The sequence below is a fragment of the Patiria miniata genome, unplaced genomic scaffold, assembly GCF_015706575.1.
Source record: "Patiria miniata isolate m_02_andy unplaced genomic scaffold, ASM1570657v1 HiC_scaffold_1, whole genome shotgun sequence".
Lineage (NCBI taxonomy): Eukaryota > Metazoa > Echinodermata > Asteroidea > Valvatida > Asterinidae > Patiria > Patiria miniata.
The window spans coordinates 908,373-980,461 of NW_024037047.1; the positions used below are offsets into that span (position 1 = coordinate 908,373).

At 42.2% G+C, this 72,089-nt stretch overlaps 4 protein-coding genes across 6 annotated transcripts in view; all 4 read right to left on the minus strand.

The window, feature by feature from the left end:
* Positions 1-536: 536 nt before the first annotated feature.
* On the minus strand, positions 537-27,014 carry LOC119734746 (putative uncharacterized protein DDB_G0271606). 3 transcript variants are annotated; one of them, XM_038208325.1, is made up of 10 exons: positions 26,829-27,012; positions 23,433-23,598; positions 22,389-22,532; positions 19,812-19,937; positions 14,505-14,681; positions 7,634-8,737; positions 6,632-6,769; positions 3,998-4,111; positions 3,209-3,397; positions 537-2,286 (listed from the first exon to the last, which is right to left on the minus strand). In XM_038208325.1, exons 2-10 carry the CDS (start codon positions 23,583-23,585, stop codon positions 2,008-2,010), a joined length of 2,424 nt encoding a protein of 807 aa, XP_038064253.1. In that variant the 5' UTR covers positions 23,586-23,598; positions 26,829-27,012; the 3' UTR covers positions 537-2,007. The 3 variants fall into 3 exon arrangements, with proteins under 3 accessions (XP_038064253.1, XP_038064336.1, XP_038064420.1); XM_038208408.1 differs by lacking the exon at positions 26,829-27,012 and adding an exon at positions 25,427-26,100; XM_038208492.1 differs by lacking the exon at positions 14,505-14,681 and having other exon boundaries at positions 26,829-27,014.
* Positions 27,015-31,638: 4,624 nt separating this feature from the next.
* Positions 31,639-35,991, minus strand: LOC119734931 (uncharacterized protein DDB_G0283357-like). The gene is made up of 3 exons (XM_038208614.1): positions 35,957-35,991; positions 35,217-35,405; positions 31,639-32,264 (listed from the first exon to the last, which is right to left on the minus strand). Exons 1-3 carry the CDS (start codon positions 35,978-35,980, stop codon positions 32,058-32,060), a joined length of 420 nt encoding a protein of 139 aa, XP_038064542.1. The 5' UTR covers positions 35,981-35,991; the 3' UTR covers positions 31,639-32,057.
* On the minus strand, positions 35,985-51,193 carry LOC119723763 (mediator of RNA polymerase II transcription subunit 25-like; the record flags this gene model as incomplete). The annotated part of the gene is made up of 8 exons (XM_038194653.1): positions 51,077-51,193; positions 49,704-49,854; positions 48,957-49,097; positions 47,004-47,129; positions 44,562-44,738; positions 41,003-41,401; positions 39,614-39,751; positions 35,985-36,062 (listed from the first exon to the last, which is right to left on the minus strand). Coding segments are annotated over exons 2-8 (1,197 nt in total), but the record flags the coding sequence as incomplete, so codon positions are not given.
* Positions 51,194-66,182: 14,989 nt separating this feature from the next.
* Positions 66,183-72,089, minus strand: part of LOC119735015 (mediator of RNA polymerase II transcription subunit 25-like) — a 46,732-nt gene continuing 40,825 nt past the window's right edge. The window contains 4 exon segments of the mRNA XM_038208733.1: positions 66,183-66,920; positions 68,652-68,813; positions 70,687-70,866; positions 71,281-71,559. Of these exon segments, the coding sequence (XP_038064661.1) occupies positions 66,615-66,920; positions 68,652-68,813; positions 70,687-70,866; positions 71,281-71,559 (927 nt within the window). The 3' untranslated portion in view covers positions 66,183-66,614.

A 72,089-nucleotide genomic window follows, 5' to 3' on the forward strand; every position in this document is an offset into this window, starting at 1 on the left:
ATTTTATTTTATTTTATTTTATATAGTTGGGGTAGACGAGCGATACAGAACTCGGACCCGCCGCAGGTTTCCCTGCAGCCAGTCCGGGTTGCCGCGGCCAGGACTCGAACCAGGGTCGCCCGCTTACCGATTGGTAGTACCGGGTACACTTCCTATTTATAAAACCCTTAGAATCAATTCATTTGGAATGAAACTAAATACCGCCCCAGAGCTCTTGATTCAAGCGGAGGAAACAGCACTTCCCCGCCAAATTCCAGTTGGGCACCGTTTTGGACTTGGTTATAAATCTTTAATTGGAACTCAAGACTAGTCTATAGTCTTTAAGCTTAAGGCTAGGCAGATTTACCATGACGAAACTATGAATTGGATATTTAAATCGACTTAGTTAATTTCGTGGTATCGTTCTGTACAAGGGAAAATGAAACATGGGAAATAAGGGATAAGTTTAAATTCAAGCATCTTTTCGCTTCTTTGCGTGGTAATTGGAAGGCAGGGACATACACTTGAAAAATACAGAAATCAAAACGGTTTACGTATTCGTTTGCCTCAGTACTCTGGGTATTTATTCCAACTGATTTGTGTAGTGAAACGGTTTACACAATATATAGTAAAAATACACCGTATAAAGATGAAGAAAGACTATACTTTTCGTATTCAATTTAAGAACAAATAAAACTCTTTTTTTTCATTTGAAAATAAAAGGTAAATTTATATCAGCTGCTGTGTACGTATCCTGTTATACAGGGATTTAATCAATAATTTGTAGTTTACTCTGGGCAAAATAAACGAAACTATCTAACGATTTGGAACACTGAAATGATGCTTGAAAAACAGTAACTCTTCCAATTACAATTGGGAAATACACCTGATTGCCCCAATTTACAGTGAAATCTGACAGTCAATATACTTACTTTTTAGGTAGATTTTATTGTTTTCAAAACGCAGTGGATATTGGCCTACTGCTTCTGTCAGTAACCAACAAAAGAACGGATTTTCTATTCAAGTTTTTTGAAAATCTGTAAGTAAGAATGTTGAATAAACTTGAAAATGTTTGTGTACCTTTCCGGTTTTAGGAAAGAATGTACATTGTAGCATCCTGACGCCACTTCTGTGGTTGTGTATAAAGTTTGTGGGAAATTGAGTGCATTTTCAAAGTATTTTCTAACAAAATTGGAAATATATCTCGGTGCCAGATTCATGTCTTATCATCATTTTTGCAATAACTGACCTTCATAGAGATAATATATGACCAAAAAAGTGGCATCAGGATGCAACAATTTTCCCCAACTGTTTTCCTTATGGACTTTAGGAGAGCTTTTTTACTACTGTGATTGTTTTATGACCTCCCCATATTTAATTTTCGATGTTGAGATTATTTCAAATATGTAGAATCCTCAAGGGTGGTCATAGTCCGGCACATTGATGTGACTGATCTTTAAAGTACCCCCCCCCCCTCAAAAAAATCCTTTTTAAACATTATATGACTTGCCAAGCAAACATAACTTTATGACAAACGGGTGGTTTGCCATGACAACTGTTGCTGGGTAACCCGTGTCTGTGGTTGTATACGCCGTTGAAGTGTGACGTCACGCGGGTCGTCTCCACCACTCTACCTCAGCGGCGTATGACATAACCACAGCTACGGTGAATAGTAATGTCCATCACAAGTCCTTCCATCTCAAGCTTTTCAAATAGTCTGTGGCAACAGCATTCCTTTGTCATTACTTTATTCCTTTGTTATTAAGGGGGTTACATTTTTAATGCACATGTATGTATAAATATGTCTTTTTAGAATATTTCAGTGTTTGATATATGTATAAAAAGTCCTTTTAAAATGATTTCTGTCATATTGTAAATTGTAAGCCATCGCAATTCAGTCCTTGGACTGCCAGAATGGTATGAACAATAAAAACCTTCAATTATATTCAATTCAGTTACTGTTTATCCCGTTTACTTGTGAAATGACTTATGTACTCGATGATAAGACTGGCTGTTGATGTTGCTGCATCATGATTGGTTGCTGGGGTTGTTAGAGGTGGAGCTGTTGCCGTTGAATGACAGCTGGCTGCTGCTGTCACTGCTGCTATTGCTGCTGTCACTGTCGATGCTGCTGATGTCGCTGCTGTCATTGCTGCTGTTGATGCAGTCGTTGCTGATGCTGCTGATGTCGCTGCTGTCATTGCTGCTGTTCATGCAGTCATTGCTGTTGCTGCTGTCGTTGCTGCAGTCATTGCTGTAACTGCTGCTACTGTGTTTTACCCTGTTTGGAATGTCTGGCCAACTGCCCTGAACAAACAAAGAGTTACAAACTTTAATCGCAGCAACAGACTTCCAAATACGGCTTCCAACCACGTCATGTGACTAGCATTATTTTTCATGTCCCTGAGCATACACTTGACTGAAATCCTTTTCTCTATCCAAAAGAAGGATAACCTTTCGGCCAGTATTATAAGTTTTCAGTTACACGTTTTGAAGAACGATTTTAAGTCTTCCAGCAAAAAAATATGTTAAACAATTATATTGCACAATTGAACCTTTTATTAATGACATAGGAAGTGCACCATAATCAAAACTGTGCCAAAGAATTTAGCCTTTAAAGGGGCACTAGGTCCTGAAATCCCCCAAATGTGGTTGAAAGGAAACCAACCCTAATGTCTTACCGTTCCCGAGAAAAGACAAAAAAAAAACGCTTGTTTACACCGGACATGACGAAGTAGGAATATGTTTTTTGTGTCGTTCTTAGTGTACGATATACACGCTGTGTGTCTCGGGAACAGCGATGACCAATCACCAATGCAAAAAAAAAGGGTTTCTTCAAGTCCGCAAAAGGCGAACACTTTACGAATGAAATCACAACTAGCATCGAAACAGCTCAAATTTATGGGGTTGCAAAAGTGGACCCGGCACGCATAATACAGGAATAAGAAAAAAAATGCTCAATTTTGAAAGGATACTTGTGTGGATGTTCATATTCTACTTTTAAATGTTATTTCCGATTAACATCATCTCGTTCAAAGCGCGTTTTGTAGCCCAATGGGCTGTTCCAGGACCTAGAGTGTCCCTTTAATAATTTGCACATTTTGTGCCGAGATACCAAATTAATATCAATGCAAGGTATCCCCTAACAAAAAAATAAACCCAAACAAAAAAAAGGAATTCAAAAATCATGTCAGAAATAACCTTTAGAAGCCCACTTTTCCGTTCTTACCATGTGATGTCGCGCCCTGTACAACTGATTTATCTTTTTCTGTTTCTTCTTGAGCAGCTGGTACTTCATGATGAATCCAGCCTGGTCACTGGGGATAAAGCCGTTGAACACGGACTTGCATTGGGAGTACGTCAGTATCAAAATAGGAATGTTGCAGGCAGCATCGGTGGAGAAATGTACGAGACCAGTCTGTGGACAACAATTTGGATGCAATGAAGTTTCAGATAGTTGATTAATGTTAGCATCGATCCCCAGGAAATTTAGTGTTCATATTAGGGCTGTGCCAATAAACTGAACATTCAAAATTCGATCACCCACCAAAGATCTAAATAGTGTTTTTCCAATTAAAATACAGAAAAACTAAAGACGATACATCTGCGACATTAAAAAAAATCAAACAAGTGGTTCACCATGAAGTAGCACCTTCAATGACACCCCTATCGATCTATTTTGTGAAAACACTTTATTAACATTTTGTTTTTATTCCTTGAAAGGATCATCAAAGGGATTTTCACTCCGTAATCGTTTAAAGGAAATCCGTCAGTTCAACATGACCGATTTTTGGTCAAATTTTATGAACACGACAAAAGTCAAAATGGTTTATCTCAACGGTATTTTAGACTTTGTTTTCAATCAAAAGTGGCCCTCAGCAACAAATGTGTACAAAGTCTATGGGATTTGGGACAGAAGAAAAAAAGGAAGAAAAAAGAAAACAAAATCAAAAGAAAAACAAAGGCTTCTCTGGATGTTGTCCGGAAAAGCCAAATACATGTATAATTGAAAACTTACACAACCGCCTTGCATGACTTTCATCAGAGCTGTCATAGCATCGGAATCATTGCCTTGCTCAGGAAACTGGAAGCCAACTTGTTGAGAGCTACACAGTAACGTACTCAATCCTTGCTGCATTCAGAGAACAACAAATTAAAAAAATGCACTGGTTGAATAAAAAAAATTTAAAGTGGGATTTCAGCATAAGATATTTAATGCTCTACCAAGTGAGTTCTCAAGCCCTTGTGTACATGTAAGTCTTCTTACATTAAAGGTAGAGTAGACCTTTTGTACTTTGTAAGGATGTGATTTGTAAACATTTAGCAAATATTTTAAGAAACGTTTAAACATTTAGTCATTTCACAAAGGCTGAACCTTCCCACATATGTTTGTAGTCTAGCATGTTTGTGGGCCTATACACGTGTATACATACATGTACATGTACATGTATGTACGTGAACAATCAGCATCTGAAACTTTATCTACAAAAATGTAATAGATCATTCGAAATGGGCTAGCTGTCCTTTCGCATAACAAAATTCTAATCGCTTCAAAACAAGCGAAAAACATTCCATAAATCTCAAAGACTCAAAGCTGAACTGAAGAGATACTTGGTTATGATCAGGAGATAAGTTGTATCAATGTGGACAATGGGGCTGGCAATCACACTCACTGGAAGATTTTTATTTTCAGTACTAGGATAAATTTATTTTTCGTGGGCTTTTTGTTTCTAAGACTTTGGAATAGTAGTTTCTATGAAAAAAAGGGTGCACACAATGAAAATAGAATCCCATCAGCGTTTTCTTGTATGGAAAAGATCAAGACACTCAGATTTACAGTATTTTGGGGGGAACGCTAGGTCACTGAAAACGTCAAACACAGTATTTAACTGTTTACATTGTATATGATTGGCCTAATAGATAGTGGGCAGGGATTGATAAAGTATAAACTCAACTACCCGGAATGTAATCCAGTAGTGTGGCTCTTCCAATACTTTATAAAGTAAATGAGATTAAAAACAATTTGAAAAATAAATGTACATGTACAAAAAGTACAGGTCAATGGCAGATCGCGGAAACGAAGGTTTTGGAAAATATGTCAACGGATTTACAAGTTTTTCATTTAAACGTTTAAATGTGTAAACGTCACATCCTTATTATTTTTTTTAATTGAACCAACAAAGGTGCTCAAAATCTATAAAGACTGATGCTTAAAGGGAATGTACATCATTGGCTTTTGCTGTAATTTTCAGAAATGAACTATTTGAGGGGTTAGTTTAATAGATCAAATATTGTTCCACTGACATGTTTGAAGTTTTGTGATCGAAAATGCTGGAAAAACCAAGAAAAACAAAAATGTTCAAGAAGTCTGGTTCCCTGACTCCACTAAAGATAAAATGGATCAATTTATAGATGCTGGAAATTTGTAAGGTAATAGAACCAGTCTAGCTGGCCTGCACCCGTTCATGAACATGTAACCAATAGCAAACAAAATTTTGACTAAAAAAAATGGTAAATTTAGAGCAGTAGCTGAAAAATAGTTAGGTTTTTCCAATGGTGGTCAGCCGACCACCGTTGGAAATTTATACAAAATACCACTTTTCTTGAAAATGACTTCACACCTGGTGCCATAATTTTACAGGATGCTTTAGACTGGCATTTACCAACATCCTAGTTAGGCATTTTTTTTTTTTAAATGTAGTTTTGTTTTTCGATGTTTGCAAATGTTGTATATTCCCTTTAATAACTAACCTGATGAAGTTTTAGCTCTGTGAATGCCTGTATATATGAAATCTTGGCCACACCGCAGTTAAGGTTACAGTAACGGACTCGTTTTTGGAGAGTCAGGTTGGCATAGCGGTACTTGCCCCGCCTTCCACCGCTGTGACCCGGGTTCGAATCCCGTCTGGGCCAATATGTGGATTGGGTTTTCAGTCCCTACCTGATTCCGTGGGGTTTCCCCAGAATATTCTTCTGGGCTTTTCCTCCCACCTCTAAAACTGTAATTTCTTCTCATTGTCTTCTCTCTACAGGTTTCTTCAGGCTTGCGAGCTACAGTGCCTAGGGTGCTTTTGAGGAATCTTTGGTTTCATTACCAGAAATGATTAATAATAATAATAATAATAATAATAACAAAGACGTTCACTATTTACTTGAGAAAGTCAAGGAAAAAGTCCAAGACAAGTGCACTATTCAACCAAACAACTCCACAACCGGCACTGAAATTTGTCTCTTCACCATCCCCAAGATCATTATCGTGATTTTTAAAGCATTGCATTATCGTGATTTTTAAAGCGTTGCACTTTGTACAACTAAATCCGACACCTCCGAAAACAATACAACATGTGGATTTAAATTTTACTCCAGTCAAACTCCACGTGCAACAACACAGTAAAATCACTGCAATCAGGACTTACTTACGTGCGTCTACCATACAATCTGTGTACTGACGACTGGTAAAACAGACAAAATATGCATTCGCAATACAGATGTCGCGATGCAGTTTTCATCAAGTTTGGTGGAATTTCATTTAAAATTCAGACTTAGCGGTGAAAAGATCATTAGAAGAATGAGACTTTTGGAAATAAATTAGAAAAAGTCGGGAATTTCGATTAAAATCGTTGAAGTTTCATCTCTGCAGTATGTGTTTTACCAAAAGTTGCTGTGGTATAAATTCCATGATAAGTTTTGATGGCCATTGCTTCACTGTCATGGTGCTGTCTGGTCTGACAGTCACACGGCACCTGTGAGTACGTGTGATCTTTGCTTCAGGGGCATGCATCTTGGGACGCTGGAGAGAAACACAAACAGAACATGAGTAACAACATTAATCCTAACTCCCTGGGCAAATTTTTCTACAAAATCTACCACTGTATAGGAAAATATTCTTTGCACTTGAACATTGGTGGGCATCAAGCCCATGCAGACGGGCTCTTTCATTGCCAGAATGACCCAACCATGCCACACTGCCACTGATTTACAGTGCGAATTGAAAAAAAAATGGTATCTTTTAAGTGCTCAAAAGTGCAAAATTTGAACGAGAGTTGAGTTTCGTACGTGAACTACACGTCCATATATATTGCCCATTTGGTCTTACCAAAAACATATCTCAACAACATTTTCACGTAAGAAACCATGGTATATTATCCTTTTCATATACTTCTTTGACAAAAATGGTGCTTGAGAGCGCATGAAGCACATGTGAACAAATTTTCCCTGACGTGGACACTATGCTAACTGCTAGTGTTTGGCCGCCTTGCAAGATCTTGCATGCTTTGCAAATAGACTGGTTCCCGCTAAATAATGATAAACTGCAACGGTATAAGGACGGGAACTAGCTAACTCGGTAACAACATCGACACCGTGAAATATGTCAAGCAAATATTTTTGAAACAATATCACACTGAAGATTTTGGCTAGGAATTTCACAAAACTGGACAATATCTTTTCTGTGTACATATTTTTTTTCTGTTTCTATCATGTCTATGTATTTATTGCAAGCATTAAAACTCGGATTCGTAATGTTTGAGTATCACTGGTGGTGCGTGCATGTTGCAGTTCAGAAGTACTATGTCCGGCTAATTTTAGTTTGGGTTCGGCAGTTCTGCTGCAGAGCTAAAAATATTTGTATAGTTGAATCATTGAATGAACTAACCTCACCCCATTGTAGTTGCCCTTGCCACAACACCTTACTCATTTGTTCCTGCTGCCGCTGCTCTTGTTGCTGCAGTTGTTGCTGTTGTTGCACCTGCAGTAAGTGCTGTTGCTGCTGCAATGGCTGCTGCTGCAATGGCTGCTGCTGCAATGGCTGCTGCTGCAATGACTGCTGCTGCTGCAGCTGTTGTCGCTGCTGCTGTAGATGTGGCCGCTGCTGCTGCTGCAGCTGTGGCCGCTGCTGCTGCAGTGGTTGCAACTGCTGCTGTTGTCGCTGTTGCTGCAGTTGAAATTGTTGCTGCTGAAGCTGTTGCCGTCGCTGCAATTGCTCCTGTTGCTGTTGCCAATGCTGCTGTTGCTGCAGCTGCTGATATTGCTGCTGCTGCAGATGATCCCGTTGAAGCTGCTGTTGATGCTGCTGTAATTGCTGCTGCTGTAATTGCTGCTGCTGTAGCTGATCTTGCAGCTGCTGGATTTGCTGCTGCTGCAGCGGTTGCCGTTGCTGCCTTTGCTGTCGCTGTTGCTGCTGTAATTGCTGCTGCTGCAGCTGTTGCTGCTGCTGCAATTGTTGCTGCTGCATTTGTTGCAGTTGCTGCAACAGCTGCTGCTGTTGCTGCTGTTGCTGCTGCTGCTGCTGCAGCTGCTGCTGACGTTGTTGCGGCAGCAGATGTTGCTGATATGGCTGTTGCGGCAGCAGCAGATGTTGTTGATACTGCTGTTGTGGCAGCAGCTGTTGTGGCAGTAGCCATTCACGACGCTGCTGTTGCTGCTGCTGTGGTGGCAGCTGTTGCTGTTGCGGCGGCAGCTGTTGCTGCTGTTGTGGCAACACCTGCTGTTGCTGCTGTAGCTGCTGTTGCTGCTGCTGATGCCGAGGTTGTTGCTGTTGCCGCTGTTGTTGCTGTTGCGGCACCAGTTGTCGCTGGTGATGCTGCTCTTGTAGCGGCAGCGGCTGCTGCTGCTGCTGTTGTTGTAGCAGCACCAGCTGTTGCTGCTGCTGATGCTGTTGTTGTTGCTGTTGCGGCAGCAGATGTTGTGGCTGCTGTTGCTGCTGTTGCTGAAATTGCTGCTGCCGTAGCTGTTGCAACTGCTCACCCACCCCTTCGGGCTGTGAGATTAAACAACAAGAAAACAAAACAAAATTGTTAGTATTAATAATGGTCTGCAAGCAACTAAAGGAGAGCATGCAACAGTTTCGGGATAAAATCCACTTTGCTCAGAGGACTATTAAGTTCTCCGGGCACACCAAAAATATATCACCCAGGCCTTGGTAATTTTGAGGGCAAGGCTACTTTGGCCTTAAATGGAGCAAAATTATATAGGGCACCAAGGCCAGTAGGTAGGGCACCAAGGCCTATTAATATCTGCAGAAGGGGCACGGAAGCTTAATGAGATACTACTAATTATATCTTTTTTAAGTTATAAAATAATGACCATAGGTCTCCTTGCGGGTGGTAAACCCAATCAACAATTTGCAGGAATAAGGATACATGATTATAACATATTCATAAACAACTGGCCGTCGTGGTCGTTGTGAAATTCAACCCCTGATCACTTTCATTGTGAAATCGCTTGAAATGTAAAATGGAAAAAAAACGGTATGCTAAAACATGTAATGCACTGGTAAAAAAAAGTCAGTGATGAAGGACTCAAGTCCAGACTCAGACGAGCTCAGACTCAAGTCCATTTTTTGGACTCGTGACTCAACTCAGACCCATGGCCTTATAGACTCAGCTTGGATTTGACTCGGCTAGTGGCTGACTGGGACTACCAGTCGGACTCCAATCGAGTCAATTTAAAACATCTGTATTTAAGTATGAGAAAGAAACTTTCAGTTGCTTTTTAAATCAGTCCAGAATCTGTTTTCTTATCACGTTTTTACTCTTGCCTGATAAAATCATTATTAGATACCTTACTAGGGGATCAAGCTGGAAACCTCCTCGTGGTGATCCCTGGTAGCGATTCTTCACCTATATGACCTATGCTACATCTCCTATGAAGAACCACTTGATCTCTGGGATTATGTGTTTTATTTGAGAAGAGCCTAAAGCTAGTACCAAGATCATTCATCTGAACGTCCAAGGGCTCAGTAGAGCCAAGAGGGACATGATCAGATACATTGCTGATCTAGAGGAGGTGAATGTCATCACCCTCCAAGAAACCCATGTCAAAGATGAAACCAACTTACCCATCAACGGTTTTAATCTAGTCGACTTCCTTCCACACAAGCACCATGGGATATATGGAACATATATGCCCGCCATGGTATAGAAGCAAAAATCATCAACAAATCATCACTGAATAGTGAAATTCAATGGATAGTGACCCAAATACAAGGTACCCATATTGCTAACATCTACAAACCACCAAAGACAGTGGTAAGTCACCAGTCCCTTGCTTTGGTCATAGTTTCCTAGATCTTCTGTGGTGACTTTAATAGCCAACACACAATGTGGGGTTATATTACAACAAAACCGATGCAAATGAAATTATCATTGCCAGCCAGGCAGAGGTCCAAGCACTGTCTCTATATTATGATGCAAAATATCAAGCAACATTCTACTCAAGCACCATACCGGTATATGTTTAGATCTCAGTTTTATCTCATCTAGCATGACTCACAACCGGACGGTTCTCCAAAAATTCCCCAAATCTCGTCATTGCCCAATCATCATATGTACTGACACCGTTATTTACAGCTACCGTAAACAAGAAACGCTGGAATTTTCGGAAAGCGGATTGGGGAAAATTCTCAGAGATGACAAACACTCTCGCTAAAGATTTGCCTACTCCATCTGACATCTCAAAATCACATGTTGCCTTCGACTCCATGATCATCACATCTGCTAAATCATCTATAACTTGTGGTCACAGAAACTGATACGTACATATACCCTGCTGGGACGCTGAATGCAAGTCTGCATAAAACATATACCTAACGTCCAGTCAGGAAGAAAAGAAGATTGCTGAAAGCACTATGATGTCTCTGCTTAACCACAGACGCCATCAACATAGGGAAGAAGGAATCAGCACGATTAATTTCGTTTCGCAGAGCTTCGGCTACAATCAACAAGCTGTGTGGCAAAAGCTCAGCCCCAAAGCCATGTTCAGTCACAGCTAATGCGATAGCATCATGAGTCGCAAATGGAAAATGGAAAGATAACAGCCCAGAGGCAAAGGCTCATCCCTGCCAAGTCAATGACCAAATAAAACAGCTGAAGTCTGCCTAACTGCATCTAGCAACCTCCCATGAGCTACTACCCTCACTGAGCTTCCGCAGCCTATCAGTGGCTCAGACTCTTCCTCTCCAAGATGCCTTCATACCCTAACCATCACAAAGATACGGAGACAGGCAAAAGTCATTCCAATTCTCAAACCAAAGAAGAATTCAAACGATCCGAAGAGTTATTGACCCATCTCCATCTGTGCATGTCACACAAGCTAATGGAACAAGTCATTCTAACCAGCATCAATAAAGGCATCCTTTCAAAATTCTTGTCAGATGAGTGTTGGATGAGAACAACCAACACCTACTATACATGTACATTTCCGACCAATAATGACCTGGTTGCTTTTCACTATGGCTATTGGATAGCTTATCGTGTGAGATAAGGTGGCCAGTGTTTGTTGGTCAGGAGTAAATTGTTTATGCATGGGCATACAAAAATGTGTTGTTTTAATACACAACTTAAAGGTATAGTCCATCATTTGTAATTGGTGCATTTTGTTCGTTTGAAGCAACAAAAGTGCTCAAGATCTAAAGAAGGGTGCTGCTGAACAACTAACCTGATGAAGTTTCAGCTCAGCTTCAGCTGTATATTTCGAGAAAAACAACATTCTAGGATCTCAATTTCAAATCAAAAGTTGCTGAATCATGTTTTGAATTGGGCCTGAATTCAGCGTCCGAGACACGTTCTCACTGAGCCAACTGCAGCTACGTGATGTCTTGCCCCGATCCAAAGAATTATAGCAACCATGCGCGCGTGTGCATCGTGTCAACGCTTGTGCGCGCCTCATCACCGAATAAAAAAAACGAACTACCAGTGCTTCTTAAGACGCACCGTTGGAAAGGCCTTCTTTCGTTGAATTTTTCAAAATGACAGCTTGCCAGAAAGAATAATTTCACAGGGAGTTTAGTCCCCTTACTATTTTTCAACCAAGTACATGTATGTTTTTGAACAATAATTACGCCAGTTACTTTTTGGATAGCTGCAAATGATGGACTCTGGCTTTAATAGCATGTGGTAAAGATAAGTCTGGTTTGCGGGTTTTCTAGTAGCAAAAGGCGAAAGCATTTTGGGTTTCAACTTCATGAGGTTAAGACCTTTTTCTAAAACGCGACAGGCAACGAAGCCGCCTCCCCTGTGTAACGGGCGAGGCCAAACCTCGTTACAAAAAAATGATGTACAGTGTATACTGTGGTCATGCAGATACATTTCCCCGACCCATATCTGTCATGAATTTTCAAAGGATGCCTAACAATAGAGAACCAGCTATCTACCACAGAAACAGGCAGGGTTGCATAAACCAGATTGTGCACTAACAAGATCCTTTGACTCACCTACGCCATCAAATCTTCTTTCCAACACAAGGAGAAATATGGTCTACTACTCCTTGATCTGTATGGCACACAGGCCCATACTGTAAATTGCTCACCATCATACCAGACGTGAAGCTGGTCACCTTTATGATGCTCCTTGTCCAAGACAGATCATTTACACTCACAACATCTGACGGTAAATGCAGCAGAATACTTCAGGAACAGTCTACCATGAGACTCAGTTTTGGCGCCCATCGTTTTCAATGTGCTGTCTGCAGACAACCTAAGACAGCATCGGAGAAGTTTCTTAATATGCTGATGATCTAGAAGGCTCTAACACACAAAATAGCATCTGAAGCTGAGTCAAAAAGAGGGAGGTTTGATATCCATCTTAAAGTATGACACTATTTGCTTTTTGAGTTCAACGTTTGTTTATTCGCTCTCAAGCAATGACTACAGCGTCTGCAACAAAGAAATACAAAATAACACCAACAGGTTAACGTTAATACCATATGGTAAAGTCACAGTTCTCTACATCTCAATGGGAAGCAGCTAAAATTCAAGCCGGTGTCACATGAAAATCCGACTCCTATGAAAATCGGACCCCTATTTCTCTATTATTGGTTGATCCCTCGCACCTGACAGGTCACTCTCTCAAAACGATCCTAAAAATAGCATAGTATCGTACTCACGCGTGCGCAGTACTACCAATGAGTCCATATTTCATGGAGTCTGATATTCACGCTACACCAAAACCTGAATACCTTGGCATTATACCTGACCACAGTCTCACCTATGCGGCTCATGCTAAGAAGGCCTCAGCTAAAGCCCAAGCATGGGTAAACCTGCTGAAGAAGCTGGCTGGCACTGAATGGGGTGCTAATTTTAATACACTTCATACCTTAGCTTTGACCCTCGTATATTCAACTGCTGAGTATGCTGTTCAGACCTTGAGTCACAATCACCGCACAAGACATGTTGATGTCATATTGAACCAAGCACTATGCCTCATCAGTGGGGCACTCACTGATCCAACACCGACAGCAATGCTCCCTGTTCTGGCTGGAATCCATCCTGCAAATATCAGAAGAGACCACCTCGTCCTCCGTAGTGCAGAGAAATCTCAAGTGGAGGGTAGCCTTAATCCAAATCCATCCACGGAGAAGGCACAACAGAGAATCAGAAGAAATCATTCGGTCACCAGAGCTCAAGAAATCCACAATTTACATCCTCTCACGCCTAACTGTCCTGACGAACAGTGGATCCTGGAATGGAAGAAGAATAACTCCAATCTCCACTATTTCATACAGTCACCATCAAAGAAACCTCCGGACCATGAACTCAACCGACTTTGCACTGGCTGGTGTTGCACGAAGGACTTCGTGGGCAAAGATTGGAACAGAAGAGTCAGACCTCTGTGACCGCATTCAGACTGTAGAGCACCTGATCTTAAGATGTCGTCTCCACACAAGTTCTCACGGGAAGAATGGCTTGCGGCGGATGGATGAAAACACAATTTACTGGCTGAAGAATCTACAAGCGCACCTGTGATTTTCATTCAAACGAGGACAAGACTGTAGAATAATTGCAAGAGACTGATTCAACAGTCACTGTTTTCTCAGCGTACTTTTGTGTGCACGTGTGCTGCTATAAAACCCTCTTCGCGACTGGACTAGGACTTGGCTTGGACTTGACAATTTTTATTCTGACTTGAGCCGGACTCTGATAAAAATGGACTCAGACTTGGCTTGGACTCAAACCTTCATGGACTCTGCTTGGCCTCGTATGTGGACTCGACCACATCACTGAAAAAGACCTCTTGAGGACTTTGTCGGTCGAGCGTTGTAGTCGAGGTACTTGGGATGGATCATAGGCCATTACAAGTCAGTCACAAGTCATCCAGTCCCAAGTCAAGTGTGATTGTGATTGACTTGTGACTGGACTTGTCAGGGCATGTCTCAATTCATATCCGGAACAAGTTTCAGACAAGTTGCGAGTAGAATCAGTCGCATTGTCCGAAAGAAGCTCTGCACATGTCCCAGGGATGTTCCAGGAAAATTTAAAATGTTCATAAGCAACTGCTTGACTCACCAATACTGATAACTTCATTGGGGGAAGATTGCAGGGAAGTTGTTCAGAATCCGGCAACTTATATATCCGATCAATATCCACAACTTGTTCGGAACTCGTACCTGATATGAATTGAGACGGGCCCTAATGCACATGACTTGTGATGGACTAATGATCTGTCACAAGTACCTGGCATGCAATACTGGAATGTGGTCACAAATATGCCAACCCAACATTTGCTTGAAATATCCCAAAATGTCCTTACCGAATGTCCAAGTGTTCTGTCTGACTTCGCTCTGCTCATGATCCCTCGGAACTGGTCGATAAATCCTGTCTGGTCATTTGGTATGAATCCAACGAATGCCGACCGTTGTTGGGAATATGCCAGTATCAAGAGACGAGTGTTATACAAAACATTGGTTGGGAAATGAACAGTGAAGACCTAAAGGAAAAATCAGATTGGATGCTAGCGTCAAAGTTTTACGTAGTAAAAATCTAACTTTTTTATGGTATTTTTGAAAAAAGTTGAACAAAGAAAGTCAATGCACATGTGCAACCCAAGAACTATAATGTCCAACTCGTCACTAGACCAGGGTAGCAACCAAAGGATCCTCCTCTAGACTCCCGAGTATGTAACAAAGGCCAAGGCAAACTTTTGTATATATGGCTAGCGGCGGTACCATACTAACACCCATACAACTGACCATTTCATTAATTTCATATTACATATTTTTTTCTCTCCATTTTTAAGAATGAAACAAAGAAAAAAAGGGAAGGGTATAGTTGTTGGGTATGAAGGGTAGATCAATGCGATCAGTTGATCATGATGAATTGATGAGGTTCCAAAGGTTGTTAAGCCGGGGGTGGTAACTGGGGATAAGCGCCCCATACCCATAAAATGCTCCCAATGGCATGCGTACCAAAGAGCCTCTAACAACCAAAGTCCAACTCCTGGCCAGTTCGTGTGGCTTAGTCTCTAAGCCTGGCGGAACTGCTTTTACCGACAGGAGAAGGGGCGAAGGCGGGTATCTGGCGCCTCAAAACCAGACGCTTCGGGTAGGTGGGGCTTGACAGCCTGGGAAGGCAGCTCATCTAGGGGAAGAAAAACCCTGATCTCAAACCTCCGCTGCCTTGCAGCATACCCATCCACGGGAAAGGCTTCGGGAGTCAACCCTAAGGAAAAATTTGGAGCTGGAGTCCCTTAGGCGGTTTGCAGCTGTCTTCAGCTACACTCCGGCAACTCCTGCGATGACACTGGTGCCAAGTGTATCGGCGTCTGCCCTTCCCTTGGACTACATTGGTGGCATGGAGAGGGGTGATCAGCTGCATGGGCGACAGCCGATTCTCCAGTACTACTGCCCAGGCTTCTGCCCTGGAGAGGACACTCCAGCGTCACTTCATAGCGTCGACACAACACGGGGAGCAGCAGTTACCGGTGATAAGCCTGATACTCCTTTGGCGTAGAGTGAGGCGCCAGGGGCTGCTCCTGACGGTGGGAGAAATTCTAGGATTTCATCTGGATAGCTACCGCCCGCCTCAAGCTGGGCAGCCCCCAGCCAATAAGGTGCTGTCCCGCCACGGTCCGCCTGCTCCACTGGGTGCGTGGGGCTTAGGCTAAACTCCGACAAGTGGATCGACAACTGTGCACCAGGCAAAAGAAAGAAAAAACAAAACAGCCCAGCTCTCAGACTGGGTACATGGAACGTAAGGACCATGACACCGGGCCTCTCAGAAGACCTACAGCAAGTGACTTATGCTCGTAAGACCGCTGTTATCAACAACGAACTGAGCAGGCTCAAGATGGACATTGTCACCCTCCAAGAGACAAGATTGTCCTCGTCCAGCACCATCAGGGAGAAGGACTTTACTTTCTTTTGGCAGGGTAAACCCCCTGAAGAGACCGAGATACACGGTGTTGGCTTTGCCGTCAGGAACGGACTGCTGGGCTCCATTGTACCACCCACTGAGGGCTCCGAAAGGATCCTTAAGCTCCAGCTCCACACAGCAGCAGGAATGGTCAGCCTCATTAGTGCCTATGCACCAACACTGACATCCTCTGCGGAAACAAAGGACAACTTCTACGAAGACCTTAGCTCCGCTGTTAGAGAAGTACCTCAGCAAGAGCCAGTCTTCGTTCTTGGTGACTTCAACGCCAGAGTCGGTGCCGATCACAGCTCTTGGTCCTCCTGCTTGGGCCGATTTGGAGTTGGGAAGATGAATGAAAACAGGCAGCGCCTCCTAGAGCTCTGCTGTCACCACAATCTATGCATCACCAACACCTTCTTTGACACCAAGCCCCAGCACAAGGTCTCCTAGAGACACCCCAGGTCCAAACACTGGCACCAGCTCGACCTGGTGCTTACAAGACGCGGTGGTCTTGGAAGTGTCAAACTGACCCGCAGCTTCCAGAGCGCAGACTGCGACACCGACCATTCCCTCGTAGGCTGCAAAGTAAAGCTTCAACCCTGGAGATTCCACAGAGCAAAGAAAGAGGGCAGACCTCGCATCGACACCAGCAAGACTCGCAATCCCAACAAGGTGGAAGAGTTTGTTAAGGCGCTGGAAAATGTCCTACCTGGACCGCCCAGCAATAACACCAATGTGAGATGGTCACACCTTAGGGATACCATCTACAATGCTGCAATGTCCACCTTCGGCAAGAGGCAAAACAAGTCAGCTGACTAGTTTGAGGCCAATGCAGACGAAATGTTACCCCTCATCGAGGAAAAGAGACAAGCCCTCTCAGCCTACAAGAACCTGCCATCAGAGGGGAACCTGCAGGCACTCCGTACACCCCGAAGCAGAGTTCAACAGTCCGCACGGCACTGTGCCAATGATTACTGGCTTCAACTCTGCTCCAGCATACAGACTGCTGCCAACGTCGGCAACGTAAGGGGCATGTATGAAGGAATCAAGCAGGCAATTGGCCCCACACAAAACAAGTCAGCTCCCCTCAAGTCAGCCACCGGAGAGATCATCAAGGATCGGGACCAGCAGATGAATCGCTGGCTGGAGCATTACTCAGAACTCTACTCCAGAGAGAACCTGGTCAGCACAGAAGCCCTGGATGCAGTACAGCGCCTGCCCACTATGGACAACCTCGACCAAGAGCCGACAATGGAAGAAGTCGAGAAGGCGCTGGATGCACTTTCCTCCGGGAAGGCCCCCGGTGGCGACGACATTCCACCAGAAGTTCTTAAGTGCGGCAAGGGGACACTCATCAAGGAGCTTCACGAACTTCTGTGCCAGTGCTGGACAGAGGGTTCTGTGCCCCAAGACATGAGAGACGCAAACATCATCACTCTCTATAAAAATAAAGGAGATAGGAGCGATTGCAACAACTATCGCGGTATATCCCTCCTCAGCATTGTCGGTAAACTCTTCGCCAGAGTCATCTTGGTCAAACTCCAGATCCTTGCTGAAAGAGTGTACCCAGAGTCACAGTGCGGGTTCAGAGCCAGGTCGACCATCGACATGGTGTTCTCCCTCAGGCAGCTTCAGGAGAAGTGCATGGAGCAGAGAAAGGCCTTGTTCATCGCTTTTATTGACCTAAGGCTTTCGACCTTGTGAGTAGGGACGGACTCTTCAAGGTCCTGGCAAAGATTGGTTGCCCGCCAATTCTCCTCAGCCTAGTACGATCTTTTCATGAGGACATGAGGGGTACCATTGTGTACGACGGCACAACATCGAAGCCATTTAACATCCGTAGCGGAGTCAAGCAGGGCTGTGTCCTTGCTCCGACTCTGTTTGGCATTTTCTTCTCTGTCCTGCTTAAGCACGCCTTTGGAACAGCCACAGAGGGCATCTACCTTTGCACAAGGTCGACGGAAACCTATTCAATCTGTCTAGACTCCGTGCCAAGACGAAAGTGCAGATGAGACTCCTCAGGGATTTCCTATACGCTGACGACGCAGCAATTACCACCCACACAGCAGGAGACCTGCAGCAGCTACTGAATCGCTTCGCCGAAGCCTGCAATGCTTTCGGCCTCATGATCAGCCTGAAGAAAACCCAGGTGATGGGACAGGATGTCGATGAGCCGCCCTCCGTAACCATCACAGACTACAAGCTAGAGGCAGTCCACGATTTTGTGTACTTGGGCTCTACAATCTCTGACACTCTCTCCCTTGACACCAAGCTTAACAGGTGCATCGGAAAGGCTGCAACAACACTGGCCAGGCTTACAAAGCGTGCATGGACAAACAGCAAGCTGACAGAGCACACCAAGGCCCAGATCTACATGGCGTGCGTTGTGAGTACGCTCCTTTATGGATGCGAGTCATGGACCCTGCGCTCTCGTCAGGAAAGACGGCTCAGTGCCTTCCACATGCGCTGCCTGAGGCGCATCTTAGGCATCTCATGGAGAGACCATATCACCAACAGGGCGGTGCTTGAAAGAGCAGGGGTCTCCTTCATGCTCACTCTCCTGAAACAGAGACGCCTGCGCTGGCTGGGACACGTCGTACGAATGGAGGATGGCCGCATCCCAAAATACCTTCTCTACGGACAGCTGGCATCGGGCAAGAGGCATGCTGGGCGACCCCTGTTGCGCTTCAAGGACACCTGCAAACGTGACCTCAAGGCACTCGCCATCAATACCAACACCTGGGAGACAGTAGCTGCAGATAGATGCGCCTGGAGGCACAAAGTGAACAAGGGGATCCAGCAGCTCGAGAGTGAGTTGATGCGGCAGGCGGAGGAGAAAAGACAACATAGAAAGGCACAGCAACCAGCAGACAGACCCACCTCAGTGTTCCTCTGCGCTCACTGTGGCCGGGACTGTCATTCCCGCATTGGACTATACAGCCACAGCAGACGCTGTTCACCAACCAGACATTCAGGGTAGAACCCCATAATCCCCCGGGATTGACGGATGCCTACTAGATCTTTCTTATTAACGGCTCTGGAGGACTCTTTTGAAAAAGGGAGGTGGGGTGTAAAGTCTATGATTTCCTACAGGATCGACCGATCGTGCAACATTTTGAGTGACAGCGCAGATCCACTGATTGTGCCCTAGATACATGTTAGTCCGAAAATTTGGGACTCTCAATACTGTGTACGAGAGTCCCAAAACTTAAGGTATTGAAAACATGCAATACAAAAAAGTAGACTGGCAACTGAAAAAACCAGACCAACACCTCTTCAGTACTGCATCAATCAACTGTGCCAAAAGAAACATCCAGGATGCCAGGCATGCCAGGTACACATCTCTGTTTTTACACATTTCTACACAGTCTGCCACCAGACTAATGACAAAATGAAGAGGTCAATCTTTTCAAACAGTTGGACCATGGTTGGACATGTACCAGTCTAGTCTGTAGCCACATTTTGAAATCACCTGACTTGTGCAAAATATTGAAGAAAAGTCTACATAAAAAAATGGAATTGAGTCTTCAATCTTGGTTGGTGAAATACATACATGTACTTTCTTTGGCCAATCACGCCAATGACAATTTTGGAGAAAGTCGGCCTGATTTTGTTTTGCATGTTTTTCAGCACTCGAGGTTCAGTCTGGATGTACATGTATACATGAAATGAGTAAATCTGACCCTTCCCGAGGAAAAGCACTTACATATTCGCTTTGCAGAACTCTTCGAAGGGCTCTCATCTCATTTGGATCATTGCTCTGGTCTGGGAACTGGAAGCTCACTTGTTCAGATCTATTCTGTAATAACGACCTCAGTGCACTAAAAAGATTCTGCATTGAAAAAAAATCACAAATGTGATAATTAACAGATAAATACTGCATCAATAGAAAAATTGTCAAAGTCTTAACTCTAGGGGTGCTAGTCGAAAACTCTAAACCTGTACATATTGCATAGCCAGGGATCACGCAAAAGCAACGTGCAAAACTGGATTTTAAAACTGCAAGGATACAATTTAAAAAATATGATGATGAAGCGGATGATATATTTATAGATTTTAGGTTGAAGGAAGACAATTGAAATGTTGAACCACGAAATACGCACTTGTGTGTGTGTGTGTGTGTGTACAAACCAATGTCTCTGATACACTGTGCCCTCTGGCATGTCTGGAGACATGCACACAATAGGAAACAAAAGATTGTATACGTCTCCACAGGGCAATTTCTATAGATGAATACGTCTCCACAAGGTTTTTGTGAAATAGATACCAGTATGGATTTTACTCAAAAACTAGGAATTTCCAAGGTGGGTTGATCTGTCGCAAATGGAAGAGTTTTAGAAAAGGGATATTAAGTCCGAATTTCAGCCAAGGAAATCCATTCTATTTTGAAATAAGAGCATATTGAAACTTCGTTTTCAAACTCGAAAACTTTACTACACGAGAACATAGAAATGTCTCCACAAGGATACAAATGTAAACTAAAGAATCATGTGTACGCCTGGGTTTGACCTGAATGTTTTTTTTTCACTAGCCAGCTGGGCTACAAAACAGACTCTTAACTAGCCCGCTGGCATTTTCACTAGCCCGCATGTTTTTCTTTTATGCATGTAGAGTGTCTCGTAATGTGTATCCTGAGGTAATCTTGTTAGTGTTTTTGATAAACAGATAATAATAAATTAACCCTAAACAGTTAATAAAATGAGACACAGATTGATACAGGTTTGCTTTCTGAATTGAATGATTTATTTCTTCCTGTCCTTTCATCTTTGCTATTATACAAATAACGAATGCTTGTGAGTGCGATGGTAAGAATAATTTCATGAGGTGACAGATTGAATGTTCTATTCCACGAGGCGAAGCCGAGTGGAATAGAACATTCAATCTGTCACCGAATGAAATTATTCTTTCCATCGCACGAACGTAAAACATTCGTTATTTGTTTTATACAACACCTGAATAAATTCTCGTCATTTGATTGGTAAATTATAAACTACAATTTATTTCGATTTTAAAGATGTTGAACTACCCCTTCACGAAAATGTTTGAACCCAACGCTGTAGCGCTGGCTCTTTGGAACAATACGCGCTTCGCTGAACGCGCACACCATCATGCATTTTGCACGCAAATACCGCGTCATGGAACAAGCGCAAAGTGAAACGGTATAACGCATGGGTATAACGCATGGTCGCACCGTGCATTATACCGAATAATAATATGTCACGTGATCTACAATTCACCAATCAGATGACGGGGATTTATTCAGGTGTTGTATAAAGCCCAATAATTTTTGACTCGCCAGCCGGGCTACTTAGTGAAATGGTTCAATGGCTCACCCGATGGTTGTAAACATCATCGTTATGAAAAGCAGTGATACCCCCGGGCGAGGGCACGACTACTGCGGCAAATGGGAACTGCCGTTTAATGTTTGAATTTATACAAACGGTCCTATAAATTTACATAAAATGGCCACGCCCCCACTGTTACGAAATGACCATGACATTCATGACGTTAGTGAGAGAATGTAAAAAATCAATTATGCAAGGGCACTACTGAACATTGCGACTGTCTCTCTTGATCACTGATGTCTTGGGCCATGACTAAAGCATAACCAGCCCTTGTGCATATCCATGGCCAGATCATGTTCACATATCATCCAGTGTTACATGTAGGCCTACTTAGTTAAAATGATACACTTGATTTGATATTAATGGAAAACTTAAATCTCTCCCACTGATCTCTATATAAAGACTGGATAGCGGATAAAGAGCCGCACAATGAATGAATTGGACGCCATATTGGTGAGACCGGTGAGACCGGCTGGTGATCTACAAAGGACAAGTTGACGTCTTTATAGACAGCATGATTTCTTTTGTAACACCACGGTTCACTTAACTTATCTTTTTGACCACCACCACTGACCAAGGTTTGCAATTTTTCTAACGTCGTGGTTTGCATGTTCAATGCCGCAGTTCACTTTTTCGGGGTTTTGGAAATAATAACCACTACGGAAATGTGTCCTTTTTAGAACATCATAATTATGTGTACGTGATCAAAATGCGCGTCGGCTGTTGATACAACGCGCGCTGTAAATACGCGTAGAACGTTCATATTATACGCGGCCATCTTCGTGAGACCGGGGGCGAATTGGTCAATATGCAAAGCCTACTGTGTGAATGTTGTATGCATATCCGCTATCCAGTCTTTATAGATCAGTGATCTCTCCCCTCCCCCACCCACACAAAAACAGAATACATTATCAAAACCAATAAAATTACAAATTTACCAGAATCCGATATGGAACTAGCTGCATGGTAAGTCTGGATGGCCATCGTTTCGTATTCAGAGTGCTGTTAGGACCCACGCTCATGTGACAGGTGTGAGTACGAGTGATCTGATCATCAGTTTCTGATGCAAAAACCCTGGGACCCTGCCAGAGAATGGAACGTTCAAGATAATTGTAAGAAATGAAGACTTTATTTCCAGAATGCGACTTATCCATTTGATAAAAAGGGAAAACTAATGCACAAAGCACACTTTAACGGGAGGGGGGGGGGGACCTATATAACAGCTGTTTCTAAATTCAATTCTTAAAAGTATTAACAACATTTGTCAACGTTAAAAAAAAAAAATACCAAAGTATTATGAAATACCTTGACTGTCAGTAGATAATAATAGTCTCAAGCATCCTATGAAACATTGGCACTTGGTGTGATGTAATTTTCAGAAAAGTTTAATTTTCGTACCAATTCCAACAATTATCGGCTGACTAACATCCAAAAAAACTGACTTTTTTCCCAAATACTGCACCCAATCTACCAAATTACAATAGTAAGTCCACATTTTGTTTGCACATCAGTTTCACAACCCTGAATGGCATGAAAGGGTGCAAGCAACATAGTCTGTTCCCTGACCTGACAATTCCCCGACATTTATAAATCACTGTTTTGTCTGAAGTACATTTAGGGTCAGGGTAACATTCTACAAGAACAACACCTTTTTTCTTGTTTTTTGTCAAGCATCTATTAAAACAAAACTTTAAAAGGTCTGTGTAACAATACTTGCTATAAAATACTTACCCCCAAATCCACCAATTTTTGAAAATTACAGCATAAAACTGCAGTACAGTGGCAGTATATTTGCACACAAATCTCTGAGAAACGTCACACATACATTTTTTACAGTGTTCTATGAACAGCTCTTGTTACCTGAAAAAAAAATGGTGCGTTGACAATTTTGTGGAATCAACATCCTACATTCTTTTTCCAGTCGGAAACAGTTTTTACTTAAAAGTTGTTGAAAGAATGAATGGATGAATGAAAGAACTGACTTGAACAATATCACGCCATTCCAGTTGGCCATGCCACAGCACTGTGTTCATCTGTTCTTCCAGTCTAACACCAGCGATGATATTCTGCTGCTGCTGCTGCTGCTGTGGCTGTGGCTGCTGCTGCTGCGGCTGCGGTTGCTGCTGCAATGCCATGGAAATCTATAGGCTGAGAAAAAGAGTAACAGACAATAGCAATGCCTCCACTTCACATATTGTTCCCACAGCCCTAAAGAACAGTGACTATTGCGACAATCCCAAGAATACGTTTGATGTATAACAAATAAGTTGCAGTCTTTATAAAATGGACAGGAAATGTGACTGGGATAATTGCTACCAGCATGCTGTACACTGCAAAAACTGTAGTGTTAATTTAACACCATTCGGTATACTATATAGGACAACACCAGTAAAATTTAACACCAGATGGTCCTATACAGATACCAACAGTGTAAATTTAACACTGCAGTTTTTGCAGTGTATGGTTTGATACAGCTCGACTAGTTAACTACAAGTAGTCAAGTCGGAAATCTGGCCAAAATTCCTTTTCAAAATGCACTTCGTCTGAAAAAAAATAGTATTGGAGACCAATTGAAATGAGGTAGGGGAAAAAATGTTGCAACCTGATGACGCCATTTTTTTCTTCATATAATCGTCTCAATGAAGGTCATACATTGCAATTAATGATGATAAGATTGAGACATGAATCTGGGACTGAGAAACATTTCAAATTTTGTATAATTATAATACAGGACCAGGAAATACTTAAAAAAAATTCTTGACTCCATATATACAATGTAGTGGTGTTCCCTAACGTGGCGCATTACCACGTTTCCCCCGACTTTCCACATCAGTGTTGCCAAACTTCTTTGTTGACAAACTTCAAATTCATTCAGTGAAATACTGGCACTTTTACCCTATTAATGCTTGCTATTTAACCTCTGTGAATAATTTAGGTGTCATGAAATTTAATCCGAAATTCAAAAACGGTGGCGTCTGGAAATTGGGCACAAAATCGGCTGAGTGTTCCCCAACGTGGCGCACTTGAATAAATCTCGGATAATTCCAGATTAACATTTAAGAATTTCTGTAAATGTGATAAATCTGATAAACCATTATTAATATTATCAGATGTCTACTTTTATACACAACTAAAAGTTTGTCAGAAAATTATTTGCTAATTGGCACTGAAAAAAGAAAGGAAAAAGAAAGAAAATATGTTTGAAAAGCTCAGGAAATATATTTTCCTAAAGCAAACAAGTCTAAGTTATTAAAAAAAAAAGTTTTATTGAGTTACATGGCCGGGACAGCACATATTTTTCATGAAGCGTCCCCTGCGCAGAATTAGGCAGGATTCTTTTTAACAACGGCAAAACTGCACGCTTTGGAATTCCCCGCTTGCTGCCACAAATAAAGAGATTTCGCTTTGTTAATCGGTACGGTGGATGATCGTAAGCCAACAATATAAGTTTTGTTGAGGAAAAGAGTGGTTGCTTTGCTATTTTTAAGCTACTTGGTTGCAAAGCCTTATCTGCGCAGAAATAGGAGGATCGAGGATGCATTGCGCTGCCAACGGCAGTGAAAAACGTGCTCTTTTTCCACTTTTTAGTTTTGGGGGTATTTTTTTCCGCAACAAAAATGCACAGTGTGAATTACTTTACTTTTACTTTATTCCACCTCATGGTACAATGCAAAAATATAAATAGGATTCTTCAAAATAAATTAGGTATGCTAAAACAAATAAGATAAGAAATAATGTACAAGTATTAATACCAAGAGATGCAGGGGACCCACAAAAAGCAAGCTTAACAGGCATAACAAAGTAACAGCAAACAACTTCAAAAACAATAATAAACAAAACTTAACTGAAATAAATTAAAGTAATCTAAACACAACAACAAAGAAATAATGCAGAACAAGTATTACTAACAACTGATAAAAAAAGCAACGTAACAACTAATGGACAACAGCTACAACGTGTATACAATCAAACTTACGGTCCTCCCAGGAATCGAGATGTGGCGGATCTGCTGAGTCCAGAATGTCTATGGCGATTCAGGGACTGGGATGTGCTTCTTCCCGTTGATGTAGAGATCCCCGTTCCTGAAGACAGGATTCTTGCCGTCTCGGTATGCCTTCTGCATGATGTCACGCAGTGATCTTTTCTTGGCGACATCAGCAGCAGGCATGTCTCTCAGCACGAAGATACCAGACTTCGCCAAAGATACCTTCATGGATTTTGCACGATCTAGCACAGTTTGTCTTTCTGACCGATACAGGAACTTTGGATGGTTTGCCGGTTCTGTGGGCATTCTCTATCTCCACATCTGTCATGCCGAATCGCTCTGTTAGCAGTTCTTTTATCTGGTTGAATGGGATGACCGGATCATTTGATTGCGACTCTGGTATGCCACCGAAGCGTAGATTGAAGTTACGTGAATACCGTTCTTGTTAAAGAATGGCGTCCCCAAGGTCAGCTATTTTCTCCTGGGCCCCTACCATCTGGCTTGTCGTTCTCGACTCGCCATTCTTTCCAGTAACATCTTGGATTTGGACTCCAGATCGTCGATGGTGGATGCTGAGAAATTCAGTGATTCTTCCATGGCCTTCTGTTTGCTTTCAATCTCTGATACCGAGAAATCAACTCTCGTTATAACAAGGTCGATGGGACTAGCCAAATTACCTCTTTATAACAGAAATGTTGTTATAAAAGGACAGCGAAACAAAGAAACACAAAGAGAACCTGAGATTTGGGACCTCAGAATTTGCTCTTTATAAGCAAAATCTCTTTATAAAAGTGCTCTTTATAATGAGAGTCGACTGTAAAGACTCCTGGTTCAGGAGAGCTTTATCGAGCTTCGCATTGAGGTCGGTGGCCAGGTTTCGAATTTCGCGCCTTAGACCATCAATGGCGTCACCATCTTCGATGTTGGGCGATCTGGCTACTGGGACAACGGATGGCGGACTTACAGTGTATCAAACCGTCTGGACTGGTTGAAGCCAGTGAAGCCCCTTTGTCCCCTCGTCTCGGCATGATGAATTCTTGTTATCGTTCTGATCAAGACCTTGGCATCTATTGGTCACTCACATTTGAAGTGATTTTTGGGACGATCCCGGGAGCTCATTACACACACGTCCGTCTACATGGCTAACTATTTTATATCCAATCTTGGGTACCTTGACTACTCAAAAAAACAAAACAACCAATATCAATTTGGACATGATTTTTCTACTATCCAGCTTAGGCCCTGTAAGGCGTCGATTAGGCCTACTCAAAACAAAGTTTTGGGGGACATGCCTCATTTTGCCTCAGTAAATAGACTTTGTGCACAATCGCGGAAGGTCATCATGATCAGGTTGCAACATTTTTTCCCTAACTCCTGCACTAACGTTACTTACGTGGTCGTCTATAACACTACGCCGAGGGAAGATGAATAATGATTGATATTAATGTATTGCACGGGGTAAAATGTTTTTCACCGTGTACAGTATCGACCAAAGAACCTAGTTGATCCATGGAGGAATCGAAATCCATGACACATCACGTTCACATGACATGCATGACGTTGGTTTGTGATTGTTTTTGCGGAAGTGCATATAATGTGGTCGGGCGCCCTCCAGAGCTAGAGCTTGACACGTTATACCCCCCCCCCCCCCCCAAGGGCCATTTTTCCAAATCTCGGATTCGTATCAGGTTTGGCTATCAAAACATAGTGGGGGGCATTTGATCAATTCAAAGCTTTTTTAAATAATTAATGCACCGTTTTGATTTAAGGTAGGCAAGTAAGCCCTAGGTTTGAATTGCATGTAGATGCATGGAGCTATTATACAAATATTGAATGCTTCGAGTGGTGTAGTAAAACTAGCCTCCCGAGGTGATCCATGGACATTCTATTTTCCCGAGGCGAAGCCGAGGGAAAATAGAATGATCCATGGATCACCGGGAGGCTAGTTTTACTTCACCACGAGATAAAGCATTCAATATTTGTTTTATAACACTTCACCCACAGATTCTGCTTGATTTTAATATTTTAAATTATTTAAATCTGAACACAGCTGAAATAAACTTCAATTTCAATACAAAATTGGTGCAAAATGTATTTCTCTCTTAAAAACTACCCCTTCACGAAATGTTTGAACCCAAGTCTGCGGCGCGTACACCAGCATGCATTTGCACACAAATACCGCGCCGTGGAAATAGTACTTTGGTTGCTTATGTATACATGTAGTACTTTGGTTGCTATGCGCATAGTACTTTTGAAACTATGAATTGGATATTTAAATCGACTTAGTTAATTTCGTGGTATCGTTCTCTACAAGGGAAAATGAAACATGGGAAATAAGGGAACATATAAGTTTAAATTCAAGCATCTTTTCGCTTCTTTGCGTGGTAATTGGAAGGCAGGGACATACACTTGAAAAATACAGAAATCAAAACGGTTTACGAATTCGTTTGCCTCAGTACTCTGGGTATTTATTCCAACCGATGTGTGTAGTGAAACATTTTACAAAATATACAAAGAAGAAGACAAATTATTAGTTTTTGTACAAAGAATGGACTGGAAAACAGTATTAATCTAAGAACAACTAAAACTTAAGAAAGAGTGAATTTTGTTTTTGAAAATAAAAAAGTAAAACAATCACATCAATTCACATCAGCTGCTGTGTACATACATGATACATAACTATGTGCAGAGATTTAAGCAATAATTTGTTGTTTACCTTGGGCAAAATAAACGGAACTGGCATTTTGGAATATTGAAATCATGCTTACAAATGAAACCATTGCACTTGTTTTTATAACTACAGGTACTTGACAACTGCAGGTTAATTGGGTTGCAAGGTGAATATTATTATAACATAACTATATTCTGTTGATGAACAGTAGTTAAAGCTATAGTCCATCATTTGCAGCCATCCGAAAAGTAACTGGCGTAATTATTGTTGAAAAACAAACTTGGTTGAAAGATAGTAAGGGGACTAAACTCCCTGTGAAATTATTCTTTCTGGCAAGCTGTCATTTTGAAGTAATCAACGAAAGAAGGCATTTCCAACGGTGATTCTTAAGAAGCACCGTAGGAAAATTTAAATTAGTAGTTCGTTTTGTTATTCAGAGCAGCGCGTACAAGTATTGGAACGACGCACACGCGCGCGCGGTTGTTATAATTCGTCGGATCAGTGCGCGACGTCGCGTATAGCTGCAATTCAAAACAATTCAAAACAATTCAAAACATGATTTAGTAACTTTTGATTTGAAATTGAGATCTTAGAATGCTGTTTTTCTCGGAATATACAGCTGAAGCTGAGCTGAAACTTCATCAAGTAAGTTGTTCAGTATCCTTCATTAGATTTTGAACACGTTTGTTGCTTCAAACGAACAAAATGCACTAATTAAAAATGATGGACTATAGCTTTAATTCAGTCAACATTTTTTTGAAATTCTTTCATTTTGCAGCAATTACAATTGGGAAATACACCTGCTTGCCCCTAATTTAAAGTGAAAATCTGACATGAAATATAGTCAGATTTTGTTGTTTAAAATAGGCAGTGGATATTGGCCAACTGCTTCTACCAGAAAGCAACAAAAGAACGGATGTTCTATTCCAATATTTTTAAAATATGTAAGTAAGAATGTAGAATAAAACTTTAAAATGAATGAACTTTCAGCGCGACTTGAACGACAATACAACGTATTAGGAAAGAACGTATGATGTAGCAACCTAACACCAAATTTTGTGGTTGTGTAGAAAGTCTATAGAGAGTTGAGTGCATTTTCAAAAATTTACAAAATTGGAAATGTTTTTCAATCCCATATTCATGTCATTTTTGCAATGACTGACCTTCATTGAGATAATAAGTGATGAAAACTGTGGCGTCAGGATGCACCAATCGTTCCCAACAGTCTAATCTAGAATAGAAGTTAATGAAATTGACCGAGTAGATGCTTTTAATAACATGTACGTCTTATGAACACATCTATACCCTGTATGTGTGAACAAAAACTAGTGTCAATAAATGATAAAAACCTCCTTGACTGTAATCCGATCCAAACTGAAGAGGGGCCCATAGCTACACGATCGCCGCAATATCTTGATAATATTTGAAACAATGTACAACATTGAAAATTGAATAAGGGGAGTTTTAGCCGAAAAAGCTGCCATGCCCCCTATGGTAAATGCCAGAGAATAACATTGTGTCAATGAGGGCAGCAAACGTGGGGTGCTGTGGTCCAATGGTTGCAGTGTTCGACTCATGTGCCGTGGTACACAGGTTCGAATCCTGACCGTGGGAACATGGTGCTTGTGCTCTTGAGCAAGGCACTTTACCATTATTGCTTTGTCTTTCTGATGGGACGTAAATCCGTAGGTCCCGTGTGTTGTGTAATGCACGTTAACCCACTGCAACACTTATCGCTAAGAGAAGGGGTTCTCCCCAGTGTTTCTGGCAGTGGCTGCAATACGCGCGCGCCGCAGCACTTTGTAAACCCTAAGGTGCTACATATTGGGTCTCATATTTCTCATTCATTTACCTGTCTTTAAAGGGAATATACATCATTTGCTTTTGCTGTAGTTTTCAGAAATGGATGGAATTAGGGGGTTGGAAATATAGCAAATATAGTTACACTGACTTTTTTGAGGTTTTGGGTTCAAAAATGCTATAAAAACCAAGAAAAACAATACTTTTCCTGTAGTCTGGTTCCCTGACTCCATATAAGAAGAAACAGAGCAGTTTACATACATTGGGGAATTGTAAGGTCAGGGAACCAGTCTAGCTGGCTTGTACCCGCTCATAGGTGTGTAATCGATTGCAAACAAGTGCGATGGTCAATTGGGGCCAGTATTTGAAAAAAAGCCAGTTTTTTCCAACGCTGGTCGGCCGACCAGCGTTGGAAATTGATACAAAAATACCACTTTTCTTGAAAATGACAGTATACCAGGTGCCATGATTTTACAGGATGCTTTACACTGTCATTCACTAACAGTCCAGCAAGGTAGTTCAAAATGATTTGGTAGTTTTATTTTTTGATGTTTGCAAATGTTGTATTTTCCCTTTAACAATAGACATCATTTCCAGCGCCTTGAGTACCTAAATAGTAAAAGGCCAGTTAGTTTTATGATACGGCTCTAGCACTCCAACAAAAAAATTAAAGCTAATTACATGTAGCCTGTTTTAGTTTTCCAAATGATGCGTTGATGCATATTTTGTGGTTGAATTCGCAAGCTTCCCAATGTTTCATTAATTCTCCCAGGGAGATCTTGGTCAAAATTTTTCCCTCTCTCTCCTACTTTGTAAAACTGAAAATTTGAAAGTAAACGTGCTGTCAGAAAATAGGCCTAAATGTGTCAATTTATGAGCGAATTGTCAATTGAAATGTGTGAAATCCATTCACTATGCGCATGTACAAGTATGGCACAAAACAGTCGTTTGATTGCAGAGCCGTACCTTGACGTTATCAAAATGGGCTCGTAGCAGATTGCTCTCGACGGCGTTTGTTTTCCTTATGGATTTTTTGCAGAGCTGTTTTACTACTTTTTTTTAATGACCTCCCCTTATTTAATGTTCGATGTTGATATTGTTTCAAAAATGTACAATCTTCAAGGGTAGTCATTGTCTGACACATTAATGGAACTGTTCTTTAAAGTACCCCTCCCCCAAAGTTTCCTTTTTAAATATTTCATTACTTGCCAATCAAACATAATCTACAACTTTATGACAAACGGGTGGTTTGCCATGACAACTGTTGCTGAGTTACCCGTATCTGTGGTTGTATACGCTGTTGAAGTGTGACATCACGCGGGGTCGTTTCCAACAGTGATGTGTCTAAACAATGTCTCGCCCACCATTTTTACCATAGGATTTGGATGGGCGATTCAGTTGAACATTTTCTAGTTGAAATTTCTCAGACTATTATAAGATGGAATTTTTGCGCCGGGGTGATATAAATCAAATTAGGTTTTTGCCCTTCACCGACGTTTTTAAACACTGTATACTCAGTGTGTTACCTCCCGGATGAAAGTTGGAAAAAATCACTCGGGTGGGACTCGAACCCACGACCTCCTGCTTTCTAGTGCAGACGTCTTACCACTCGACCACCGAGCTAACGGGATCGGTTGGCTGCACTAGAAAGCAGGAGGTCGTGGGTTCGAGTCCCACCCGAGTGATTTTTTCCAACTTTCACTCGGGAGGTAACACACTGAGTATACAGTGGTTAAAAACGTCGGTGAAGGGCAAACCTAATTTGAATTTCTCAGACATTAAGAATAAATGAAATTAGGCAATAGGATAGCGCTTCGTAGCTGACTGTAGTCCTCAATCAGAACATGACGGATGCCGTTATTTTTCGTTCCAAGGGATAAAAAGTTGATGAAAAACGGGGCACCGTGCAATCGCTATGTAAGGCCAGGTTTGTTTGGACACATCACCCAGGGCAACGCGTGACCTTGGCGGTGTAAGACATAACCTTCTACGGCGTTTAGTAAAGTCCATTACAAGTCCTCTCATGTCGAACTATTCAAATGATATGTGGCAACAGCATTCCTGTGTAATAGTTCATCCTCTGTTACTTGTGATGGACTTGTGAAAGGACTTGTGTACTCGACGACAAGACTGGCTGTTGTTGTTGCTGCATCATAATTGGTTGCTCGGGTTGTTGGAGGTGGAGCTGTTGCTGTCGATTGACAGCTGGCTGTTGCTGTCGCTGTTGCTGATGTCGCTGCTGATGCTGTTGTCATTGCTGTCGCTGCTGCTGTTGCTGCTGCTGCTGTCATTGCTGTTGCTGCAGTCGTTGCTGTTGCTGCAGCATTTTACCCCGTTAGGAATGCCTGGCCAACCGCCCTGAATATACAAAAAGTTACCAACTTTATAGCAGCAGACTTCCAAATATGGCTTCAAACCAAGTCATGTGACTAGCATGGTTCTCTGGTTCCTTAGTTAGACACGTGACTGCGATCAAATTCTCCATCCTAGAGCAAAAGGACACACTTGGGCAAGTATTACAAGTTTCAGTTGGAAGTTTTGAAAGTGCATAAGTTTGTGAGTAAAGGAACCATTTTCAATCTTCCAGCAAACATTTCTGTTTAAAAGAGAACAAAAACCACTTTGAGGTCATTAGAGTCAGCTAACTACAATGTAATTAGCAATGTCTTAAACCAGCAAGAATGTCAAGGATAGAGGGCAGTAACACTGGGCGAGTAACTTGATGACACAAGTACTCGCGAGTAGTTTATGCTACTCGTTGCTCTACTCGAGTACTTGTCCTGGTGCGAGTAGGAGCAGGTACTGACAAGTAGCAAATTACGTACTCAGCAAACAGGGAATCACTCCCTCCACCTAGGATTCCATTCGCACAGTCAGGATATCTCACAGACTGGGACCGTGAGTGCATAAAAACGTGCAAAATTACTACTGACGTTTTTTTACTCACCATTAGGCTAATTAATGCCCACACAACACATACATCAAAATGCTATAGTTGCAAGCATGTCACCTGCAAAATTTGAGACCTTAAATCCAATTTTAAGGCAAGGTTTTGGCAGTTCAAAAACCACCCACGTCAATCTCCATGCTCTGGAAATGGGTGTGTGATTCCCAAGGTATTCAGGGTAGGTGTAGGAAGAGCCTTGCAGCTTACTTGTTTTTTAATCAATGGCCAAATGAACATAGCGCCCTCTGCTAAAAAATGAAACATTTTGCATTCACTCAGATCAACAAGAGGGCGCTGTTTTATCTACACGATGAAAATGTTATAGCTGAGGAGTCTTTTTGCACAATGCATTGCAGTACACATCAATGTGATGTCTCACGTATGGATTTCAATAACCCTCTGCAAAATTAGAATTAAAAGCTGAAATTTTGGTGATGCAATGCTCACAACAACAACTTTGCTAGGCAGAAGTTTCAGGGATTATTGAAGAAACTGTAGTGAGTAAGAAGCTTGCAAATTTGATTCACACTGGTTTTATTATGCAGCACAAAGTTTTGCACGATATGGATACCTTAAGTTTTGGGACTCTCATACACAGTATTGAGAGTCCCAAATTTTCGGACTAGATATCTCAGTGGTGAAGAATGTGGTGTGACTAGCACACTATTTGCTTGTACGTTACTAAAAACGTCATACTAAATTGTATGTCATTTTTCTGCTTTTAAGGGAATTTGGTTAAAAGCTTGCAAGTACTCGACTACTCCCGAGTAATTTCTCTGGGAGTACTCGAGTTGAAAAATCCACTACTCGCCCAGGCCTAGCGGACAGGGTTTTGATAATTTTTTTAGGGATTTCTTTTGGTAAAACAAGGAGGTAGACAACAAAACCCAACACATATTTGTAATTTGTTTTCTCTCTCTATTGGTATTATGTTTATTTTCTGAGTAAATTCCATTTATTGTGTTTATAGCGCCTTGAGCGCCTTAATAGGTGGATATGTGCGCTTTATAAATCTTCATTAGTACGTACATAAAGATGGCGATCACTGTAATACAGTATGTAAAACTGTATTGATTCCAACGGCCACATCTGAAAATGAAAACTGCAATTTCTACCCAAAGATACTGTTCAACATGACCAAAAAATAGGGTCATTACATATATATGAAGTGCTTATTGTTGCAGAAGTCATTTTGAAGTGATAGAAATAGTGTAAGGACTAAAACAAAAGAGAGGCCACGACTTTTAGTGAAACAGGAAGTAATAAGGATACCATAATCATATAATGTCTGGCGGAGCTAAACTGTGCCAAAGAATTTAACCTTTAATTTATATGCACAGTTTGTTGTGAGACACAAAATTAATATCAACGCAAAATATAACAAAGAAAGAAAAAATTAAAATGGTGTCAGAAATAGCCTTTAAAGGTAATATACGACATTTGCAAACATAAAAAAAAACCGTTAAGTACCAAATTATCGTACCATGAAATACGTTACATGACTGTAAGTGAATAATAGTCTCAAGCATTCTGTGAAATCATGGCACCTGGTATGCAGTCATTTTCAAGAAAAATGGAATTTTTGTATCAGTTTCTAATAATGGTCGGCCGACCATTGTTGGAAAAAAAAATGACTTTTTCAAATACTGCCCCCAATTTACTAAATTTAGGTTTTTGTTTGCAAATTTGTTTGCAATCGGTTACACATCCGTGAAGGGGTGCCAACCAGCTAGTCTAGTTCCCTGACCACACCATTCCCTGACGTATATCAACTGTTCTGTTTCGTCTGAAGCACATGTAGGTTCAGGGAACCAGACAAGAACAGCATTTTCAGATCTTAGTTTTTCCAGCATCTATGAACACAAAACTTTAAACAGGTCAGTGTAACAATATTTGCTACAAAATTTACTAAGGCCAAAAAAAAAAGTTTCCGGTTTCTGGTATGCGCGCGTGTCGCCGTAGCCATGCGCGTCGGCAAAATGAAAAAGTTTTTTTTTCAATGAAAGATGGTGTCTCCAAACCGCCAAACTCACTGGTTTGACTGGAATCCTGCTGCTGCACAATTTGAACGTGTTTTTAGATTGGGTTATGGTCGAGAATAAGCTTTATGTGGCCTCTCTGGACTCCCACATACTTGCACTAAGTTTAGTCGGGCACCATTTGCAGACATTTGAAGCAAAAAATATCAGGTAAAAAAAAAAAAAAGCCGCGTCGCTGCACCACTTTTTGGGCAAGCTCCATACCAGAAACCGGAGACTTTTTTGGGGGGGGGGGGGCCTAACCCCCAAATCCATCCATTTCTGAAACTTACAGCAAAAGCAAATGTCGTATATTACCTTTAAAACCCACTTTCCCGTTCTTACCATGTGATGTCGCGCCCCGTACAAGCCATTTATCTTGGTTTGTTTCTTCATGAGCAGCTGGTACTTTTTGATGAATCCAGCCTGGTCGTTGGGGATAAACCCATTGAACTCGGATTTGCATTGGGAGTACGTCAGTATCAAAATAGGAATGTTACAGGCAGCATCGGTGGGGAAATGAACAAGACCAACCTGTGGACAAAACAATTTGGCGAAGAATTCAGAATCTGTTGGTACTTGGTTGGTGGTCCTCTGAAATATTCCATCTAGGGAATTTAAACTGGAGGTGTGGCACCAGGGTTTACAAGGGGCTGCGGCCACTGCCAGAAACACTGAGGCGAACCCCTTCTCTTAACGACAAGCGTTACTGGGTTCTTTAACGTGCATTACACAACACACGGGACCTACGGCTTTACGTCCCATCCGAAGGACGAAGCAATAGTGGTAAAGTGCCTTGCTCAAGAGCACAAGCACCATGTTCGCACGGCCAGGATTCGAACCCGTGTACCACGGCACACGAGTCGAACACCGTAACCATTGGACCACAGTTGTTATATAATTGTACATAAAATCGGTAAACATAAGTTGATGTTTGTTTATAACCCAATGTTCGGAATACTGGTGTTTGTTATAACGATGTTTGATTAACTGTATACTTGAAACCATTTATAGTCAATGAATGAATACAACTTGCAGACTTCCACCTAAAAATAGTAATACACACAAAAAAAATTGAGACTTACACAACTGCCTTGCATGACTTCCATTAGAGCTGTCGGGATCGTTGCCTTGCTCAGGAAACTGGAAGCCAACTTGTTGAGAGCTACACAGTAACGTACTCAATCCTTGCTGCATTCAGAGTACAACAAATATAAAAATGCACCGGTTGAATGAAGAAATCAAACGCAGCATCCCTATCTGAAAAATTTGGTGTTCTACCAGTGCGCTATCTAGCCCTTCTGTAAGTCTTTTTAATAATAATAATACCGGAGTCTTATATAGCGCACGTATCTACCAACAATAAGGTACTCAAGGCGCTGGAAATTATGTCTATTATTAAAGACAGGTAAATAAAGTTTATGAGAAATATGAGACCCATTATGTAGCACCTTGTAAGGGTTTACAAGGTACTGCGGCGCATATTGCGGCCACTGCCGGAAACACCGGGGCGAACCCCTTCTCTTACACTAAAATAGCTTCTTTTCTTTTTTTAAACTACAAAAAAAATCTAATCTAAATAATTAAGACGGCCTGATGTTGCGACCGTAAGGAACATCTCAAAAGTCAAAACGCTTGGAACATTCCACCGGGGAACATCGCCTGTTCAATCGAGACATGTGAGAACATGCATTGTTCCCACTAGCAACAGTGGTGGTCAATGCACGTGCACACTTAATACTCGGGAACGGCCTGTTTTAGTTGGGAACATCCTGAGCACACAGCGCGTTCCCGATGGGAACACAGCGCATTCCAGATGGGAACACAGCGCGTTCCCGATGGGAACACAGCGCTTTCCCGATGGGAACACAGCGCGTTCCCGATGGGAACACAGCGCGTTCCCGATGGGAACACAGCGCTTTCCCGATGGGAACACAGCGCGTTCCAGATGGGAACACAGCGCGTTCCCGATGGGAACACAGCGCATTCCAGATGGGAATACAGTGCGTTCCCGATGGGAACACAGCGCGTTCCTGATGGGAACACAGCGCGTTCCCGATGGGAACACAGTGCGTTCCCGATGGGAACACAGCGCTTTCCTGATGGGAACACAGCGCGTTCCCGATGGGAACACAGCGCGTTCCCAATGGGAACACAGCGCTTTCCCGATGGGAACACAGCGCGTTCCAGATGGGAACACAGCGCGTTCCCGATGGGAACACAGCGCGTTCCAGATGGGAATACAGTGCGTTCCCGATGGGAACACAGCGCGTTCCAGATGGGCACACAGCGCATTCCCGATGGGAACACAGCGCGTTCCCGATGGGAACACAGCGCGTTCCAGATGGGAACACAGCGCATTCCCGATGGGAACACAGCGCGTTCCCGATGGGAACACAGCGCGTTCCAGATGGGCACACAGCGCATTCCCGATGGGAACACAGTGCGTTCCCGATGGGAACACAGCGCGTTCCAGATGGGAACACAGCGCGTTCCCGTTGGGCACACAGCGCGTTCCCGATGGGCACACAGCGCATTCCCGATGGGCACACAGCGCGTTCCCGATGGGCACACAGCGCGTTCCCGATGGGCACACAGCGCGTTCCCGATGTGAACACACAGTGTTCCTAAAAGGAAAGTTCCACACGTACTGAACAGGAACATTCCAACTTTTGAGACACTCCCTTAAAAAAAAATTTCCTTCAGAGGCATATGACAGAGGCACATGCAACAAACATGTAGGGGACACACACGCATGCAGGGTTAGGAGAAACACAAAAAAAGGGGTTGAATAGTGGACAGACCAGTGGGTGAAGATCACAGGGAATGGGGTAGAGGAATGAACAAAGGACGGATTGAATAGGGGACAAGACCAAGAGGGGTTTAATTAGGGGACGGGCCAGTGTTGGTGAAGATCACAGGGAAAGGGGTAGAGGAACGAACAAAGGACGGATTAAATAGGGGACAAGACCAAGAGGGGTTAATTAGGGGCCAGGCCAGTGTTGGTGAAGATCACAGGGAAAGGGGTAGAAGAACCAGCAAAGGATAGATTAAATTGGAAACAAGGCCAAGAGGGGTTAATAAGGGGACAGACCAGTGTGGGTGAAGATCACAGGGAAAGGGGTGGAGGAACGAACAAAGGACAGATTAAATAGGGGACAAGACCAAGAAGGGTTTAATAAGGGGACAGGCCAGTGTGGGTGAAGATCACAGGGAAAGGGTAGAAGAATTAACAAAGAACGGATTACATAGGGGACAAGATCAAGAGGGGTTAATTAGGGGACAGGCCACTGTTGGTGAAGATCACAGGGAAAGGGGTAGAGGAACGAACAAAGAACGGATTAAATAGGGGACAAGACCAAGAAGGGTTTAATAAGGGGACAGGCCAGTGTTGGTGAAGATCACAGGGAAAGGGGTAGAGGAACGAACAAATGACGGATTAAATAGGCGACAAGACCAAGAGGGGTTAATTAGGGGACAGACCAGTGTTGGTGAAGATCACAGGGAAAGGGGTAGAAGAACGAAGAAAGGACGGATTAAATAGAGGACAAGACCAAGAGGGGTTAATTAGGGGACACTGGACAGACCAGTGTGGGTGAAGATCACAGGGAAAGGGGTGGAGGAACGAATAGAGGACGGATTAATTAGGCGACAAGACCAAGAGGGGTTAATTAGGGGCCAGGCCAGTGTTGGTTAAGATCTAAGAGAATGGAACAAAGGAGTGTGATAGTGGGTAATGGACTAAGGGGGATGGGGGGGGGGGGATTACGAGGAGAAAGGAGTGCACAAGGGCTAACTAAGGGGATTATCTATAATGAAATTGAAAAGTTAATCATTTTCAAGTTGGATGTTGAGCCAAAATGTGATGCTATCAAGATGCATGAGTCGTTTCAACCCTGGTCAAAATTTTGTTATTACAGATTTGAAAAGAGCACAATCTCAGCATTACTGCTGTGAAAACCGCATGCTGATACCATCTTTAGTTCAAAAATTAGTTGGAAGTTGGAGCACCAAAAGATGTGATAAAGTGATATGATGAAGTGGCCCTATTTTGGCCCGTTATCTCCAAATAAAAATTTCTGACAAACGACTCATTTAGCTTGATCGCATTACATATGGTTGAATAGTCGGAAGACGATTCATCCACACTTTCTCCCAATCAAAAATAATTAGAATGAGTTATATAACTGACATACAGATCCTTGTCATTTGATTGGTGGAACTCACATCACGTGACATTCGTAATTGCTCCCATTCACGCCGCAGCTCAAAAAGTACTATGTGCCCATGGGAAATGGGAAATACTATTGAACAGTAAGGATCATCCTTGTTCCGTGACGTGGTATTTGTGTGCAAATGCATGCTGGTGTGCGCATTCAGCGTAGCGCGTAGCGCGTATTGTTTCAAAGAGCCGGCGCTACAGCGTTGGGTTCAAACATTTTCGTGAAAAGTTGGTTTGGAAGAGAGAAAGACATTTTCCTCCAGTTTTGTATTGAAATAAAAGTTCAAATGTATCAAATGACAAGGATCTATATGTCAGTTATATAAAACAAATATTGAGTGGCTTTAAATTGTGAAATGGGAGGAATATTATCGCTCAGTAAAATCTGGACTTTTCCGGTTCACTCGGCTTCGCACCGTGAAATGGAAAAGTCCAGATTTTACCTTGCGATAATATTCCTCCCATTCCACGCTGAACCACTCAATATTTGTATAACTCCACTGACAAGCATGTGTTTTACCCATAGTTGCTGTGGTATAAACTCCATGATAAGTTTCTGTGGCCACTGCTTCACGGTCAGGGTGCTGATTGGTCCGACGGTCACATGACACGTGTGAGTACAAGTGACCTTAGCTTCACTGGCGGCCATCTTGGGGCGCTGGAGAGCAACACAAACGGAACATGAACATGATGAACAACAACATTAATCCTACCTCCCCATTGTGTGTAACCTCCACTAAAAACTTCTGAGAGAAAACAGTCAATCTAGCTGTAAACTGGCCAGCCCTCTAATCTATCGTAATCCTTTGTCCGAACAGTGGCTTTATAATCCCTAACACTTAGTGTAATAAAGCCACATGTGCTGTGACTCAGCTGATATTGACAAGTGCAGGGGATTAGCAGCAGTATATGATAACAGTGGCCAGTTTGTTGACAAAGGGATTAACAAGATAAGAGTGTACATGTACCTCTAGAAGTGCTGTATTCTATCCGAGTTTACAGGCCCTAACTCGGAAAGCTGCTAGAAGCAGTTACACCTGGTGCAGGGCAAATATTCTACAAATTAAGTCACTTGTTTAAGAAATGAGCTGCACATTCTTTGAGCTTCAAGATTGGCAGTCATCAAGCCCAGACCAACGTCCCTCTTTCTTCTATCCTACAAAAGCTCCAGATGGAATTTGAAGGATACGGGGTGGAATAGATATCTATACTACAATTCCAGGAATCTCTGTCCCGTCTGTATTTCGATTATCTCTAGAACGGGGCATCGTGTGAAGTTGAAAATCGGCGGGTATATTGCTCGGGACCACAGAATGTGCAGTGCCAAGTTGGAAGTTGTTTGGACGAGCGGTTCTTGAAAAAGCTGCAATAAAGCAGCATTTTCTGAGCCTCAACGTGGCAGATTATAGCCTAGAACACGCACAGTCCTTTTCAATTGTTTACGTTATGTTTGGGCTAAAGCGCGCGTGCTCAATATGACGCAACAATGAAAAAAGGATGGGCACACGCATTGTAGGGAGATCATTGTCCAGAGTATTGGGGAATAGCATGCACTGCGTACCATGTTTCCGGAACTCACGTACGTGAGTAGCTGCACAGGGACATGCTTTTTGCAGGTGACTGAGCAACCATCACTGTAGGGCGATACCATTGTCCAGTATGGGTGAATATCAGTGCCGGGAATGGCCTGGCTACATGTACAAAGTGCGTTCAACCTGTGAGTTTGAGTTCAACCTGTGAAAACAACACAATTGAATCGTGTGCGTTGTTTGCATGATGTGAGCAGTTTGCAATTGCCCCCACCGAACAGACGCATTTTCCGACGGGCCCTGCACTAGTAAGTACATTTGCTTCACAATTGTATTGTGGGTTTAATCAGTTTTGGAGTTGAATCGATGAAAGAACTTACCTCGTGCCATTCTAGTTGCCCTTGCCATAACACCTTACTCATTTGGTGCTGCTGCTGCTGTTGTTGCTGTTGCTGCTGTTGTTGCTGCTGCTGCTGCTGTTGTTGCTGCTGTTGCTGCTGCTGCTGCTGCTGCTGTTGTTGTTGCTGCTGTTGCTGCTGCTGCTGTTGTTGCTGCTGCTGCTGCTGTTGTTGTTGCCGCTGCTGCTGCAGCCGCACTCGCTGCAGCTGCAGGAATTGCTGTTGTGGCAGCAGCTGTTGGAATCGCTGTTGTGGCAGCAAGGGCAGCTGCTGTGGCTGCTGCTGTTGCTGTCGCAGCCGTAGCATTTGCTGCTGCTGCAGCCGCTGTTGCAGCGCTTGCTGCTGCTGCAGCTGTTGCAACTGCTCACTCATCCCTTCAGGCTGAGAGATTAAACAACAAGAAAATGAAACAAAGTTGTTAGCATTTTGGTCTGTTAACAACAAAATTAAAGTAGAATGCAATAACTTAAGCATAAAATACATTTTAGACAGAAGATTATCGAGTCCTGAGACACCAGCAATGTATCATCCTCATTCTCACAATCACTTGAAACATAAAAGGAAGAAATAGGTATGCTCAAACTTTTAATGCACCGGTAAAAAACTCAGTGATGGAGGACAGAGTACAGACTTGAGTCCATTGTTAATGACTCATGATTCGGCTCAGACTCATAGCCTTTGGACTCCGCTTGGCTCCACCTGGTTAGTGGCTGGCTCGGACTACCTGTCGGACTTGATCATGTTGATTCAAGTTCTTTTAAAAAAACTGTGTTTAAACTTAAGAAGAAAAAAGAAAGGTTTGTAAATGGTCCCGCGTCTGTCGTCTGATAACTTTTAACTCCTACCTAGGAAAATCTCTTTGAGATACTGCATCTCACTAGGCTGTAAAATAGTCGCAAGAGACCGATCCGACAGTCACTGTATTCTCAGTGTACTTTTGTGTGTATGTGTGCTGCTATAAAAAACTTTTCGGGACTGGACTTGAACTTGGCTCGTACTTGACAATTTGGACTCGGACTTGAGCTGGACTCGGACAAAAAATGGACTCAGTCTCAGACTTGGCTCGAACTCGAGCCGGCTCAGCTTGGACTCGGATGAGGTGGACTCGTCTTACATCACTGAAAAAACTCCTGAGGACTTTGTGGGTTACGGTAGTGTTGTATTTGAGCAGCGTTGTTGACTCGAGTCGCTGACTCGGACTGGACTTGCTTTTTTTCTTACTTGAGACTTGACCTGAGTTGGAAAAAAATGACTTGTGACTTGCAGTGTTGGAGTACTCGTACTCGTATTCGAGTACAACTCGAGTACACGCAAGTACTCAGCCCGTACTCGACTACTCAAAAATTATTTGGACTCGGCCATATTCGATTCTTTGCACTCAAATTTTGCACGGACTCAATGGTTTGGTACAAATCGAGTACATTTCTTTTGAATCAAGTCCATAGCTCAACCTGGAACGCAACGCTAGCGCGGTTGCAGTCTGTAGTACGGCCTTGTCTAGTTCCCGCCTCCTCAATACCACTAACATTGAAGTCGCAGAACTGAGGATTCTTGAATCAGGAGCCAGCCAAGCCCATGGCTCTTATGTTCGCCGCTTCACGGTTACCAGTGAGGCCATTTGGAGATTTTGCAAAATCCTTGCCCCAAATTAAAGCTTTGTGAGCAAATTTTAAGCACATATTGTCCCGTTGCCCAGGGAAATCTTGGGAATTTTACAGAAATTATAATTGTGTGATCGTAAAGCCTTTCTACAGATACGTCGACTACACGTGCGTATATCACATATCGTTGTCCGTGCAACAAGGTCGTATCTCCTAAACTGGGCCATACATGAAATGAAATGCGACAAAGGCCCATCACCTAGCTGTTACTTATAATAATAATAATAATAATAATAATTTGGGAGGCTAATCATCCTTACTGGCAGCTGGTGTGCAGAATTGCGAAGGACGCGGCTACAACGTGGTCGGGCCGCTGGCACGTAAAGGCGCCTATGGCTGCCGGCCACATCGGCCCATATATGACCACGGAGCACAGCCTGAGATCGAAAGTGTTTGATTTTTCCGGAGGGAGGAAAACCAGAGGGCCCGGAGAAAAACCCTCGTGGCACAGGAGAGAACCAATGCACAACTCTACTCACATGTGACCCGCGGCCAGGATTCGAACCGTGGTCACCTTGGTGAGAGGCGAGCGCTTTACGCACAAGCCACCCATGCCACCCACTTGTGACTGGACTTGTGAGTTGACATGTAATCTTTCATGAGTACCTTGAGAACAACCCTGGAAATATGGTCACAAATATCGTCAGTGATGACACCACCAAGTTAAACTCATGTACATGTACATACCAGTAAAAACTAACAATCAGAGAAAACGGCATCTAAAGTTGAAGGCCTTCTACCGGTAGAACAACACTTTGCTTCAAAATGGCAGAGTATTTTCAGTTTTGTTTCTTGTCGTGGACACTTGATGAATTGAATTCATTAGATTTACTGATTTCCTCCTGTTTGTACATTAAATCATCAAGAAATAAGAGAAAAATTTTGAGTGATTTGTGAAACCAAAAAAGCTGCGAAACTGTAAATTTCCGTTTTCACGAAGTAGTACGCTTCAATGTATTACAACAAAAAACGGGGTCAGCACGTGCGCGCTCATACAAGGAGAGTGTTACTTCATGAAAACGTTTTTGCTCGCATTTGAGCAGAGTGCGTACCACGCATTACAATGGTAAAATGGAACTTGAGTGTTACTTCGTGAAAACAAAAATTGTCACATTCGCGCAAAAGTTGCCATGGATAATTAGCGTAATTATTAAAGTAAAGCTCCTGAAGCTTTGAAACTTTGTGCACTGGTAGGCCTTGATGAATAATGGTTAAAAATGTAAAAAACTGAAAACCAAAAAAAAAATATGGTTTAAAGGGAAAATACAACATTTGCAAACATCAAAAAATACAACTACCAAATCATTTGGAAATACCTTGCTGGACTGTTAGTGAATGACAGTGTAAAGCATCCTGTAAAATCATGGCCCTTGGTATACTGTCATTTTCAAGAAAAGTGGTATTTTTGTATCAATTTCCAACGCTGATCGGCCGATCGGAAAAAACTGGCTTTTTTTCAAATACTGGCCCCAATTGACCATCGCACTTGTTTGCAATCGATTACAAACCTATGAACGGGTACGAGCCAGCTAGACTGGTTCCCTGACCTTACAATTCCCCAATGTATGTAAACTGCTCTGTTTCTTCTTACATGTATACTGCTCTGTTTCTTCTTACATGTATATGGAGTCAGGGAACCAGACTACAGGAAAATGATTGTTTTTCTTGGTTTTCATAGCATTTTCGAACCCAAAACCTCAAAAAAGTCAGTGTAACTATATTTGCTATATATTTCCAACCCCCTAATTCCATCCATTTCTGAAAATTACAGCAAAAGCAAATGATGTATATTCCCTTGAACACGTGGAGTGTTACTTCGTGGTGTCGGTGATGATATGCTGACCCAGCAGTTGATGGAAAATATCCCCAAACCTCCTTACCGAATGGCCAAGTGTTCTGTCGGACTTCACTCTGCTCATGATGTCTTGGAACCGGTCCATGAATTCTGTCTGGTCATTGGGTATCAAGCCAACGAATGCCGACCGCCGTTGGGAATATACCAGCATCAAAATACGAATGTTGCGTGAACCATCACTAGGGAAATGAACACTGAAGACCTGAGGAAAGATCAAACCGGGAACCAGAAGATTTGGTGACATTTGACCAATTTATTTTAAGATGTAACCTTGTCAATTTGTGACAGGATAATTGTTTGGTAACTTACATATTCATGAGCTTAGTAGTGACGTCACAATGGACAAAAAAGTATCAGTGTCTTGCTAGGTTTTTCTTCAAAATACTATTACAATGCTTCAGTTTTTATTCATTACCCAGAATTTTTTATATTTGTCCTTGTGACATGTGTGAGATTGGTGGTAAAAACAATTTACTATTATATTACCCAAAACAATCTTCTCGCAGTGTCAAAGTTTTAGTTAGTTCAAAGGTAATGTACAACATTTGCAAACATCAAAATATAAAACTACCAAATTATTGCGAATAGTAGTCTCAAGCATCCTGTAAGATCGTGGCACCTGTTGTGCTGACATTTTCAAGAAAGGTGGAATTTTCGTATAGTCAAATTCCAACAATGGCCAACCACCGGGCTTTTTCTAGTTTAATTAGTCCACATATTGTTTACAGGGGACACAGGAACGAGACCTAGGAATGGTCCAACTCGTCAGTAGAACCATGGTTCTACCTAGTCTGGTTCCCAGACCAAAAGATTCCGACTATTCCTGATGAATCTTAGGTCCGGTAGCCTCCGGTAATACAATGTATTACAATTTACGTCACGTGACTAAAACGGGAGGAATTCCTCCTTTTTCCGAAAATTTCCGAAGTTTGCCGAAGTTGTTTCGTCGACAATCGGATAGCGCCCGAGTATTTCCGAGTATATAATATAGGTTTAATTAACTGCTAATTGCTTATTAATTTTATTTTAAATGAGTTGATAATTAATATTCATTGTTTTCATTTAGAAAACTTGAAATTCAACGACGATTTTGTGCATCAAATATACTCGGATCGTACGGGCGAACTTTTTGCTGCGTCATGTACAATTTTGAATTTGACGACCGTTACCGAGATTTTCCAAAACTCGGTCTTCCTTCGGCTCCGCCTGCTAACAGTGCTATTTGGTTCCGTAATTTTGAAGATTCCAGATCAACATTATTCAATGTTATCTTACAAAAACATCAAACTGTTTTATCATAACTGTATAATCATACAAAGGAAGTGATTTATTTAAAGATTTGATCAGAACATTGAAAGCTACCAGTGGTAAAGCGAAATCGGAAACGAAGCCGCGCTTTGAAAAAGGGCCATTAACCCTTACCCTACTAGACCCTCCAATGCATGCCAATATGTGCCTCAAGAAAATCTCCTATGTTTTTTGCATGGCCCTCCAATATCTGCCATGTTATTTTAAGGGTAACTGGACAGGCACTCCAATACATGCCACAGAGAACAATGAGAGTCCTCTGATAACAAAGTGAGTGCCCCCAGCTGGTCAGTATCAGGCACCCTCCAGGGCCTCCAACTCCTGCCAATTGGAGCCTTCACTGTTAAATAAAACTATCTGCCAATAAACTGCAGCTGGAGGGCATTGGCATAACCAACTGACATGCAGTAAACTACCCTCAGAGAGTAAGGGTTAATGTCGTCATGTTTATTTTTAGCCACGGAGGCTGCCTGACCTACAATTTAAGACGTGAGCGTCGGGAATAATTGTCAGGTCTGGGAACCAGACTAGGTTCTACCTAAAGGATTAGCCCCAGTATGGCTAGTGGTGGTACCATAAAACCCTTGCAACTGACAATTTATTGATTGCCTACAAATATATATTTCCATTTTTTATAATGAAACAAACAAAAAAGGAGGGGTATAAACGTTGGGCGCGGTCAGTGGATATGTAATCAGTCGATCGTGCTGCACTATGGGCTCTGTGCGCCAAACAAAAGAAGTCGCGTTATTACCACTTTTGAGAGCCCCTTGGACAGGACACGGCGTGTGCGTACTGCAATGGATCGCGCGCGAAGTACGCACGACTTTTCTATCCTTAATGTGCACAAAGCTGAGCCATAGCGTCTTCGCGCGTAAGCGTCAGGCATCGTAAGCGCGCGAATACTTTCGAATTTAACTTGCGATGGTCTCCCAGACTAATCCCCGCCCCCTATAACTTTGGATCATTCGAAATACGCAGTGGATGGACCAGGAACTTGCCTTTTCTAGATCACAGCTCAGGAGGACTGTTGAAAAAAGTCTACAATTTCCTACAGGACCAATCGCGCAAGTGCATTTTGAGTGATAACGCAGATCCACATATGAAAGATACATGTTTTATATCAATCAATCTAATCTTACCCAGGAAAAGCACTTACATATTCGCCTTGCAGAACTCTTCGAAGGGCTCTCATCTCATTCGGGTCATTGCTCTGGTCCGGAAACTGGAATCTCACTTGTTCAGATCCATTCTGTAATGAGGACCTCAGTGCACCAAATAGATTCTGCAATGAAAAAACAAATCACAAACATGATAGGCCAAATAAGCTTATAACTGCTGCAACAATAGACACATTTGTCAAAGTCAAACTCAAGGGGTGCCAGTCGAAAACTCTAAACCTGTACACATATCGTGTAGCCTGGGATCACGCAAAAGCAATGCTGCAAACTGGATGATGATAATGAAACGATGATATTGATGATGGAACGGATGATTTATCTATAGATTCTGGGTCAAAGGAAGACGATTCAAATGTTTAACCACTTGACGCCGGTTTATTTTTAGGCCAAATACGCCATTTTTGTTGAACCCTAACCCCCTAGGCTCTTGCACTAGAAAGTATACCAAACCTAACAGATTTCAACAGCTGCATACAGGTCTGTAAGCACTGGTACCAAAACTGCCAAACTCCAACAGGCCTTGTACGGGGAACAGTACTAAACCTGCCAAACTCCAACTGTTGGAGTTTGATTGACTTGGTATGGATGGGCCTATATGTCGAGTGATTGGATAGGGATGGTACCAAACCTAACAAAATAAAGCAATATGTACATGCACATTTGACCACAAACTGTGCTGAGGACCAGGGGTGAGCATACCCACGAAGAAATGCCAGTGAACTCCCTCAAACTCCAACGTGTTCACAAATCTCATGCCCTTCTGCCCCGAACCTCACAAAATTCAACAGGGTCTCCCTGGGCCTTTGGTACCCAGTCAATCAAAGTCCAACACCAGCTGGCCAGTGTTCAGTACCAACCCTGCTAAAATCAAGCAAAACCCGCTGTTGGAGCTTGATGGGCTCAGGGTTGTTAGGGTTAAAGATATGATGATCCAGCCCAAGTTTTAAAATCAAGGCCAACTCCACAGTCACTGACATTGAGAGTCATATGTATACTATATTTGTATGGTAAACTTCTCACTACATGTATAACTTATGTGCAACACTCCGAGGCTCAGCCAGGGTGGATATTTGCTACAAGACACAATCCTCCTTCATGGACGTGCCAGACGTTGTGTGTCTGTGTGCAAAATCCATGGGAATGTGTATACACGTCCACCGACGAAGCCTCGGTGTAGGCTTGACGTTTTCAAGGTAGAGTACACACTACATGTCATTTGTCATTTGTGCAGTTTTTTGTTTGAAGCTACAAAAGTGCTCAAAATCTAAAGAAGGGTGCTCAACAACTAACCTGATGAAGTTTTAGCTTGGTGAATGCTCTATATTCTGAGAAAACAATATTCTAGGGTCTCGATTTCATTTTAAAGGTGCCGAGTCATGTTTTGAATTGGGCACGAAATCAGCGTCTGGGACACGTTCTCATACAGCTGCATTGCAGCTACGCGATGTCACGCACTGAACCGACAAATTATAGCAACTGCGCGCCTGTGTGCTTCGTTTCAAGGCTTGCACGCACCAATTAACAGCTTTGCCAATTAAAAATGAACTACTAACCGAAATTTCCAAATACGCGTCTTCTGATACATCTTTGGAAGCAACTTTCTTCTTAATATTGTTTCTTCAAAATGACAGGATCTTAGTCCCATTACTACATGTATATTAAATACCAAGTAAGCTTTTCAACAATAATTGTGTTAGTTACTTTTTGGATAGCTGCAAATGATATACTATACCTTTAAAGCGGCATCAGCCACTGTGAATATCCATTACCAGTGCTTACTTGGCCTTATAAGCATGTTAACTGGTTAATGGTAAACTTGACTTGTTATTAAAGAAAAAATTAAGTCCCCCCCCTCCAAAAAAAAGGAACCCAAAACAAACAAACAAACACAAAAACCCACATTATCAAAACCAATAAAATTACAAATTTACCAGAAGCCATGTTGGAACTAGCTGCATGGTAAGTTTGGTTGGCCACCGTTCCGCATTCAGAGTGCTGTTAGGACCCACGCTCATGTGACAGGTGTGAGTACGAGTGATCTGATCAGTTTCTGACGCAAAAATCCTTGGACCCTGCCAGAGAATGGAACGTTCAAGATAACACATTTAAGAAATCAATTATTTCCAAAACGCGACTTATCCATTTGAAAAAAAGTGAAAACTTTGCACATAGGGAAGTTCAACAGGAAAAAACACATATAAGGTCCCAAAAAAAATTATTCAGTCTCTGGTCAGACCGAAGTTCCGGAATTGACGTGGGGACGCGGCTTTTTTTTTTTTTTTGCTTCTTTTTTTTTTCTTCAAGCTTGGATTGTACAGACAAGGTGGGGTACTTTTTTGCTTTTTTGGTGTCCTCATGTACATTGGTGTCCTCCATAATTTGCCTTGGTGCTCTCGATCATTTGCCTTGGTGCAATTTCCCATTCCTTGGTGCTCTTTGATAAAAAAAAATTGAGGAGGTGCGGCAATAGAGGGCACTGTTGGAGATACAGTGGAACATTTTGGGGGAAAAAAAGATTGACGCGCATGATTAGAATAGACGCGTGCGCTGACCAGAGACAGACTTTTTTTTTGTTGGTCTAACAGCTGTTTTTTACCTTTAAATTCAATTCTTTACCCTAACCCCTTGAATATTTTTACTAGAAAGTATCCTGAATTTGCCAAAATCCATCTACTAACTTGTACAACATCAAGCCATTCCAACTGGCCATGCCACAGCACTGTGTTCATCTGTTCTTCCAGTCTAACACCAGCGATGAAATCTTGCTGCTGCTGCTGCGGTTGCTGCTGCGGCTGAAGTTGCTGCTGCAATGCCATGGTAATCTATTGGCTGGGAAAAAGAATAACAGTTATATAACCCGACTAATAGCAATGGCTAGTCTCAGGTCCGGGACGTTTCTTGTGTTTTTATCCACGTAGTGGAGCCTCATAGATCAAGAAGCCCGCAAAATTGCCTGCAGCACAAAACACTAATAAAGTACAAAAACGTCCATCAAAATGCAGACATTTCACACAGAACCGCTGCACAGTTTGCCCCTATACTCCGTACTTTACCATTTGACATACTCACGTATCATGCGCAGAACTAACATAGGTGGATTCTGTCGGTTTTTAGGCCAAAATGATGAAAAATATGCCCTTTCCGCACTGAGCCAACCTGACACTTGAAACGTGCACGCATATGATCGAGCGATGATTTTCGGTTCGCTCGGAGCGCGCCGCAGGGGGTACGGTACAAGCTAGCCCCATAAATGTGGCCTATTTACTGGACTGCCTCCGTAAACATAGGCCACACATCCACATGTACAAAAACGTGTCGATTTTGCCAAATTTTGATTTTCACATTTAGGCTTACTTTGTAGGTTTTTTTTGCTTTACTAGAAGCATTCTCACCCTCTATATAGGCTAATCAGAAAGTGCTGCCTTTTTCAGATGTCTAATTTTTGTGAAATTTCATGTTGAAATTTTGATACGCAAACGTGTGCAAATCAAATGTATCTGGAAATTTCACGAAAAATGGACATCTGAAAAAGGCAGCACTTTCTGATTAGCCTATATAGAGGGTGAGAATGCTTCTAAAGCAAAAAAAATCTACAAAGTAAGCCTAAATGTGAAAATCAAAATTTGGCAAAGTCGACACGTTTTTTGTACATGTGGATGTTTATGGAGGCAGTCCAGTAAATAGATAGGCCACATTTATGGGGCTAGTCAAGAGGTAAAGTACGGAGTATAGGGGCAAACTGTGCAGCGGTTCTGTGTGAAATGTCTCCATTTTGATGGACGTTTTTGTACTTTATTAGTGTTTTGTGCTGCAGGCAATTTTGCGGGTTTCTTGATCTATGAGGCTTCACTACGTGGAGCCTCATAGTAGGAGTACATGAAGTCATGAATGATACTATAGACTCCTAGTCTCATAAATGTGACTGAAATACTGGACTACCTCTGTATATTACAGTCACACATCGTACATATGGTCTGTGCATGGACAGTCCATTGCTAGGGGAGCCGCAAACCAATTTGAAATCGCAATTATTTTGTCACTTTATACTCACACAATCTCGTCTACAACTACAAGTACAAGTTGGCTGTGCATATGTGTCAAAGGCCAATGAAGGCTGTGTTTACGTTTCAAAGTGCATATGTTGTGGGGCGCCCTCCAGAGCTCTACAGCTGACACGTAACTAAATAGCCTGGTTCCCAGACCAAAAGATTCTGACTATTCCTGATGGATGCAACCCTGCAAATAAATTCCCATAGACCCTAGTGCTAAATGCCCATACTTCAAAATTCTTTTAAAAATACTCAGAACTCTCACAGGTATTCAAGCTGCACAGAACGATGATGATCAACATCTCATCTTTCGTTTTCTTTTCATTTTTTTGGTGGGTTGACCTTTAACTTTTCGAGATATTCTCTCCCAAAGAAGACGACCCCTATTTTTCCCAAAGCGGAAAAGTAGCCATCTAGGAAAACGATCCCTCCACAACATGGCAAAATAGCGCCACTTTCGAGCCCAATAGCATCCAAAATTCTCAGCATTGGAAGCCCCAAGTCCGGGCCAGAGCTAGGTTCACTACCATATCTTTTCAATTCCCCCACTTGACGGCGCTAAGAACTCTCTAATATAGAATATTTTGAGGGTATAACTTTCATTCATGAGCTCGGCGGATGGATTTAGGCCTATTTACCGGTGTGCAGCCTATAATAGCAGGTAACTTTTAAATTGTAACACAAAACCACTTTCAGGTGAAGTAGAATATCTCCAAAGTCAATATTTTGAAGAAAAAAATTGAAAGAACAAAATTATCCGAGCCGTCGATATAGACCGCTTGCAGACGCGTTCGATAATGGACGCGCGAAGGCGCGAGACGCCATGTTGTGGGACAAGCGTATATCTATCCATGCACTTTTTGTCCCACAACATGGCGTCGCGCACCTTCGCGCGTCACTTTGATTATCGATCGCGTCTGCAAGCGGTCTATTATAGGCCCGAAAATATGACTTTTTTTGCCCCTGCTAAGCTGTAGAGCGCCCCCAGCGACAGTAAATTGAGTTTCAGCTACTTTTAAGCTCAAAATGCCCCCCCCCCCCCCCTTTTTTTAAACTAGCAATTGTTGTAATCGGCTGATGGCCTACTGCTCCCTTACGATTTGGGAGAATCCGTTACGGAAAAACCCTTGTTGATACCTTTAAAACACTTTTTTCCCCTCGTAGGTTCCGCCCACTGAAAAAAAAACACTGCCGCAGCACAGCGCATGCGCAAAACGGCCATCTTTGTTATTCTTCATAGGACGCAACCCTGCAAATAAATTCCCATTGACACTAGTGCTAAATGCCCATACTTTACAATTCTTTTAAAAATACTCAGAACTCTCACAGGCATTCAAGCTGCACAGAAAAATGATGATCAACATCTCATCTTTCGTTTTCTTTTCATTTTTTGGTGGGTTGACCATTCACTTTTCGAGATATTCTCACCCAAAGAAGACGACCCCTATTTTCCCCAAAGCGGAAAAGTAGCCATCTTGAAAAACGATCCCTCCACAACATGGCAAACTAGCGCCACTTTCGAGCCCACTACTCATCCAAAATGCTCAGAATTGGAAGCCCCAAGTCCGGGCCAGAGGTTCATTACCATATCTCTTCAATTCCTACATTTTACGGCGCTCAGAACTCTCTAATATAGAATATTTTGAGGCTTCTAGGGGGATTTTTGAAACTCTGGCTTCGTTTCGGGTCGTTTCGGCTTGACTAGAAGTCGAATGAACCCCCACAAAGGCCATTTCCCATAATTCTCGGTTTCGTATCTGGCTTCGGCTTTGAAAAAAAAATGGTTAATAGGGCCTATAGGTTTTCCCGGCCAATTTCCTAAAATGTTCATTCACTTCTGAAAATCGGTCATTCATTTTCGTCTGAATTTGAGTGCACGTCTTTAATACCACTTCAATTCAACGAAAGTTCAATCGTTTTCATTGTCCGTGCATACGGTTTTGAGAAACGACGGCCAATTACGTTACCTGTGCATTCATTTACGCAAGCATGCCTTTTCGCGCAGAGTTCTGACATACAATTTCGTGAATGTGCAATATAAAGTACGTTTTTCTCATTCAAATAGCAGATTGCATCATATAGCATTAAGCTAAAAGTGAAATAGAATGCCAATGTTTGAAATCGCCCTCTAAAAGCGAAAAGGAAGCCTTGTAAACGAGTCTGCATGAGCATAAGCGAAATGTGCTGCTCAATCACTTAATTGATTGAATGGAAATGAAATCGAATGCTCTGATAGCGAAAATGCACGAAACGCGTGTTCAGAGCGATTATCAAATTCAGACGAAAATGAATGACCGATTTTCGGATGTTAATGAACATTTTAGGAAAGTGGCTGGGAAAACCTATATATATACCATGAACAGCCCCCTAACGTCATCTGGTGTGTCCAGCCTCCCCCTTTCGCCCCCAAATTTCCACAAGTGGGACCAGAAGGACTATCAAAATACATGTATTAGCGCATAGCCAGCACTTCTCCAATTCATTAATTGTTTAGTCTTTGCAATTTGCAATCTTTCTCCTTTTTTACACAAATTTTCATAATTCAAAAAGTATATTTACAATGTGTGTTTCTATCATAAAAAAAATCGGTCTTGTGTTTCCATCACACATCTCTAAAAAATAAATCCTACTATTCAGGCCACCTTGGTAACATGCACTGCGTTTATATATAAACATGTATGTTTACCATAAACGCCTGCGTGTTACCAAGGTAGCGTGAAAAGGCCTAAGCCTACACAAATTCAACCCTGCACGCCGTCCTTTTTTCTCGTAACCATAACTGTAAACCATTTCACAAAATTGTTTGTCTGGAGTTTCTGAATCTTTAATAGCCTATACAAAATTTATTTTTAGCTGTACCACCCGGATCGTGAATTAAGTGCTGTCAAACCAAAAGGACAAGTTTGCTTTATTGTTAAACCTAAACTGCGAGGGGAATTTCAGGCGACGACTTTCTTTGATCTCACTTGGTTATGATGGATTGCTTTTCTTCCGTAAAAGTAGTCATTGCCGTGGGAAGTTTTCAGATTCGCATTCACGCGTGTGAATGATAATCCTCCCAATACACGAACGTGACCCTTCAATAAAGCGGGTTCCATGCGTGGGGGCAAGCATTGGGCCGTATTATTTTTGGTTGTTGGTGACAACAACAATTAGGCTAAGAAACCTGGATGCGAGTTATGATGTGATTCATTGCTGCAAAACCATACGGCCCTATTTGGTAAAATGCTATGTATCACGAATCAAAGAACATTTTTTGAGAAAAAGGAGACTTTTAAATTTGAGCATTTGTCGTTTGCATAATTATTGCATGTATGGAAGACCGACTTTTTTAATGACTTGACAACCACAATTTTTCTGTTGTAAATTTTCTATATTTGTCTTTTTATTATTTTGATTGTTATTTTTTTTTAAAGTAAGTAAAGTCTGTCACGAGCCAATGTGGCCCATCAGGCCGGCGTTTATCTCCGGTTTCGGTAGCATGAAATGACTGGGAATATTTCTAATCCCCCTGGACGGGATGCTAGTCCATCGCAGGTTACTACTCCCCAGCTAATGCCGGTACCCATTGACTCCTGGGTGGAGAGAGGCAAGTGGGGATGAAGTGGCTTGCCCAAGGACGCAACAAAGGTTACGTAGTCCGAAGTGCCATTGGTCCGACGTCCCATTGGTCCGGGCCGACGGTCCCATTGGTCCGGGCCGACGGTCCCATTGGTCCGATGCAATAATACTGTGTAGTTACACTGGTTCAAGTTGGCTGAACCTAACCCTAGCCCTAACCCTATGGGGCGTCATTCCATGACCGCAAACAAATGCATTGAATTCTTGACGGATATCGGAAGATACCATACCCCAAATAATAATACACCAGTCATGCCAGTAGTAATTTCCATTTTATTTGAACATTCCCTAGGCCACAGATTAATTTTTAATAAATCTTTCTCGGTCCAAAAAATGCAACATTTGTTTTCATCATATCAAAGACCAGATTATGATGTCATTCATGGTCGTCGCGAGTGGAAGGGGGGCATGGGGGCGCTTGCCCCCTTCCCCCGACAAGCAAAAAAACAGAGAAGACAAAAAAAGGAGAAAAAAGGGAGGGGGAAAAAGAAGACAAAGAGGCGCGCAATCGGCATATTGTTAATTTAATGGGTTAGGAGGGGGGGGGGGCAAAATGTCCCTGCCCACCCTCGAAAATATGATCAATCGGGAAAATGCTGGACAATTTTTTGTATAGGGATTTTCGGAGAAATTGTGCTTTGCCCCGCTCTAGAAAAAATCCTGGCGACGCCCATGATGTCATTGTCAGGATCGGTGTACGTTCAATTCACTCAACCGCACTGGGATTTTTTCAAAAGGCGCATGCGTATACCAGTACACTACGATTTCCTGTAGAGACGATGGAGAATGTTTTTCAGCACACGAAGTACGGCAGCGAGTCTTTATTTTTCCCAAACGACATCCGCTTCCCATTGGTCCATTACATGCATATGTAATGCCTTGTTCTCTACAACACAAACCGAGGACAGGCTTTACGTCTTGCGAAAAACGTTCTTTCCTAAGTTATTTAAAAGGTAAAATGAGAAGAAGTGAAAAATGTTCACTGATATTCGAACTCGGATCACTTTCAACCAGTCCATGAATCAGGTGCCAATCGTCGGTGATTTGATAACCATTAAATATTCCTTGTTATTTAATCTCAAAAACCCTGGACATCATGAATATGCATAACACAGAGAGCGCCCTCTTTTGATATTATCCGATCTCGTTTGGGGAAAACAATTTCGCGGCCCGGCGATGTCTAGATACGAAGAAATAGAAACTAGAGATTCGCGTTTGTTGTTACAAACGCAGAGTGGTCGGGTAGACAAGTATTTTATGAAACAAATGTCCAGGTAAGTTATGAATATTTGTATGTAAAAACAAAGGATCACTAAATTAAATCCTTCCCAGGACAATCAATTATTTTGTTTAAAAAATGCATCTTTAACGGTATAGACATTCTATGTACACATACAAGTTATTTCTGGCTTGATAACGTCATTAGTCAAAAACGGGAAGTGAATACTGATTTAATTCGGAGTGGATGTTCATTGTGCAGTTAAATAACGTATGAAAATTTGGAAAATATAAATGTATGTATTCATAACACCGAACTTCCGGTTTGATGACGTCACAGTTTTTGGAAGCAAAAGGTGGACATTGTAATGGTATCGTTATTTGGGCTAAGATATACGACATGGATCAAATGATAGAATTAAATTTAAACTAGAGCTTCGCGTTTGTTGAGTTACAAACGCAGAGTGGTCGGGCGGACAGCCTTTTCATTTTACACTGCCCATGCAGTTATACATGTTTTTGTAAAACAAACGATCACGAAAGTAAATCCCTTCCGGTTCAATCAATTATTGTTACAAAAATGTATCTTTAACGGTTTGATAAATTTCAGTAAACCTTCCGTGTGCGCAAAAAAAGTTATTTCTGGTTTGATGACGTCATTAGAGATGACAGCATTAGAGATCCAAAGGTGAACATTGTAATGGATATCATTATTTCCACTACGAAGATATGACAGGGATCAAATGATAGAATAAAATAAAAAATATGATACTTTTCAAATTCTCATAGAAGTAACTTCCGGTCTGATGACGTCATAAATTTGAAACCTTGCCAAGTTATCTGTGGTTAATCAGAGAATATCAAGGGGGCGACTTGGTAACATTTAGAGGGATGGATTTAAAATTAAAGAATGCAAACTCTATTTTATGTGCCGCTAGGGGCGCGCCCTTTCGGATGATGACGTCATTACACTGTTTTTTGGTGTCCGACATTCCTCACTTAACACTTTCATAATTTATAAGTGTGTAGTAAAATGCTCCCGCCTTTGAGTTATATTCGGTTTTCATTTCACTTCCGGTAACACCGGAAGTGAAGGTCAAGCAATGCTCCCGCCTTTGAGTTATATTCGGTTTTCATTTCACTTCCGGTAACACCGGAAGTGAAGGTCAAGCAAAATTTGTGTCCGGGGGCAAGAAATGTTTCGCACGGCATGGTCTACAACATCACGAAAAAACGAACACGATACTCCATTTAGTTCGTAAGATATAGCGCAAACTATTTCGTCAAAATTTGCCCTTAGATCGCTTGTAATTTGATACCTGATAACGTCATGATAACGTAACATCTTCGTTACATGGTACATGTTCACACCGTTTGGAATAAAGGTTGCTTATTTTTGGTTTCAGGCTAAAGTCTTCATTTTGAACGCACAAAAAATGCTCACCAATCAATCATGGTCTATCTGATTACAAGGTTGAAAAATAATTGATTACTTTGTTCAAGAGTTATAGGTGAAAGAATATCGTCATATTTCCAAGGAAAATTGCTTGAAATTTGACACCCGATGACGTCATCATGACGTCAGAGTAATATGCACCACTAGGGATGAAGGCCGATATATGTGGAAAGTTACAAGTTCATACCATATACCGTTTAGGAGAAAACCCGCGGAGAAGTATTGTCCCAAAAAAAGAGAAAGATTTATCAGAACAATAAGAGAGAGAGAGGTCGGGTTGTGCCCGACCACTCAACAAGAGCGACTGTGCACAGTAAGCTCTGATGGTGCAGCCAGAAGTCTTTTATGACAGTCTTGCATGAAACCGATCAAAATTATCCCTGCCACAGCTTAAAAATACCACGTGACTATAACATTACTGCACATATTTTTTCTCCTTTTACAAACTTTCATAAACATCTTTCCGAATTGTTATAAACAATTTTTGTTAAATATTGAATTGATTTTGATTGCTTTTTTTTTTTTTTTTTTAAATAAGGGTAGTTATATTTTGTGGTAAACGTATGGGCCCTTCTTTGTCAAGAGGCTAGGCCCATTGTTGCCATTGTGTTAATAGCAAAAGACTTATTCTGAACATCGTGTTGGTGGTGTTTTAGAGATCACAAAGAAAGGCCTGTATCATTTGCATATATGGCTGAATGTCAGAGAAACTGTGGTCCATACCTAGACCAAATGTTGGCCGAAGAGAAAAATTTCGTAACCTTTTTCGTTTTTTTTGTGGAAGACAAGAACGTATCCAAAGGGACATTTTTTGTTATAAAACTAGCTCACCATGTGCAGTAAATCACGTTCTTTTAGTTTGGTATCATAATTATTTAACTGTCCAACACAAATTTAGACAACTCTATGAATTTACGTTTATGAGCTGCACATTGCCCCAAGGAAACTACAGGAAGTAATAAATATTTACTGCAGAAATATTTTGAACTTTGCATGTACATGTACCCCACTTGTTTTGGTCTAAAAATTTATGGTCAGGCAGTGATGTGGAATCTACGCGTAGAATTCGGTCTGAAAGCAGAATCGCATAGTCGGAGGAATGGACTTTTTTTGTTATTTTGTCTTTGTTACATTCAGGATAAGGCTTCCTTTTATATACCTCGTATTTCCAACAATCCAGGGGCCTTGTAAAGGTGCAAGAGTCATGCACGAGAAAACATCTATCATAACTCGGTTGGTTTTCGAAACAGGTGATATTGCCAAAGAATTCTTTTTTAATACGTGTAAAAAAACTTACAACAATATTCAGTTGTCTGATGGCTTGTCGTGCACGTCGAATAGCCGATACAGCTTGCTTTCCTTATTGTCAACAGTGCTCAATTACGCTTTACATTAGTACTACCCATTGTACTTTATCCACAACTTTCAGTTTCGAAAAAAACACCTAACAGGAAAACTTTCCCAAGACTTAGAAAATATAGGAAGGGAAATAAAACTCGCTGATCGGGGTTTTGAGTACAAGGTCTTCTTTATAATCACGAATCCTCCGCAATAGATTTTGTTTCCTCTTCGTTCTTCTCCGTAAGTCCTGTTATTATTCCCATGCTATTTTGCCTTTGAGAAAGATCATGCTGCTACTGATACCACCGAAAAGTCAAGTAAGTTTGACTTTAAACCACGCCCACTGCATACGGAGCGAAGCATAAAGTGGCGTGGCGGTTTAGCCAATGGGCGCTAGTGATAGTGATACGCGCGCGTGTACGACGCAGTCACTTATATTTACCAACCCGGTGTCAAATGAAAATCGGACTCATTTTCCCTATTATTGGTTAATCCCTCTCACGTGACAAGTCACTCTCCAATATATAGGCATATGAATAGGCCTATTGTCAACTTATGCATGCGCAGTACTACCAACGAGTCCATATTCCACGGAGTCGGATATTCACGCTACACCGGTTCGTTTTATAAAACGTCATACACGTGCGCGCACCACTGATAACTAGCGCCAAAGATATAGAATAAAAAGAGCGCCCATTGTACGATCGAGTTGCGTTATTTTCCGGTTCCAATGGTTCCAATGGTTCCAACGCTTCTTATGCCAGTGGGCGTGGTTTAAACTGAAAAGGTGTCACACTTCGAGCCGAATGGACCGATCCAGTAAGCACCGCCCCATGGTATTCTGACCAATCACAGCCGTGATTTATGTCCGACATGCGTGCACAAAAGTCCGACATGCGTGCACGCGCGTATGATGCGCGCGGCAGGAAAATGCAGTGTGGCATTGGAGAAGAGCACGTGTTAATTTGCCCAGTGCGCAGTGGGAGGGGCTTACTGGATCGGTCCATTGGGCACTAACCCGCTGGTTTACTAAACTTGTTACAGTCGTTTGTTTTGAAATCAGGCTTGAACAGAATGCCAAGGGGCCGGGTAACACATGGAACTTGGAACCGGAAGCAAATAATCAACTGTAGAGACTTACTTCTGAATACATACAGTTCCCAACTAAATACAGCAGTCTGGGGGAAAGTTGCTCCAAGATTTGTTATCGTACCTTTTATGATGCTTGACCAAAACGCAAGTCTCCTGTGACAAATCCTGCATTTGAAAAAAAACCCAGACGACTCAGATCAAGTCTATCGTTTTCCAGTTCTATAAAACCTCGATGGTTGCTGGCCGAATCAACATATGGGTGTTGTGACTCGGACTCGAAAAAAGGCAAACATGTCGCGTTTTATCGGTCTGTGCTTTTTGGTAGCAGGAGCTTTGCTACTTTATTGTGCACCACCATGCCACTGTAAGACGTGCCACTGCAAGGTGGGTAAGACTAGGTGTAGCAATTCGAAATGGTACACTTGTGTCTCCAGTTCCTACCTCAGCGCAAAATCCAAGGGTACAGATCAATGCAGCAACAACCACAAGACATGCTACTACAAGTGTTCAGATGAACACACATGTTTACCCGAAGGTTTCCTGACCAACAACTGCCAGTGTGATGGTACTGGAGTCGCTGCGGTAAATGTAGATGCATGGTGTTACGATCCACAGGACAATGACAAGATTCGACAGTGTTTGTGGTACGAGGAGTGTCTGGAAAGGGCACGACCGTGTAAGAACACTAGATACGACTACGCTATTGCATACGGCAAACATTTCTGCGAACTGTTCGCCGAGAAAAAACAGACGTTCAACCAGGAGACCGCCAAGTGGATCGATGCGGTTCGCGTGTGTCTGCAGGTGGCTTTGGTCCCGCTCTTGCGTCCCTGGAACAGCCCCACCTGTAAGCAGATCAGAGACATCGGCTTTGCTTCTCACACCGGTTGCTATACGGAACCCGCCCCTGATGCTCCGGGGATTTGCAGCCTAAGCTGCACGCAGAAATCGAAAGTGATCTGGACCATTAAGAGAAGTCTCCGCACCGACACACTTGAAACTCTCAAAGGCATGTTCCAAACATTGTTAAAGTGTGGGGAGAGGTTTCTAAAAAATGAACTCATCAAAATGATAAAACTCACAGTTCGGTTCGTCGGCGACTGTCTCCGACCGCTTATAGAACTATATAGAGAGATAATCGAAACAATTGCACAGATACAAGGCTGGTATAACCGCGCCCTGGACTGGTTCCCAATTTTCTTCAATGCGTCGGAAACCGTGAACGCTGGATCTGGACCGGTGGAAATCAACATCCTGATCACAGATATTGTGTCTCTCAACCTCACTCAAGCACCAGACGCACAAGCTGTCAATCTGGACACAATGGTCAGTGAGCTGGTCAATGCGGTGGAGAGCGATACTATAGACGACCTGCAGCTAACTGGAAGTTGCACCGTCCCCATCGTCTCAATAACCGACTGCGAGGATCTACAGTGCAGCAATCACGGATCAGACACATCAGGCACTCCTAATGTGTAATTACAAGTATGTCTTTGGGGGCTTAAAGGGTATATTCCCACCGTGTCCAAAAGGGCCGGTACATTTCGTATCGATACGCTATAGCATAAAGTTCAGGCAATCTGCCAGATTTAATTTTCAAGCAAACATAATGGCATGTAGGGAACACGAAGTTTCACTGTTTGCCTGTATATATAAATACGTAATTGTTTCGTATCATATCCTGAATATTCTTTTATTACAACAAAAATGTTCATCTGATGAGTTAGCTGTCACGGTAGCTACGAAAGCTCGTGCCATAATTTTGATAGCTTAAGTTTGATTTTATAGCTGGTCATTAAGTGCTACCTTCTGTGGGATTTAACAACATTGGATTTCACAAAACCCTGATAGCTTCGAAATCTTTGATGCATTACGTTTATCGTGTAGCTTTCTTTTATTTTAACTAGTGATACCCAGACCTTAATACGAGTACACTTGATAAAAGTAACTTGCTTATTTTCAATTTGTAACGCTTATCTGAACAGTTTTGCACCACTTAAGAAAAGGACCCACAGTGAAAATGTATTATATTAAGTTTGTTTCTTTTTCTTCTTATTGTTAAATCTTATATTCGCCAATTCTCCTTATGAATAATAAACTCAAGGTCAAGGTGTTAATAGTTTTGGGATGATGAGTTGTATATTTAATGCTTAAATAATTACACAGGGTGAGCCAAAAAGAAAATGACCGAATTAGAAAAAAAAACCAATTATTTTAAAAATATGTGGCTGGCTCCATTTAATAAAAAAAATTACATTGGTATAAAGTACATGTAACAAATAAAGTGCATGTAACATACGTAGCATAATTATGTGGAGTACATGTGTGGAGTGTCGTGGCCTCATGGTCTGAAGCAATTGAATTCGTGGTCTGCAGGTAATTCTGCAGGTTGTGGGTTCGAGTCCAGCTTGGGGATGTGGTGCTTGTGCCCTTGGGCAAGGCACTTTGTCACTCATTGCTTCTCCCCACCCAGGAGTAAATGGGTACCTGTGAGGGCAGAGTTGATATTTGTGGTTGATTTATTAGCTGCCTTGCGCCGAAATGGCAGCATCGAGCTGTATATTCCCCAGTGGAGCTGAGATGGTATTTGGAGTGTTTCATTGGCCCAACGAGCAAAACAAATCGAGACAACTCTATGTATTTACGTTTATGAGCTGCACATTTGCCCAAAGGAAACTACAGGAATTCATAATTAGGCGAGAAATATTTACTGCAGAACTTTGCATGTACATATACCCTACTTGTGTTGCTATAAAATTTATGGTCGGGCAGTGATGTGGAATCTACGCATAGAATTCGGTCTGAAAGGAGAATCGCATAGTCGGAGGAATGGACTTGTTTTGTTATTTTGTCTTTGTTACATTCAGGATAAGGCTTCCTTTTATATACCTCGTATTTCCAACAATCCAGGGGCCTTGTAAAGGTGCAAGAGTCATGCACGAGCGAGCATCAATCACAACTCAGTTGGTTTATGAAATGGGGATATTGCGAAAGAATTTGGGGTTTCTTTATCCCTTTCACTACCACGGGCTCCTTTTAAGGTACAAAGTGCGACGACACTTCCTTTTTTGGCACCAAGCCATTTTGCATTTTGCGCATACGTGAATAGTACCCCCCTCTCGACGAAATATCTATCTGGCATTATATGCGTTATAACTAAACTACATGTAGGAATGTCAGACAAGTCGACCGTTGAGACAAGTCGACCGTTGAGACAACTCGACTCGGGACAACTCGACCGTTGAGACAGCTCGACTTAATGGAATGTATACACGTGGAGCGGAAAAAGTTGCAAAAATCTGTGGCAGGACCAGTCCCGGGCGCGGCGCGGGCATACTCGATGCACAGAGGGCGATCCGATCCGGTGGCCGTCGCGTTGGGCCGGCGCGCCCTGCCCGCGAGGATCGGGCCCTGCCCGGCACGCGGGCACAACCGGCGCGCCAAGTGGGCGCACATGCCAGGCAAAAACAATCACGCTGCGCTATATGATCGGCTCTGTTATATGCAACAAAAAAACCCTCATGTGTCATCACTCCCAAACGAAGATTAGCCGCCGTCAAAAATCCCCGGTACTATCCCCAAAACTAGGCCCAAAAACATGCGAGGCGACTTGTCTCAACGGTCGACTTGTCTTTCCATTTATCGCACATACGGTCGAGTTGTCTCAACGGTCGAGTTGTCTCAACGGTCGACTTGTCCCGAGTAGTTGTCTCAACGGTCGACTTGTCTGACCCCCACATGTAGACTCCATGGTTTACTATTTGCACCGCTAGCGACGCAAAGGGCGGAAGAGTCAGGGTGCAGGCCAGTAAATCGGTCCGAAATTGCCTACGCCGGCCAAATCACGATTTGCATGCCCTCAAATTCTCCGGTATTAGATCATTTTGAAGGCCGTGAACTTGATGATTTGTAAAAAAAAAAAAAAGAAGGTTGGAAGCCTTGCAGAGTATTGCAAGCTCGTATTTCTGTGAAATGTGGATGATGATTAGGCCCTAAAATTACTCTATTTTGCAATAGAGCGCAGGCGTCCATTTTCAAAATGGCGATGCGCTTCAGGACTGCTTTTAGGAGTGATCATCTTTTTAGTAGATGGAATTTCTCCCAAAGGTCATTGGTTAACCCCCAGAAACTTAACGGAAAATGAAAGATGATGAAATAAGCCTTAATTTGATGCATGTCCTGAACTGTTCAGGGCATGCATCAAAATTAAGGCTTATTTCAGAACACCTCAGAGAGTTGTGAGTATTTTTAATGTTTTGGAAGTGCCACTAAGGTGTATGGCAGTCTATTTACTGGTCTGAACCCATCGGAAGTTTAATCCAGCTGTGGCAAGGATGATTTTTTTGTAGTCGCCGGTTCGCCCCCCGCCCAACCCCCCCCCCCCCCCAAAAAGTTGCTTGTTTGGTTTCTACGCTCGAATCTTTCTCCCCATATCTAAACCTAGAGACTCTAGAGCCCGAACAAAGCAGCGGTGAAAATAGTTTAGTATGATAAATCAGACGTTCCGCAGCCGTGGCTTTGCCAACTGAATGTCTGATCCTCAGACTACCCACGGCTAGTCTATGTAATAGACACATGGTCTACTAATATGAGTAATTATGCAAGACAACCACATCTTGACCTCTAGATTTTGGCCAATCAGCGGGCACTTTCTATATCGGGTCTTCGGCCATTCACCGTTGTCGCGTCATAGACATGGATAAAAAAAAATAGAGCTTCGCGTTTGTTGTTACAAACGCAGAGTGGTCAGTTTCATCAGACACTGTCCAGGTAAGTTATGAATATGCTTATGTCAGAAAAAAAGGATCAAGAACTTTAACATTCCCAGTACCAATTATTTGTACAAAACAAAAGCGTCTTTAAGGGTATGATAAATTTCAGTAAACATTTAGGTACACGTACAAGTTATTTCCGGCTTGATGACGTCTTCAGTCAAAAAAGGGAAGGGAGGACACTTATTTATCATTAAGTAAAAATAACGGATGGGAATATGGAAATTAGGTGTATGTAATAATAACACCCAACTTCCGGTTTGATGACGTCACAATATTTGGAAGCAAAAGGTCAATATTAAGTGTAACAGATGTCATATTTTGGGCAAAAAACAAAGTCATGAGACAGGGATCATAATGATGATCCCTGTTTGGGAATCTGTGTCGATTTTGTTCAGCAGGAAAGTGAACCAACTGCATTTTTGCACCACAACTTCAAGACAATGGTGCCCCATGATGCGTGACCCTGGAATGTAACCCAAGGTATCATTGAAAAGCGCACAGCTTCAGCTTTAAGATGATACCATGCTTCTTGCTTGTACACAAATAGTCTGGCCATAATAACCCTTTCAAGTTGGGTTACCTTTTTTTGAGACACCCTGTATAAGAGAAGGATTTCTTAAATTCGCATCTGAATTCAAGTGAACATTCCAATTCAACTGGCAGTTGAACTGGAAATGGCAAGTTGTTTTCCACTGGTTTTGAACCAGGTTAACAACTAAAACTTGTTCAAAGCCAGGACATTTTACCTGGTACATTTGTAATACAGTTGAGGACCAGTTGAACTGGTTTCAACTGGACATTTTACCTGGGGAGAATCTTCATTTCTCATTCTTCATGAATTTAATATTTTTTTATTTAAAAAAATGCCCCCCCCCCTAAAAAAAGATGGGGATAAAACTACAACTGGTTTAATACTTTCCAATTAGGTTGACATTCCAATTTCGACTCAAATTAGTGAAATTGCAAAATAAAAGTGACAATGTAATGCAGAATAATTTTGTTTCGAGATTGAGAGAAAACAAACACCTTTTATTGACAATAAGGTCGGCAATAATACATTAAAGATCAGGTTTATCTGACAGATCTGGAAAATAAAAATATTTCCAGAAAACTTTATATTTAAAAATAACAGAAAACAGACACTCAAAACAAACACAGGTAAGGGTGCGTGTGTGGTCTGATTATATCCAAACTTATATGAAATTATCCCCCCCCCCCAAAAAAAAATAATAAGGCCAAAAAAAAAAATACTCCGTCTCTGGTCAGCGCGCGCGTCGATTTTAATCATGCGCGTCAACCTTTTTTTTTGTTCAAATTAACACGGAAGCTACAACAGCGCCCTCCATTGCCGCGCCTCCTCACATTTTTGTACCAAGGAGCACCAAGGAATGGGGAAATTGCACCAAGGCAAATGATAAACTGCACCAAGGCAAATTATGGAGGACACCAATGTATAATGAGGACACAAAAAAGCAAAATAGTACCCACCTTGTCTGTACAATACAAGCTTGAAAAAAAAAAAGCCACCAATAAAACCCCCCAAAACGCGTTGCCGCATCAATTACGGAACTTCGGTCTGACCAGAGACCGACTATTTTTTTGGGGGGCCCAATAATAAAAAACATAATTCATTCATTGATATTTTGATAAGTTGAATTTGCCCAAATTACAAAGGCAATCAAAGGGCACTTCTATTTATCGTACGAAAATGTGGCATCAATAACTCATGTTACTATGTAGAAAAACATGGACACAAATGGTATTGTTTTAAACACAAACTATAAAACAACCTGCTTGAAAAATAGCTGAGGTGGTATGGAAATGGCAGGACAATAGAAGTGACGATGATCATTGAGCTTTTCATAGTGTTCTCAATGCAAGATGCAACAAACAATTCAATTTACATTTCTAGATCTTATAATAGGTATACTGTATGCAAATTGTAGACTTACAATGAAGTTCCACAATATATGCAAATATGTAATCTAAATATGCATAATTTATGCACATATATTAAATTTATATACATTCAGAAACTCATTTCAGCAGGTCAAAGAGTGAGAGTTCGTCTCCAATGCCTGATATCCCAGGCTGCCCCTGGGCCGGTTGCCGTGACAACTGTTGCTGGGGAACCTGTGCTTGCTGCTGCTGCTGCTGCTGCTGTTGCTGTTGCTGCATCATGATTGGCTGCTGTGGTTGCTGGAGGCGGAACTGTTGCTGTTGATTGACAGCGGGCTGCTGCTGCTGCTGCTGCTGCTGCTGTTGTTGCTGCCACTGCAGTTGCTGTTGCTGCTGCTGCTGTTGAGTTTGACCCTGTGCTGGCAAGCCCGGCTGGACAGTTCCCTGAACAAAGAAATGAAGGAAATCAGTTGATGTTGGACTAGTCTTGGTCCTGAGATTTTGAATTGAGTTTAGATTAGATTAGATTTCTTTATTGTCATGCTCAAAATTACATGGAACTTCATTTCCCAGTGTACAATTAAAAATATGTGTACATCCAATAATTAAAAAAATACATAAAACAAGACCAAAATATATCATAACATGTACATATACAAAACACAGTTACTACTATACAATCATAACAACTCTAGGAGCAGTAAAGTAGGATTTCGGGCTGTGGGGTGATTAGGGAAGGAAATGAGGACAAATAGGACGGGACAGGATGGAAACAGCTGGGTCTGGCAATGTGCAAAATGTATAGGGCAGGGTATGATTGAGGGGTAGAGGGGGGTGAGAAGGGAAAAGGGGAGGAGAGCATGGAAAGAGAGGGTAGGATAAGGGAAACATTGGAACAGGGTAGGGTAGTGTAGGGAGGGGCAGGGCTGAGTAGAGTTGGGTATGGAATAACTGAGTTATAAAACACAGCTAAAGAGCAACTTATCTAGAACATTTGAATGAAATAAAAACCACAAGCGTAGGGATAAAAACTATCTGGTGAATGTTGAGTTAAAAATCTGAATATAGCCCATAGCGCGGTTCTTGTGTCTTTACGCAAAACACTTCAATTTCTTAGAGTCAACAATAAAATAGTAACATCAGAGGGCAGTATTAACTGGCGAAGTCGTGACGTCACTCAGAGAGCAATTTGGTGCAACCGTGGTTGCATGTTTACAGCCACTGCAACGGCCCAGAGAACACCGTTGTTTGGCTATAGCTGTTGTGAATCCGTTTCATAATTGGCCTGATTCTCCTCTTTGAAGCGAAATAAGCACAACTGTGTTTGTAATTCGCTCGTACCCCCCGCCCTGCAAACAGGACGCTGGGATACTCTGATGAGCTTCACAGAATCTTGTGAAGGAAGTGGCCTATGACCTATGTATAAAAGCATCTGGCTGCAGCTGTTCAAGACCGCATTTAGACAATGTGCGCAAATATTAATGCTATCCGAAAACCTCCTATAGAATTGCGCACATTCAATACCGGATGTGATTTCTGTTTCATTGCGGACCATGTGGACAAAATTTTGCGCGTCGCATAATGCAATCCGACCGTTCATGATTCGAAACGGAGCCTGAGCGAGTGACAGAAAATGTAAATTTACAACACAGATAAGTTTTACAGAATTTCCTACATTATTACGCTTTTCAACGAGAAATAAAACATCTCTAAACTGGAATAAAAGAGTAATGAATCAGTCTTAACGGCCGTTTCAAACCTTGCTGAGTCATAACCTTGATGACGCGTAGGTCACTGGTTAGCAAAATCCAACCAATCAGAGCGTGAATTCATCAGAGTATCCCAGCGTCCTGTTTGCAGGGCGGGGGGTACGAGCGAATGTTTGTAACTGGTGTGGTGACAATCTGCTGAAAGGCAGTGAACCATTTTCAGGTACTAATTTGTGAACATGTTCTATAAACGTAGGATGTAAAACTGCCGTCTGTGATCCCGTGTGTAAACGTACGCGTAATGCGCGTGAACGTGCGTGACCCGTTGTTAAGGAAGTGCGCCTGACTGTGGGAGGTGTCGTCACTCGTTCTTGGCCCATTGCTTGCATAATGAGTTGTGTGTGTCCCATCTCGGGCCATTGGCTTATTAACTCACATGGATATATAGAGGGCACTATTGTCTTACCGGGGGCTGGTTCATGAGAAGATGTCGGAGCTGAGGATTATTGGTCGGCAACTGCTGGCTCTGAGCGGGCGTCGGCCCCCCTGTACCACCTGCCTGGCCAGGTGCCGGCAGCTGAGGGCGCTGTTGCTGCTGCTGCTGGGGTTGGACTGGTGGTGGTGGTTGCTGCTGCTGCTGCTGCTGTTGCTGCTGTAACCTTCAATGTTGTAAAAAAATGGAAACAGATTTACAGGGCACGCTTATACACTCTGATACATACTTATTTATAATGAAGTGAATTAACTGCAATCAGAAACATTTCTATTAATAAAACCAAGTAAAAAAATTACTATTTTTTTTTAGTATGCCCAACTACGAACCGAGAAATAACGGACTACTTTGAAAAGGATGCCTAACTAGAAACTGAGACAAAATGGACTATTTTGAAAGGATGCCCAACTAGGAACTGGGTACCCGAGTACCCGGCGCTGATGTCAGGAAGCCCTTCCAAATTATGGGATCGGGAACCCATAACCAACTTAAAGGGACACTGGGTCCTGGAACAGCCCAATTGGGCTACACAACGCGCTTTGAACGAGATGATGATAATCGGAAATAACTTTTAAAAATAGGATATAAACATCCACACAACTATCCTTTCAAAACTGGGCGTTTTTGTGTTATTCCTGTATTATGCGTGCGAGAACGAATTTCGGGGTCCACTTTTGCGACCCCATAAATTCGAGCTGTTTGGATGCTAGTTGTGATTTCATTCGTACGCGTAAAGCGTTCGCCTTTTGCGGACGTTGAAGAAACCACAATTTTTTGCATTGCTGATTGGTCACCGCGTGCTGTTCCCAAGACACACAACGTGTATAGCGTACATGAGAACGACATGAAAAACGTATTTGTACTCCGTCATGTCCGATGTAAACAAGCTTGTTTTTTTTCGTCTTTTCTCGGGAACGGTAAGACATTAGGTTGGTTTCCTTTCAACCAGATGTTTGAAATAGGCTAAGTAAACAATCCAAAACATAACAGTTTCGGGGATTTCAGGACCTAGTGCCCCTTTAACGTAACTTCTCAGATTGGTGGGGAATATTCAAAATGAAAACCAGGCTACTGGAACACCAAAACAGATTTCACATCGATGTCCATTTTAATGCGCAACATACGACAAGTAGCAGTTTGCACCGTTAAGCTTTAAAGCCCTTCAGACAACTTCTGGGATTGGAATTGTGGGGTTGGGTTTCTTTTAGGGGTACCAAAGCACCTCTATTTGATTCCAATTAGGTACCCTTAAACCACTGCTATGACATCACACTATTGTTAAAAGTGTGAATTCGGATCTACGAATCTCTTACACTGGTCACAAAGTGTGGATTCGGAACGACGAATCTTTAGTAAAGTGTGGATTCAGAATTACGAATCCACACTTTGAACACGTCGGACAGTTGCTCTCCATAATGAGCAAGAATAGGACCGTCTGCGTGAAAATTTGTTTTCCGAAAATTACCAATGCATCTTCACTGTCAGATTTTCCGCTTTCACTGCAAAATCTACTTTTAGTCAGAAAGAAATCGTCGTCTGAACTATCCATTTTGACGTAAGGAGCCCGTGTGTTGATACACATGCTAAACACGTCAGGAAACAATGTTGCAACCTGACGCCACTTCCGCACTTGTGTACAACGTCTATGGAGAGTCATTTCAAGTACTTCCCAACAATTTTGGGAACATTTATCAGTCCCAGATTCATGTCTTATCACCATTTTTGCAATAAACGGCCTTCATTGAGATGATATATGAAGAAAAAAGTGGCGTCAGGTTGCAGCATTCTTTCCAATACCTCTGTTGACGCTTCGCGCCTCGTGAATTCTTAAATTACGAATCCACACTTTCTTGTGTATTCTCCTTAACAGCTCGCACACTACCCATAAATGCACGCCACTACGCCCAACTATCATTTCATAGCTTGGCTGGCGCAGTGAACAAGTTGCGGTCCAAAGGTCTGAATTCTAGTTCGATTTGAGACAAAACTGTCTGTTATCAAGACAAACCTACCTCTGTTGCTGCTGCTGCTGCTGCTGCAGTTGTTGTTGCTGCTGTTGTTGTTGCTGCTGCTGAAGTTGTTGCTGCTGCAACTGCGCCTGTTGTTGCTGCAACTTCTGAGCCAACTGCAGTTGCTGTTGCTTCTTGAGTTGCTGCAGTTCCCGGTTTTTAGCCATTTCCATGAAACGCTGCACCAACAGATCAAATATGGAACAGTCTTTTATAAAATAAAATCTTTATCAAAAGAATGCGAGGGTCCTATGGGTACAGTGTTCGACTCACGTGCCGTAATACGTGGGTTCGAACCGTGATGGGGAGCACAGTGCCTGTGTTCTTGGGCAAGACACTTTACTACAATTGCCTCTCTCCACCCAGGTGTATAAATGGGTACCTGTGAAGGTAGAGACCAGAATGCACTATCTCGAGCTGCTGCAGAAAAATAGTCTCATGGTCTGATGAACGGGGCAACAATAGTGAAGCGCTTTGAGACCTTTGGTATAAAGCGCTCTACAAGCACCATATTGATATTTTTATTAAACTAATCACGATTGGTGTAATATCGGAAGAAATAAAACCATGAAGAGTTTTTTTTTTTAACTAACCTGCTGCTGCGCTCGCTGCTGCTGCTGCACGGCAGCTGCGGAATTGCCTTGCATTGCAGCATTCCCATTACCGCCAGCACCCCCTCCGGAACTCAACCCAGCTGCGGTTGAGGGAACACTAGACATGCCCATCGTTGAGATGTTGGTAGAGCCGGGCATACTGCCAGGCATTGTGGGTAGTCCACCCTGTTGTTGTTGTTGTTGTTGTTGCTGTTGTTGTTGGTTTACTGGGGTCGGGAACTGTCTGGCTTGAAGCTGGCCTCCTGGGCCCATGGCCTGCTATGGAGACAATACAATCATATTTTGAATTGTGCCCTCTCGTGACATCACATGAAATCAGGATTCGGAACCCGATTCTCATGGGACTCGCTTGCACCCATTCACGGATTCACAACGCATGGGGGCGGTATTCACTGAAATTTCCAAAAATGTGTCACTTAACACATCTTTGGAAATGACCTTCTTTGACTGTTTTCTTTAAAAGGGACAGCATGCCAGAAGGAACAATTTCACAGGGTGCCATTACTATCTTTCAACCTAGTAAGCTTTTTCACATTGATTTGGTCGGTTATGTTTTGGAAAGCTGCAAATGGTGCACTCTACCTTTAACCTAGTCCGCCCTAACTGTTACAATTGTAATTTGGGTTTTAAATACTGCATTCACATCCTTTGGTTTAGCTTGACTCAGAAACAACAGTGTGAAACACACTTAACACTACAGGTTTTTTTTACTTTGCAACGTATTAAAGACAGCAAAAACAAGACAGTCCGATTTTTTGTGTGTTGAGCAATCAGGCTCGGTTCAAGGC

Bases quoted from the DNA above. Each gene is read 5' to 3' on its own strand.
- LOC119734746 (XM_038208325.1), bottom strand. From the start codon at position 23,585: ATGGCATTGCAGCAGCAACCGCAGCCGCAGCAGCAGCAGCCACAGCCA. The intron at 22,533-23,432 runs GTCAGTTCTTTC...ATTCTCTGGCAG, and splicing joins AATGGCGTGATATTGTTCAA to GGTCCCAGGGTTTTTGCATC. The intron at 19,938-22,388 runs GTAAATTTGTAA...TTTTCAATGCAG, and splicing joins TAGTTCCATATCGGATTCTG to AATCTTTTTAGTGCACTGAG.
- LOC119734931 (XM_038208614.1), bottom strand. From the start codon at position 35,980: ATGGAAGTCATGCAAGGCAGTTGT. The intron at 35,406-35,956 runs GTAAGTCTCAAT...TTTTGTCCACAG, and splicing joins AAGTCATGCAAGGCAGTTGT to GTTGGTCTTGTTCATTTCCC. The intron at 32,265-35,216 runs GTAAGAACGGGA...TTGTATATTCAG, and splicing joins ACGGGGCGCGACATCACATG to GGCGGTTGGCCAGGCATTCC.